At 37.1% G+C, this 72,089-nt stretch overlaps 1 long non-coding RNA gene across 1 annotated transcript; it reads left to right on the top strand.

Moving 5' to 3' along the window:
- Window positions 1–32,656: 32,656 nt before the first annotated feature.
- LOC143564948 (uncharacterized) lies at window positions 32,657–33,860 on the top strand. Its single transcript, XR_013140969.1, has 4 exons — window positions 32,657–33,175; window positions 33,330–33,505; window positions 33,588–33,658; window positions 33,747–33,860. It is a non-coding gene; the product is annotated as an uncharacterized LOC143564948 (long non-coding RNA).
- The last annotated feature ends 38,229 nt before the right edge of the window (window positions 33,861–72,089 follow it).

Below are 72,089 nucleotides of genomic sequence, written 5' to 3'. Positions count from 1 at the left end.
TATGATGAGCAGTTGAGGCTCTTTGTGATTAAGAGGTATGATGGTGTTCAGTACTTCAAAAGGATGTTGAGATCATTGAATAGATTGCCAGAATGTGAGATGAAAGACTTAGCCAGATTGGGATTGATAAACAGAAGTGATGATAATATGGCTAGAGTCATTGGTAAGATTGTTTGGAAGGAAAGTATAAAAGAGAAGAAGTTCGAGCTGTTGAAACCACAAAAGGGAAAACTTATTGAAGACAAAGATCGAGGATTGAGAGCAGATGGTAAACCTTGTATGATTATGAAGTATAAGCCGATTCGGTGTCTTAAAGAAGTGCCGATGAAACTAATGCCCAAGGATATGCTGAAAGATCTGAAGTGGTGGTATGTAGATTGTGAGACAGCTGAGGCAGTAATGGAGGACGAAGATGAACAAGAGCTGCTGAGAGTCTATGATCCGATGCATCTAGTGAACTTGTCACAAGCTGATCTGCAGGTGCTGAATGAGAAGAAGATATTTTATATTCCTGCTTGGAAAGACGAAGCGAAGAAATATCAAAGGATAGTATCGGTTTGTGTACGCGAAGGAGTTCATGCTTGAAGATGATAGACGCAAGATTGTTGAAGATTACAAGACACGTGTTTGAAGCTAAAGAGATGAAGCTACTGCCAAGGGGGAGTCTGTTGGTGCATGATGTCAGTAGTTCAGTGTCTAATGTCTGTAATCGAGTTTGTAATATTTTGTATTTGATGTAAGCGAAGTTAGCTCACAAGTTCGCTGATACAGGCGAACTTGTGAACTAAGCGAAGTTAGGGACAACTTCGCCTGAACATGCCAGGCGAAGTTGTCGTCTATATATTCAGCTAGGTTACGGCTGTTTTAGGAATTCATTGTCATTCGAGTTTGCGAGTTAGAGAGTTTGTGTAATCAGTGATCATTGTATCACGTGTTTCCAGTTGCAATACAACGTGTCAATGTTTATCCCAAAAAAAAAGGGGGTTTGGAGTTTTCGTCTGTATGGCCAGGTGTACACGATTATTGTGAGACCGAAGACGTTGTTCCGTCAACGAGTGAAACCTGTTATCTCTTGGTCTTACGTGTGAACAAATACGTGTCAACTCTGGATATGGAGTTGAGGTTGTGAATGGGATATTGATTAAAACTGGATATTGACACATATTTGGGTGTTTGTGGGCAATGAAATAGTTGTTGTTCGAGGTTGACCAACTGAAGAAAGTCAAATTGAACTGAAGGTTTTCGTCATTACTGGATTGCGGTCAGAGCATATTATTTATGTTATTTTCAAGGCGTTCGAGAATTGGATCCTGAAACGTGATGCTTATTTATTAAAGTGAAAATTCTGGAACAAGTTGGATTTAATCGGGAATTAAAGTGTTTCTGTTCTTGATCGTTATCCCTGGTGATTGAAGATGCTTCAGATTAATTAATAGTCATGTGTGTTAGATTCTGTCAAGGTGGTTTTGTGATGAAATTGATCACTTGATGTTGAGTAGTTGAAGATTAAACCTTATCGTATGCCGACGTGTTGGTGAAGTTGTGGAGGGAGCCCAACTTCACGTGTTGGTGAAGTCAGAAGGACTCACGTGATTGGTTGAGATGATCAATTAGGCATGGGGATGCATGCATTTCAAAGACCTCAATCTATATAGTCGGAGAAGCTTACACTGAAGGGGAGATCTGATATGGAAGACGTTGGGTGATTGGTAGATTTGTGAAGCTACAAGATAGTTTCAGACACGGATGGTTGAAGAGCAAACAGAAGATCATCAGTTAAGAGGGAGTCTGTTGGTGCATGTTTTGTAACAGATGATCTTTCGTGTTTGTTAGAATTGAGAGCAACGGTCAAAGGGGAGTCTGTTGGTGCATTTTGTGACCGTCGCTATGCAATTCTGTTCGGAGGAAATGATGTACGAAGTTAGAACAACTTCGCCATAGGCGAAGTTGTAACAACTTCGCCATAGGCGAAGTTAGAACAAGTTAGCCTTAGGCGAAGTTATAACAACTTCGCCTACAGGCCCAAGCCCGCGAAGTTTATATATATATGTGTGTGTCTTGTTTAGGTTTGGTAATCCAGAAAGTTAGAGTATTGTGTGATCAGTTTATTTGTCTAGAGAGAAACCGAGAGTGAGAGTCGTGTGGGACGGCCCGAGGTAGAGCTCACCTCGGATCGGCCGTCATTTGTTTTCATGTTTCGTATGTAAGTGTTTCGGTTATTATATAAAAGATCTGCAGATGTGTTTATCCCATTCGTGTGTTTGTTCGTGTGTTTGTATGTGTGTAATCGTGTTCTTCATCTTCTACACCATTAAACGAGTCTAGGAGGATTCCGCACTCCTAGACCTCGTGCGGATCTCGTATCGATCGGCGACACCCCGGGGGACTTACACATGCGGGTGAGCTTTGGTTCTCATATCCCTAGTTTTGCAAAAACCGTATAATGCATTAAATTAATACTAGCTCCTAGCTCAGCCAGGGCATTGCTAACAGACAAATTTCCTATGAGACAAGGGATAGTAAGGCTCCCTAGATCGGTCATTTTTGATGGCAGCTTGTTTTGTAGGTCAGACAAGCATTCTTCACTCAAGGTGACATGCGAGAGCTCCTCCAGCTTCCTTTTGTTGGTCAGCACTTCTTTAAGAAACTTTACATATTTTGGCATCTGAGCAATGGCTTCGAAGAAAGGGATATTGATGTGGAGTTATTTGAAGAGTTCTAACAACTTCCCGTACTGAGCTTCTAGTCTCTCCTGTTTCAGCCGTCCAGGGTATGGAATAGGTGGACATAAGTTCGAACTGGTTCCTTAGGTTGTGCGGTGCCTGTTGGGATCAGTATTTCATGCGTCTTATCAGGGACTTCCTTCTCCATAAATGGTTCTGAAGTTGGTGAGGAAACAGTGGTCGTGCCACATCTCAACGTAACAGCGTTGGTTGTTGCATTTGGGTTTGTTATAGTGTTGCTTGGAAGAGCGCCGGGTGGTCTTTCAGTCAATTGTCGGACAATTTGTCTGATCTAAGTTTCTAGATTGTGCAATAATTCTTGTTGACTCTTTAGGTCAGCTCCATGCTTCAACAATACTTTGCTAATATCAACGGCTCTTAAGTTGGCCTTCTTTTTTGCTTCATTTGTTTTGGTCATGATTTGGATCAACATTTCTTCAATTTTTGAGTAGCTCGGATTTTGATTGCTACTGGAACTTTTTTCTTGAAATTAAGGTTTAGGTTGGAAAGATTGGTTCATCGGCCTCTTTTTAAATCCGGGTAAAGTTTGAGTGTTACTTTCATCCTTCCAACTTAAATTCGGGCCGTTCCTCCATCTTGGATTGTAGTTGTTGCTGAAAGCGGTATTTTGACGAGCGATGAAGTCAACTTCTTCCATGACCATAAGGACTTGTTTGAAGTCACTCATCTTAGAAGTTACTCAACAGGTGTCACAGGTATCTTTGTTTTTGATAGGTCGACTTAAAGTTGTTCGAATGTTTTAAAGAGTGCTTCAAGTTGTGCGGTGACAAGAGTGTTGGAATCGACGTGGTGCATTTCTTTATGTGTTGGTGTAGATCTTGGTGGGTTATAAGCGAAACTTTTCTTTACTGCATTGTCCATGATTTCAAATGCTTCGTTAGGTGATTCGGATCCCAGGTTCCACCGACGACTTGGTCGACGGCCTGCTTGTTTTAACTGGATTGTGCGTCAAAGAAAGTTTGTACTTGTAACAATACACTTAGTCCATGATGTGGGCATATTTTCAAAAAACTTTTGTATCTCTCCCATGCTGCGTGTAACGAATCATCATCATCGGTCCGGAATCCGGTAATGCTGGCTCGATATTTTGCAGTTTTTTCAGGCGCAAAATATTTGAAGGGAAACTGTTCAACCATATGGTCCCAGTTGGTGATGGAGCCAGAAGAAAGGGATTCTATCCATTCTAAGGCTTGTCTCTTTATAGAGAAAGGAAAGAGTTTGAGTTTGATATGATTTTCTGAACAGTTTTGAATTTTAAAGGTTCCGCAGATTCGTAAGAATCGAGATATATGAGAAAGAAGGTCTTCGTTGAAGAGACCATGAAATTGAACTGAATTTTTCAACATATGAATGGTGCCTGATTTGATTTCGAAATTTTTGGTGATTTCAGGTGGAGCCACTCCATTGCCATAGCCTTCGAGAGTTGGCTTAGCATACTGGCTCATGTTTGGTTCATTCTTTTGTGCTTCAACCATTTCTTCGGTTTGATTTTCTCCTGATGTCGTGGCGTCTACTGACTCGTCTTTGATTGTTTCAGCAGTCTCTGCAGTCCGTTTACGTATTCGTCGGCGAAAATGTCCTTCCGGTTCAAAAATTGGAGAAACAAGCTCAGGTTCGAATGTAGAGGACATACATAGGATTAAATCAAATTCAAACTATTTAAATTAAAATACAGTTTAGTTAAAGTTAAACTAAAGTAACGGATAGTTAAATAAAGGTAAAGGTTAGGCTAGCCTTAAAAAAATTTAATCTAATAGTTAATAAAAAGAAAACAAAATAAAAGTTTAATATTAATACAATTAAAACAATGATTAAATTAAAACTTGGATCGTTCTTAGAAACGTACCGTGCCCCCCAGCAACATCGCCAAAAACTTGATGTGGTGTGCTTATAAAATATAATGGATGAGTTAGCTTTCACACAAGATCGTCTTTTAAATTTATAAAAATGGTTTCTACTAATACTAAGCACACACACAAAATATGTAGAATAGTATTGGTAAGAACCAGGTATCGATTCGTGGACACAAATGTTTCTAATAATGAATCTTCGTTCTAGTTCAATCGGAGAGTTTTCATAATTTTGGGGTCGATTTTTAAACTTTTAATAAAATAGGAATACTTATATATAATATGTAGGTGACAAGAAGAGAAATTCTAAATGAGTAATTCAATTATATGAAGATTAACATCTAAGATCAAGAATCAACTCCATTCTTCCTTGATGATTAATAAGTAAACATGTGATAAACTTGCATTAATAATATATAATAGAATAGTCCATCATTTCTAAGTGAACATATTCTATGATATAAAAGAAAGTAGCATGCGTATTTTCAATTCCATCCTTGCTTAATCTCATACTACCACGAGAATGTCAATTTAAGTAGGCAAGTAGCTTAGTAAAGTAGATGATTATGATTGACTTCGATTTCTCAAGTACCAATTCTAACAACTTCGGGTGAATGTAGTTAACTGTAGGTTCCCAACCGGATCTACACGGGAGTATCTCGTAACATGAGGGTGCGGAATCCCCATGTATACGATACGAGTGTCAAGACGATTAATACGTTGAATATAAGTAAAAAATGAGGATATATGATAATACTAGTTATATTGCAAGGTGTAATAGCCAAAGAACCAAACACGTGATTCAGAGAATCACAAAAACCAATCGTTCGAAAGTCTTACAAAAACGCCGAAGTTACGAGTTTATATAACTCGACAACTTCGCCTAACATACTGGGCGAAGTTGTCTTAACTTCGTTGACTTCAAGTTCGCTTAAACAAGGCGAACATATAAGAACACGTTTAATACAAACGAACAATATAAACGATTACAGACACAAATAAACACGAGATACTGAACTACTGGCATTATGCACCAACAGACTCCCCCTTGGCAGTAGCTTCATATCTCTATCTTCTTTCTCGTGTCTTGTAATCCAAAAATCTCGTACCAATCGTCTTCAAGCATGAACGCCCTGTCTTACACAGACAGAGACCACCCTCTGGTACTTCTTAGCTTCATCCTTCCACGCAGGAATATAGAAAATCTTCTTATCTTTAAGTACCTGCAAATCAGCTTGAGACAAATTAACCAAGTGCATGGGATCATACACTCTCAGGATCTCATGTTCATCCTCATCTTCCATAACGGCTTTAGCAGTCTGGCAGTCAACATATCACCACTTGAGATCCTTCAACACAGCTTTGGGCATCATCTTCATCGGAACCTCTTTCAATCATCGAATCAGCTTGTATTTCATCACCATCCAAGGCTTACCATCAGCCCTCATGCCTCGTTCCTTGTCTTCGACCAACCTCCCTTTCTGAGGCTTCAACAACTCAAACTCTTTCTCTTTCACACTTTCCTTCCACACAATCTTTCCAACCCATCTTGCAAAGTTGTCATCACTTCGATTAATCAATCTCAAATGTGCCAAATCTTTCACCTCACACTTAGGCAAGGTGTTGAGCGATCTCAAAGCCTTCTTAAAGTACTGAACCCCATCGTATCGCTTTATCACAAAAATTTTAGCTGCTCATCATACAACCAACAGATAATACCTTTCTTTGACTCAGCATAGCCCTTGATATTGTAACTTTTCTTGAACATTGTTGGTACCCGCATGCTTCTTTGTCTTGAAAAACCACTGAGCACATCATTCTTTCCATCTAGGTTTTTCTTCCCACTCAGACTCATCCGACACACTTTCATCTTGACTCAGCTTCACCTCATCAATACTTGGAATATCATGCTCTACACCATCATCAACTATCTCCCCTTCTTCCAACTCACTATCAATCTCTATCTGTTCCCCAATTTTTTCAATCTCATCAGCCGTTAACACATCATCACCTAACTCATCATCATCATTTCCCAACGCCCCTTCATCGTCTACAACCACCACTGTGTCACCACATGTACTACTTGACGGACCAGCAGACTCCCCCTGAGATGTGGAAGTCCCAAGATTCTATTCAGTTCTTGGCAACTCACCACCTGCATCTTTCGATGCATTGGAATCATCGTCTCTGTCTTGCCTCTTCTTTTTTCTCAATTCATCACCCTTGCAGCTCGTCTCCCCCTGAGATGCTAAGAACTGTTTAAGAGCATCAAAGAGTTTACCGTGTTTAATTAGAAGTGATGATTGTATCTGATTTTCTGCCACAAGCCGCTGAATAGCTTGCGTCTGAATGAGATTGATCCGTGACTATTCAGCAACTACCCGTTCAAGAGCCGCAATCCTTTCAGAGTCAGACAGAGTAGCATCAAAATCAAACCGCATATGAGAAATATCTTGAGCATACGACGGTGGAATTCCCAAACTAGCTAGAATATCAGAGGTAGGCTGAAAAGTAACCGTGGGTGGTATTGAGACAGGTAACCCCGCAGTCGCAACCAATGTCGACTCAACAAATCTAGCGACAACCTCTGATGGAGTAAGAGTAGAAGGCGGCAAAGAAACTATCTCCGGTGCTGTAAACTGAAACGTGGTTGGAGGAATACCAAATGATGATGACGTGGTCACCAAAGGAACACTTGTGGCTATCGGCAGTGTGACAGTCGAAGAAGCAGGAAACATAGTCATACCCGATAATGATGGTGGGGAAAATGAACAACCCTCGAACTTTCACCAACTCTTGAACTTTCACCAACCCTTGCCTTCTTTGATCGTCGTACCAGACGATATAAATCCTCCTCATAGTCTGATTCACTATCATCCGAGTCTTTCTTTCGCTTGCCATGAATTCTTTCTTTTCTGGCAAGTATTTGTTGTTCTTCGACTATATCGTCAGTGGAGGAATCAGAGTCAGTTCTCTCAGAGTGCGCCACAGATGTAGCTACCATGGAAACATTTACACCAGACGCCTCAGCTACTGAGGCTTGAACTTCAGCAGCCGGATCAAGCCTTTCCATATCAAAGAACCCTTGCCCTCCAAAGGCAACTTCAAGATCAACTTGGTCTTCTGGAGCTGCAACAGGATCAGCAGGCGGTGCTTGCTGCACCACGGGTGGTGGTTGAACCACAGGAGGTGGTTGAGGGATATCAGCCTGTTGCGGTGCCGAATCAAGAAATTCATCTCCCAGAGGAGCAACATAAGCAGAATTCACTAAGTAACCAAACAAGGCCGTGTGCCTCGGACGTAGCGCTTCCCTGCTACGTGCACTCATAGATTTACATTGAGCAAAAATTCTCTTAGAAACACTCTCTACATAAGAAATAGGACGTCGTTGTGGCAGATTGGGAGCTACATGATTGAGTATCATCTGTAAGAATCTCGGGTACATCAAAAACCTTTCCCGAGCCACTGCACGTCTCTGACGATCAATCTCATAAAATATCATCTGACTGAAATTATAGGGCTTGTTGTAAGTTAAAGCAGTCATAGCCGATTGCATCGTCGCACCCATACCATCTGTACCAGCCTTTCGTCCAGACATGCACACAATCATCACGTGCATCAGAAATCTCCACTGATCTAACAAAAACCCCTTCCTTCTCTGAGAGTCTGCCAAAGGTCCTGAATACCCATTCGAACAAATGCACCATTACGGAAAGTGGCCGAAAATTCAGTAGGATCGTCAGTAGTCTCAACCCCAAACTGTAAAGCTACCTTTATTTGATCGGCCGAGAACTGTACCACTTGATTATTAACAGTGGCACGCAAAACCGGAGGCTCAACCCTACAGTCATATTCAACGGTTCTCCAAAAGTCTTCAATATTTGGTAGTGAAATAGGAAGAGTAGTAGTAATGGCATGAAAAATACGTGAGCGAACGAGAAATGAAATGATCTCACGATAATCGTCCATTCCACGAGCATCCGGATCCAAGGTGATATACATGTTGTGACCCGGAAAAAACTGTCTGTTATTATCTCCACCTTCATCACCACCAGCGCCACCAGCACCTGCCACCGCAGCCATATCTGCTTAACAAACCAGTTAAGTCAGATCCCAGCATTAGCAGGTCATAACTTCGCCGTTTACCAGGAGCGAAGTTATGTTGTAACTATGTATGAAGTTCGCATGAAATCAAACTTCGCTTGAGGATAATATCTCAAACACAGATAGAACAGTTCAGAACACTTAAGCAACATGCATAAATCAGGCGAAGTTAGTATTCTGGCGAAGTTGTATTTAACTTCACTGAAACCCTAACTTCGCCGCCGTAATTAGCGCACCAACACTACCCAGTTGTGGCTAGGAATGGCCGATTAGAGAGTGAAAACATGAATGTGGTAGTCCGATTAAGATTCAGATACACATATTTTTACCAAAACAATTTTAAAACGGATTGATAAAAGTGGGTTAAGGGTTTGATGCAAAAGTGACTTCAAAACGGATCGTTGAGAAATTGATTAACAACATACAATACGAATTATGAGTCACAAAGATCGGACGAACCTAGAACACAGACGAAAAACAGATTATAAAGATGTTTGATTTAGGTGAATAAGTTCGCCGAGGGTTAGAGTTTGGAAAAATTTGACCAAATTTGACCACCGATCCAATTATATAGGTTAAAAAAACCAAGGAGGCGAAGTTAGGTTAACTTTGCCCAACAAGTAACTTCTCCCAGCAGTTAACTTCGCCCATCAGTTAACTTCGCCCATCAGTTAACTCAAAAACAACTATGCTTAAAGTTGACCCATGGTCAACTTCGCCTTTAACTGTGCCCAAAAAGATTAAAATTAACGATCAAAGAACCAACTAACCAAAAGTTTAAAAGGTTAAGTCATAATAACAAATACATAATAATAGTGAAAAGTTTGAATAACTAAATAAACGGGATCAAATTTCAGTCTTTACGAAAGCCTGCATGTCGTTGAAAATATCCGAACATGAATCATACTAATTAAGAGGTTGTCCCACAGATCCATGTTCGGCGATATTATGACATAGAGAAACAGGTTGTAGGCAGGTATAAAACTTAGTATGGTTTTCACCGCTTTGATACCACTTGTAGGTCCCCCGGGGCGTCGCTGATCGATAAGAGATCCGCACGAGGTCTAGGAGTGCGGAATCCTCCTAGACTCGTTTATGGTGTTGGAAGACGAAGAACACGATTACACACAAACAAATGCACGAATGGGATAAAAACGAATCTGTAGATCCTTTATATATTAAACCAACACATTACATACCGAAAGACAAAACAAAGACACGGCCGACCCGAGGTGAGCTCTACCCGGGCCGTCCCACGCGACTCTCCCTCTCGGTTTCTCTCTCACAAATACTCTCACTTTCTTTGATCAACTCACAACCACTACCAAAAAACTAACTCCAAACCCTAAACATTACACACATATATATAGACTAATATCTTCGCGGGCTTGGGCTTGGGCCTATGGTGAAGTTGTTCTAACTTCACCAACACGTGAAGTTGTTCTAACTTCACCAACACGTGAATTTGTGCTAACTTCACCAACACGTGAAGTTGTGTTAACTTCACAAACACGTCCCATCTAGTCAGAATTGCATAGCGACGGTCACAAAATGCACCGACATAAACTCACACAACCTCCACTTGGTTGATTTAATTAGGTTATAATTACACATTCCATTAACATATGATTTCTTTAACTAACATTATAACATAAGCAATCGTGTTAACAATGTTATTTCAGAATAATTAAAACTAGGGAAATAGATCATAACTTATATCCCATCATTTCTATGTATAAGGATCCATGTTTTATCTTGAATAAGTTATCGAGGTATTCTTTTTACCATTTCTAGTCTCCAAGAACATGAGTAAATTATGAATGATTATTAATCATCAACAGTGATAATTGCAAAATAATCATGTGCTTTACCAAACTAAATCGCATGTTCAACATAATCATCAAGTAAAACAAAGCTTTTTCATAGAAATTAGATGGTAAATGGAGTTTAGCTCATAATAAGCAGGATTATGAACATTCAAATAGGTGAAGATAACAAACACATGATCAAACTAGACCAATCTAACCAAATGTTAGATGAATCTTCATTCTTCAATTGTGATGGATGATGATGATGACGGATGATGAAGATGATAGCCTCCAAGCCTGAAAACTCTCCACAAGATCTGCAATATGAGTGTAATGTGGGTGCTTTTATAAGAGAAACCCGTATAGAAGTTTTCTTCAAGCATACCAATTGAGTGCAACATGCTCCACTATTTATAAGTTGTCTGGGCAACCAGGCATGCCCCCGTGCTCCATGAGGTACGCCCCAGTGTTCATCTATCCTCTCGCATATAATGCTCTGTCAGATCGTACATGATGACTCACTACGGGGGCGTGCTTTATGAGGCACGGACCCATGTTTTTTATGTTTTGTTATATTTTCTTTTTTCTTTTCTAAAAGGTGACCACGGCCCCATGCCTTCAGAGGCATAACCTCGTGGCTATCTGTTCAGTATTTTGTCTTTTCTTGCAGATTTTTTACTTTTCTTGCACAGGAAAGCATGAGGGCATGTTCCTTGAAGCATTGGGCGTGTTTCAGTGTTTCTTGAGTTTTCTTTGATTTTTTTTGGCTTTTCGTTCGTTTCTACATTTGAGGCTTGGGTTTACATGAAAATACATTTTACATGATAAGTAGCTATTTGAACTATATTTTTTTATAGAAGTTGCCGTTTTTAGAGATTATTTGATGCTAAAAAGATGTATAATTTTATATACATCAACATACCATACTCAAAATATTCCCACTTTTAACCCAACGCAATTGGAAATTGGGGACATCACCCCAATAGATCTACCAACATTTCTGTGTCCTTAGTAATTCGGTTAACAGTTATTTAACCAATTGTTGACTCATCCAACGTTTTATACGGTTTGTAAAGTAAAATGCTTTATAAAATTTTCAATAAAATCAGCAGAAAGAATATGTTTTTCCCCCAAAACACAATAAAAACATTTCGAAAACAAGGGGTCGATAGAGAAACTCACCTTTGGTAGGTACAACGTCAGATATATCCAAACACTTCGTGTCCTATTATTATAGTACACGTGTTTAATAATATATATATATATATATATATAGGATTAGGTTCATTTCAGAAGTGATTTATAGAGAGAAGTGCGAGAAGTGAACTCAACCATTAGATTATTAATCAATGGTTGAAAATTTATTGCATTTATTATAATTAATAAACTTGAATGTAAGGCCCCGTTACCGGTACCTCACATTTGGACGTTGGATTTACTCATTCACATAGTTCTATTCATCAGAGTTAATAAAAACATTCGCGGAATATAAAAACTTTCATAAAACATTTCATAGCAATCCAAAACTTGTCTTAAACAAACAACTTGTCTTTCAAAAACTAAACAATTAAAACATAACACGTCTTGAGTCTTCCGATGCTAGCCTCTTATTCAATGCCACGTGTTCCCCTCAAGCGAGCGGTCTCATTCTACTCACCTGCGTGCATACTAAAAGTCAGCTGCGCTGAGTGAGTTCTAGTTAATAACGTAACATACTTTACATACATACATACGTAATTTCATTCATACTTTCATAATCAAATTCTACTTTAATCTATCTTATTATGCCTCAGATATTATTAGGGTCCAGTCCCTTTTTCTGCCTTGGATATTGTTAGGGTCCAATCCCTTTTCTGCCTCGGAAGTTATCAGGGTCCGGTCCCATTTCTGCCTCGAGATTATTAAAGGGCTCGGTCCCTTTTCTGCCTTGGATATTATTAAGGTCCAGTCCCTTTTCTACCTTTCTATCTCTTACTTTCATATCATACATACATATCATCTATATCTCATACATAGCATTACCACTTGACGGCATGTGCAATATCCGAAGATCGTTCACGTACCGACAAGCAATCGTTCTTACAATTCACATAATCACATAAAACATACACTTGTCACTTAGGATAAATGTATTAACCATCACATCGAGTATGCACACAGCCCCGAAAACATAACACATAAATGGGGCTAGAAACTCACCTGGATCTTGTTTCTTTCTCCGTTTATCGTAATTCCCTTCTTTAATTGCGCCCTGCTAACTGTATATAGGGTACACATATTAATATTGGTTCTATGTCGGGAGTAATCTATGGTCATTGTATTAGATTGCATTATACTTAGATTATTTTATATAAATCCTAGTGTAAACTGCTTTTAATTATTTACTATTCCTTTTTCTTTCTTTAATATTTTATTTTTACACCCTAGATTATCCTTTTTGAAGTATAATGACGTGGTACGCGTATGCGTATATGTATACATCCATATCTAACTCGCGGGTACTTATATATATATATATATATATATATATATATATATATATATATATATATATATATACAAGTATAATGCATTCGAGTCTTAACGTGATCGAGCCTTCATTATTGTTAATTACATTATACGCGAGCCGAGGCATTGTAAACGAGTTTGTCTATTTATTTATATATATCCTAAGTGTATGTGTAACATTCGTCAATTTTTGGACCCGAAAAACGACCCGTATTGATTCGATCTTTCGCTAGATCAAGAAAACGTTGGAAACTTTAATATTCACTTCGAGGCATTTAAGCCGAGAAATCGTTATTTGGAATTCTACAAGTTTATTTTTATAAATTTTATTTTAGTGTTTAAAGTTTCATTTAGAAACATAAAAACAAGTTTTTAAACATAGAGTTAAATTAAAGTGAAAGGGCCAATATTGTATATAGGAGAAACTTGTTTTAAATTTAATAATATCAATTATCATCGTCATCATCCCGATGATTCCGGCGCCGATTCCGGCGAGTTTCCTTTTTTTTCTTTTCCACCAACTAATGACCCAACCGACAAATCAATTACGCGGTTTGACTCGCGAACCTTGACTAGTCTCACACGACCGTTTAGGAAGCTTCAATCCACGTCTTTAATACCAAATTTCACCGAACATAAATCACGGAGTTGCCGTATTTGGAGCGCGCGACGTTGCCTATAAATTAACCAAACCCCCACACTCTTTCGAACACACCCGACTTGCAACTCTTTCTCTTCCACTAAGTCATTCTTTGTGTTGCCGTTTTAGCCTCCGCCGTCGCCGTGTGAACTCCGGCGAGCTTTGCCGTTCATCTAAATCAAGCATTGTTTAAGGTAATTCAATTGCCAATCTGCTCGTTTTGATTCCGACCAATACTACTTATTGAAGTTGTATCCACACAACACAAATTATGTAATTGAAATAAAGAATAATCCTAAGTTATTTATTTGTTTATTTGGTGTCGAAACACGAAATGAAATCTGACCTGATCCATGACGATGTTCCCACGGATTTAGAGATGAACGAACCACGTCTTGATCTTCTTCTTCAGCTGCTTGAGACCTGCAATGGTTTTTCGGGGGTGTGGAGGTGACTGCTAAGAAATCCTGAGGATCTCTTGTTTACAGACACAAAAAAGTTATGGTGGCTCTTATTGAGCATGACCCTTGAATAAGGAGGTGGAGACCTCCTTATATAGAGAGTCTCATGGCCACCATCATGGTACCCTAATGGGCCTAGCCCAGTTAGGATTACCTCCACAAAACCCCCTCAGCCAATAACATTATATTAGTCCATATAATAAAATAAACCAAACATAATAAATTTAGGGTCGTAAAACCGGGTTTAGTACCATACCCCTACAAGCCCCCCCCAAGTCCAGTGTTGCTCCTGGACGCGCAAGCGTCTAGGTGGAGCGCTGGACTTTATGAGGTGTGTTAGGCTATGAGGCGGTTTTTTCCCTGTTCTTTGGCCTTGTCTTTATTGTCTTTGAGTTTTGGGAGGTTTTCTTCATGATGGTGACGAGCTGTAAAAATAATGAAGCCTGCGCGCGAGGCGACTTATGGATCTATGAGAATAATGAAGCCTGCGCGCGTGGCGTCTTACAAGCTATAAGAATAATAACAGCTTGCGCGCGAGGCGTCTTATGAGCTGTATGAATAATAAAGCTTGCGCGCGTGGCGTCTTACGAGCTATAAGAATAATAGCAGCTTGCGCGCGAGGCGTCTTATGAGCTGTGTGAATAATAAAAGCTTGCGCGTGAGGCGTCTTACGAGCTATAAGAATAACAGCTTGCGCGCGAGGCGTCTTATGAGCTGTAATAATAGTGGAGCCTGCGCGTGAGGCGGCTTACGAGCTATAAGAATAATGAAGCCTGCGCGCATGGCGGCTTACGAGCTATAAGAATAATAACAGCTTGCGCGCGAGGCGTCTTATGAGCTGTATGAATAATAAAAGCTTGCGCGTGAGGCGTCTTACGAGCTATAAGAATAACAGCTTGCGCGCGAGGCGTCTTATAAGCTGTAATAATAGTGGAGCCTGCGCGCGAGGCGTCTTATAAGCTGTAATAATAGTGGAGCCTGCGCGTGAGGCGGCTTACGAGCTATAAGAATAATAAAGCTTGCGCATGAGGCGGCTTACGAGCTATAAGAATAATAACAGCTTGCGCGTGAGGCGTCTTACGAGCTGTGTGAATAATAAAGCTTGCGCGTGAGGCGTCTTACGAGCTAGAAAGATAATAACAGCTTGCGCGCGAGGCGTCTTATGAGCTGTGAATAATAACAGCTTGCGCGCGAGGCGTCTTATGAGCTGTATGAATAATAAAGCTTGCGCGCGTGGCGTCTTACGAGCTATAAGAATAATAGCAGCTTGCGCGCGAGGCGTCTTATGAGCTGTGAATAATAAAAGCTTGCGCGTGAGGCGACTTACGAGCTATAAGAATAATAAAGCTTGCGCATGAGGCGACTTACGAGCTATAATAATAATGAAGCTTGCGCGAGTTGCGGCTTACGAGCTATAATAATAGTGGAGCTTGCGCGTGAGGCGGCTTACGAGCTACTTTATGTCCCGCGCCACGCGCAGATGTTGCATGCGCGTGCGTGTAGGCTTTATGTCCCGCGCCGCGCGCAGATGTTTGCATGCGCGTGCGCGTAGACTGTGATATGTGTGAGCATGTGATGCGTAAGCATGAGTAATATGCGTGAGCATATGTGGTGCATGAGCATATGTGGTGCTTGAGCATGTGGTATGAGGATTCCCAACCTTTAAGTTTGGCGCGTAGCCACATGGGATATTATGAGGATTCCCAACCTTGAAGTTTGGCGCGTAGCCGTATGGGATATTATGAGGATTCCCAACCTTGAAGTTTGGCGCGTAGCCGTATGGGATATTATGAGGATTCCCAACCTTGAAGTTTGGCGCGTAGCCATATGGGATATTATGAGGATTCCCAACCTTGAAGTTTGGCGCGTAGCCATATGGGATATTATGAGGATTCCCAACCTTGAAGGTTGGCGCGTAGCCATATGGGATATTATGAGGATTCCCAACCTTGAAGTTTGGCGCGTAGCCACATGGGATATTATGAGGATTCCCAACCTTGAAGTTTGGCGCGTAGCCACATGGGATATTATGAGGATTCCCAACCTTGAAGTTTGGCGCGTAGCCATATAGGATATTATGAGGATTCCCAACCTTGAAGTTTGGCGCGAAGCCATATGGGATATTATGAGGATTCCCAACCTTGAAGGTTGGCGCGTAGCCACATGGGATATTATGAGGATTCCCAACCTTGAAGTTTGGCGCGTAGCCACATGGGATATTATGAGGATTCCCAACCTTGAAGTTTGGCGCGTAGCCATATGGGATATTATGAGGATTCCCAACCTTGAAGTTTGGCGCGTAGCCATATGGGATATTATGAGGATTCCCAACCTTGAAGTTTGGCGCGTAGCCACATGGGATATTATGAGGATTCCCAACCTTGAAGTTTGGCGCGAAGCCTGATGCGCGCATGCACGGCGATGGAGCGATGACTCGCGAGTGCGCGTGCATGGCGGAGGTCTCTTGCGCAAAATCCACATGGTGGTTTCCGCGGCGGCACATGCACGGCTGAAGAATGAGAATCCGCGGGCGCGCGTACATGGCGGCGGAAGTCTGGTAATTTTTGGATCTGCAATTTAAGAGTTAGACCTGCAATTTTAAACCTAAAATCCAGGTCTGTAATCTAGATCTAGATCTGTAAATCAGATCTGGATAGATCTGAAGCTCGGAGCAGATTTAAAACCATCACAGATCCGGAGACTTGATCATTCGAGTCCGGCAGTTTCTTTTCGCACAGATCTGGAAGCCTCTTTTAGATCTATGGATCTTTTTGAGCTTTAATAGAACAAGCCTTGAGGCCTTTTTCTGTAAACTTCCAGATCTGGGTTTTTCCTGGGAGAGATCTGACAGCCGAGATGAAGATCGAAAGGTAGTTCGTTGCCGTCCCACGGATGGCGCCAATGTCGAAACACGAAATGAAATCTGACCTGATCCATGACGATGTTCCCACGGATTTAGAGATGAACGAACCACGTCTTGATCTTCTTCTTCAGCTGCTTGAGACCTGCAATGGTTTTTCGGGGGTGTGGAGGTGACTGCTAAGAAATCCTGAGGATCTCTTGTTTACAGACACAAAAAAGTGGTGGTGGCTCTTATTGAGCATGACCCTTGAATAAGGAGGTGGAGACCTCCTTATATAGAGAGTCTCATGGCCACCATCATGGTACCCTAATGGGCCTAGCCCAGTTAGGGTTACCTCCACAAAACCCCTCAGCCCAATAACATTGTATTAGTCCATATAATAAAATAAACCAAACATAATAAATTTAGGGTCGTAAAACCGGGTTTAGTACCATACCCCTACATTTGGAGAATACGATAACTAGTTTTTACTTTGGTACTGTTTAAGTTTTGTTTGCAAGAAATTGTGTACGTACTGTCATATCTTCATGATTAATAACCAATTGACTAGTGCATCTCTCTTTAGTTTATTATTATTATTATTATTATTATTATTATTTTTCGATAAAACAGTAACAAAATACTCAATTCTCATATTTAATTATTAGATAATTATTATTACTATCATTACTATTTTAAGTGTTCTATGTTTTTCATAAATGTGAACAAACTTTAATAAACGAATGATCAATTTGATTAAATAAGGAATTTGGATAAAACTATGTATTTCATTTATAAACAAAATTTTACGGATCTTTCGAAGTTACCCGTGTCTTTCAAAATATTTGATGGGCTTATGCCATCAATCTCTGTTACAAATGACATTCAATATTGCTTTATATAAAAACATGGTAAGATTTGTTTTTCTTTTTTTTTTATACAAGATTAAAGGTAAATTAAAGTCTAAATGATTATAATAAATATAGATTCCGCATCGGTTACTTCTTGCTCAAGTAATCTCTCATTCGGATATTGCTAGCTCATCGAACCGAACCGACCCGGCCCGACTCTCTCATTTAACTTACTTTCATCCTCAAACGCGCATTTTACCATGTGAGTTTACATATCCCCTTTTTCCTCTTTTACGTTTTGGGGGTGGCATGTATAACCTATTTAAATTACTCATTATTTTACTTATCTATTCACAACACAATTCAATATATGTTTATGTGTAATTATTGCATGATCTATGATAATGCTCTATGTGATCGAGCCCGTACATACTTGTTTCACACATTGTAATCGGGCATGTGTATTATAAACGAGAAATTGTAAATGAACCCTTTGTAATTGGGTTTGGCCAAATCTGGGCCGGGTTAGAAAGTGGGCCAAGATAAAGTACAAGGCCCAATCCTCCATATCCCAACCATCAGCTTCCTATTCACCATTTTCTTCTTTCTTTTCTTTTCATCCAGCGGCTCCAAAGAAAGTGCCCCAAAATCGATTACAATTGTAATCGATGATGACGAGTTCGACTGATTGAAAGACAGCTTCATGGTAATCGATCCCCCTGTATGCGCCATGCCCCTATTGTATTCGGATACCACTGTAATCGAATCTCCTGATATTCGATTACAATGTAATCGATTTGGATTGTGTTCGAGTATAAGGTTGTAATCGATTGCTATTGTATTGTAATCGAACTTCGATTGTAATCGATCTAGGATGATTGGCTCTCTGTAATCGATCAGTTTATAAGTGAGTTCTGTGTAAGCGATTATGTATGTATGTGAATCCAGTTTTTAATCGAGTTTAATGTGTTCGAGTTCGTTGTAATCGAAATCAGGTTGTAATCGAGTTGTATTGTAATCGATTTATGTTGTAATTACCATTGTAATCGATGTTCAGTTGTAAGCGACTTGGGTTGTCAAGCAAGGGCTAATTGTAATCGGTTTGATTGTATGCGATTTGGGTTTGTTTGCTACCTATATTGTGATCGACTTTCAGATTTTGTATGCGATTGTTATTATTGTAATTGAGGTCTGATTGGGAACTGGGTTCTGCTATGGCGGTGTATGCGAGTTTGTATGTATGCGATGATGATCTGGGTGCCTCTCAACCCACTGCTATCTCATTATTATTATTATTATTATTATTAACATATAACCTTTAACATGATGCCATCCTACCCTTTAAACATTCTCGTGACTATATCCGGGTAAGGTTTGACTCGGAGAATCATAAAGCTTGGATCTTTAATCTTAAAATGTTCAAGACTAGATCTGGAGTTCATTTTAAACGAGCTATATCCATTTTTGGGTTCGTTACATTCACTTTAACATCAAGTTTACAACTTTATGTCTCGTTTAGACCCGATCTACTCTAGATTCAAGTTTCAAGACTAATCGTTTATTAAAACATAAACTTTAAGATCAAGAACATACCTTTATGGGTTTGTTTGGTTTCGGCTAGCTTGTTTATGAATCTTAAACCTTGGATCTAACTTGTATATAGAATATCTAGTAATAGTTAGCTTGATTTGGCCTTGGATCTCTTTCTTTCTATCTTGGCCGTTTATGTATAATAAGGAAGGTGTGTGTTTGAAGTGTGTGTAGAGATTATAGAAAGGATGGAATGAGAGCTAGGGTTTTGGAATGGTTTAAGGGGTATTTATATCCCCTTTAAGCCCATGGACTCTAAGCCCATTCATCATCTTAATCCATTTTAATTAATCTAAATCCATGATCCTTTCTTTATTTACTATTAAAATATTTATTTAACACACGATAACTTAACGAAATCTTTTTTTTAATATTATAATTTAACATTATAATATTTAGGATGTTACATTGAAAGACTTTGAAATTAATAATAATAGGGTAGTTTAGGTAGAATAAAATAAATCATCATTTAGTTAGTCTCATCTATCCCTAAATAAAAGCTCAAGAATTTATAATTTGTAAGTTACAATTTATTTATTTTATTATATGCTAGTGTAAGATTTGATTTTGTTCTTTTTTCATCAATAAAAATTTTTGATTTATAACATTTAAGCAAAATAGTATCTTCATCATTGATTGCTATTTTGAAAAAAAAAATTAATAATTTGAAGATGTGTAAGACAGAAAAAAAAAATGTGTATGGATAAACTGTAAATATGTAGGAAAAGAAATGAGATGTGTATGAGAAAAATAAAGATGTGTAGGAAAAAAATTAAGTTGCGTATGGGAAAATTAGAAATGTGTAGGGAAAAAAATGAAGATACGTATGAGAAAATTAAAAATGTGTAGGAAAAGTTTGAATATGCATGGGAATAAATTAAATACGCGTAGGAAAAATTGAAGATGTGTATGATGAAAGAAAAACGTGTTCGGCGAAATGGTAGATGTATAGAAAAAAACATGTTGTGTATAAGAAAATTAAATATGTGTAGGATAAAAAGTAAGATATGCATGAGAAAATTAAAGACGTGCAGGAAGAAATTAAATAAGCGTAAGGAACATTTGAAGATGTGTAGGACGAAAAACATGCGTACAAAGAAATTGAAAATGTGTAGGAAACATATCAAGATGTGTACGAAAAAATTAAAGATATGCAGGAAAAAAAAATTGTAGAGGTGTAGGAAAATATTATAGTTGTGTAGGGTGCATTCAAGTGATAAGGTAAAAAATTATAAAGATTAATTTATTGTTTTATGGATTATATTAATTATATTAGTTAGAAATGTAACTTATATTGGTTTTGGAGAGAGAATACATTTATATTACCTTAATAACCTTTTTATATATTTTAATGATTCAAGATTAAAAATTAAATGAGTGGTCTAGATTAACTTCTCGCACTTCTCGCTGTAACTTTAATTCTCGCATGAACCATCCCCTATATATATATATATTAAGTTGTTTGCTAAACTTGGAATATTTCAGACAAACATTTTAGTTTTCTTTTAACGTTTAGTTTTATCTTTTTATTAGTTCAAGTTTGAACGAACCGTTGGCGACTTTTAGTTTGTTTAAGTCCAAGTTACGTTTTGACACAAGCACGCAAGACCCTAACTTATATATATATATATATATATATATATATATATATATATATGCTTCTTTTAATTAGCAACTAGCAATTATACAAGTATACAATTTAAACACTAAATATTAACAAATATCATACTTTATATTATTCTAGCAAACTATTATATTCATTAATAACTGATGTGTAGAAACGCGGTCTATTAAAAACTTAACCTAACCTAGACACTCTAGTTTTAAATTTATAAATCTAGACTATCCTAATGCTAGACCACTAGACAGGCAAGTGTACCTATCAACTGTAGTAAAGCCTAACGAAGTCCGGATGTCGAACCCACATGACACTAGCGACACCTAAACTAGACTCTGATTAATAACTTAAATAAATTGATTTAATTGATTTTTGTCTTTTTTAATTATTAACTAAAAACTAAAAAAATACTTAAACTTAAAACTGACACGAAAATTTGACACGAACAAATAAGGGTGGAACTCAAATAGGGGGACAACTACCTAGGTAAGGAATCCCACTAGTCAACTCGTAAACTTTCAGAATTTGATTTATGATTGGTACCGTATTCTAAAAATATGAAATTTAAGGAATAACTAAAGTATGCTAGATCTCCTCCAGGTCTCACCAAAAATACCTAAGAACCCTGAATATCATGTAACCTCACGGTTTAATGGTTCGGATCACCTCCCGGTCTCACCTAACCTAACTATGCTAAGGTACCCAAAGATTAAATCACCTCCCGGTCTCTCTAATCACAAAACACCCTAAGGCGTAAGGGGTATTCTTATTAAATTCAGTTATAGTTCGGATCTGTAAGAATCTAAAGGAATCTAGGGTAACTCACTCCCGTGCAATCACTACCTAAACCCGCAAAAGACCAAAACAGACGACACTAAATTACCTCCCGGTCTCTCAAGTGGCAGAAAATAAGGTATCTCTAAACTCTCAATTACCGCTCCTATGGAAAATGTTAACTATAAACCATAAACTAGTTACAAACACACAGTAAGTAACCTAATATGCATCCATACATGAAAGACGTTCACAAAGACGCATATGAAACAATTAATTGATTATAAATTAATACCAAATACGCATATGCATCAAAACCAAATAAAATAAAAACTTTACCAAAACATGAACCAATTAATATATAATTCAAAACTGAAAATAAAACGAGTCTACAAAGTATTCATCCAAACCCAGGCAGTATAACAGTTTAGCCAACCATAATAATATTCGACGAAACAAAGATATAATAATTATTGCAGTTCATCAAAAAAAAAAATATAGTTGAGCTACTAGCCTGTCAGCTTAAATCAATTCAGCAGCCTTCTTGCTTGGTTCTTTCTTTTTCCTCGGCGGATTCTTTGGTTGCTTGCTTCTTTGTTTCACACTAACAGTCGGCCAATCAGGGGTGGTCCCCTTCTGGCTTTCGTAAAAAACCTCCAACTTACGGCCCCTCTTGAAATACTAGTGATATTGACCTAAGTTGCTGACCAACCCATCAATTATCTTCTGGCCCAATAAATTAAACTCAAAGTCAGTGTAGCCTAATTAAGCCCTATGTGATGCCCCCGTTTAATTCATAGCTCACAAGAATTCTTTTATATTTCATTCAATATCTTGGAGTGCATAGTTAGTACACTATTTTGCAATTTATTCTTGAATTCACATGGATTTGTGTTGGAGTCTGCCATCATTACGTCACCTGCATCACAAGTCACAAATATATTTCAAAATGTTAAAACCAACATTTGTATTTGAAGTAGTCCATTTAATCGTAGAATGAAAAATATTATTATGCATCTTAAATAAAAATCTCACTATATAAAAGTAACTTTTAAAATTAGTACGTGTATATAAAAGTTTTACTTGTTATCTAAAATTTATTATAAATGCTTAATTTTAGCTCATTAACTTTTGAAATCATTAAACTTTAAACACGAGTCAATTGAGAGTAATATTCAATAGAAACCATCAAAAAACTATCTAAAAGTGTATGAAATATTTATAATATAAATATATAATTTGGACGATATCAATAACATATATAAATTTATATAATTATGTTTTAGTTGCTGGAATATTATAAAATTATAAGTGTTATTCTTATTGTGATCATGGTATCGTTTTGTCGGTTTTGGTCGGTTTTGTCGCTTTCGCGTTTTAACGACGAGCCGGTTAACTTTTCGTGAAAACTTTGAGTTTTACAAAATACTTTTTATATGGTTTTAATCAAGTTTCATTAGGTTTTCAATAAAGATGATACGGTTTTTATTTTTGTTTCTGTTTTCTTAAAAACGTTAATTTTAATGTTTTCGTGTCAGTTTTCGCAACACGAACCGTTTAAGTTCAAGCTTTGATATCTTGAACCTTTTCTTATACTTTAACTTATGTTAAATATAAGAATTTTATGACTTTAGGAGCTGTTTTAAAACGGTTCTGAAAACTCATGTCGGTTCACGTTAAAAGTCAAACTTTTCGACCGTTAATGTTACCGACAAGCTATATAAGTCATAATATCAAAACTAAATCTTTTTATACATCAAATATACAAATAATAACAACAAATTCACCATCACTTTCAGGTTTGATCATATAGCACCAAGTATGCATACTAAACCAATTTCTTAACTAAACATGCTCAAGCCTTAACTTCAAATTTCTATCAACACATGAGCATGTTATTTCAATAATGTTAATATGGTGTTTATATATCAAACTTTCCATATCTTAATAACTTATAACATGGTCCTATTTTATCATATCATCATCATCATCATCATCCAAATAATAACATTCTTAACACTTCAAACAACAAAGTTTCCATAATTAGCAACTTGGTTATATTCACAACTTTCATTCAACTCAAACTTTCAAATATAATCATGTATGATTCTTGTTTATCTCATTTAACTTAGTTTGACAAGGATTCCACACAATTTATCATTCAACTCGGTCTTAGATTTTTCATTTATTAACTAACAAAAGTTTCTATTCTTAGCAAGTAACAACTTAATAATTCTCTTGTCAACTCAACAATTTTCACAATAATGTTTACTAATACGATCCTAATCATATGTCATTAATCAATCATATATCCATGTGTTCAATAATCAAATCAAACTATTAAACAAATGCACAAATACAAAAGTTTCATTAATTAGTAATCAACAATCTACAACGATCTAACTTTGAACATTGTCTTAGAATTAGCAAGTTATGAAATTCTAGCATTAACCTATTATCAATATTAATTTCCAAGTTTCATTAATCATTTTAACAATCATCAATTTATCCAAGTATTCAAATAAATCCTCAAATTGCAAATTTCAATATATGAACAATCTTTTATCAATCTTTGTATAATTCCACTTTAATTGTAGGAGATTAATATGCTATGACTACATTAAACAACTATTTGATAATTAGTTAAACAAAAATTCATTTTAACATCCAAACCCACTTATCAAAATAGTCCATGTTATTACTAAGTCTTTCAATCTAGTAAGATTATTTTCAAATCCAAGTGACATAATCCATTTCAACAATACAAACAAGCTTATTACCATGAGTGTATGCATGTATGTGGGTGTTCAACACTCCTCACACATACACACACGCTCACGGCCCAATCACACGCACAAAAACATTCACTAACTTTTGTTTCTAAGGTTGATTCTAACCCATTTGTGTGAAGCATTACTTAATCAAACTTGATTAACCAAAAATCAACTATATATCTTACCTTGAATTTTGAAGAAACTAGTAAGGTGATGAAAAGAAAGATCTTGTGTGCGGGTGTTTTCCTAGCTTGATTCTTGCTTCCTATTAAACTCTAGATCTTTGCTCTTTCTTAAAATCCTTGTCTAAGTGTGGTGAGATAAAATGTGATGATGGTGGCCGACGGTTTGGTGGTGGTAAGGGAATGGTGGTGTTTTTTTTCTTTATATGGTGGGTTTATGGTGTAGGGTTTTGATGTTCTTGAGTTTCTTGCATCTTGAGATTACTTAATGGAGTTTTCAGGTGATGAAGATGATGAGAGGAGGGTGGTGATGGTGGTGTGTGTGTGGTCGTGAGATATAAGGAGAGGGAGGGAAGGAGTAGGTTTTATGTGTAACATGTTAGATGACGAGTTGGGTATTGGAGCTTCTTACAACACATATGGGTAATGATTGGAAATGACAAGTGTTTGGTGTTTGAGTGTACAACACATCTATGTATGATGAGTAGATGGTTCCATGCAAAACCATGGATTGGAGGAAAATGTGGATGGGAGGTGATGTGGATGGTTGGGGGTGGGGGGGGGGGGGGGGGTAAATGAAGATATTTTGTGACAAATTGTGGGTTTTAAACAATGTCTTAAGTTTCCAGTTTAACGTAACAAAATTTAGCTAATCAGACAAACCTCGTTTCTAATATTTTTTGTCAGATTGATCCAATATTGAATTCCAGATAATATATGCCTAAGAAACTAATTTTTGGAAATAGTTAATTTTGGGCTCATACGGTGTCCTATACCGGCTTTTGTTTGCTAGTTTTCTAAATTTTACGATTCGAATCTTCTAAAATTAAGTTTATATACTATCTCTAATAGTCTAATATAATTTTTAATTTTTCGAGGCCATATAGACACATTTAGGATTTTATCCGTTTCTAAGTCGTCACCCGAGATCATTTTACGCAGTGTTCGCTATGCGACAAAATTGGACTTTTTCAAACTTAATTAAATATATCTCAAATATTTTTGGAGTTTTTTTTACTAAAATAACGATAAACACAATAATATTAGTCGTGGTTTAGGCTAATTTTTAGCCGGACGTCACACCTAAGAGCCAACTAGAAACCCATAGAGGGTCCAACACTATAAACAGGCTATAGGTTTATAAAGAAACCTAGTTTTTGGTTTTAGGATTTGGTAAAAAAGTCCCTAGAAAACCTTGTACTCGTTTGATATTGAAATCCAAGATGTTATGACAGCCTTGTGCTAATTTAGGAATTGCTTTGTTGGCACTTTCGTGTTATGGCTTTTGCACAGTTTTAAGAGGTTTCTGCAACTTTTAGGGTTTTTGTGTTTTTGGATATTTACAACAAATTTAGTGGGTTGAATCGTGTTTTTGATTATTAAATTTTGTGTAATCAAATTTAGTTGGTTCCTATCAGTTGGCTTTGTTAATTTGGTGTATTAAGAAAGATTTTAGAGCCTTTGGGAACTAAAAATGGTTTGGGGATGAAGAATAGCAAGTTGGAGAAGAACAGCCGAAACCCATCATTTGGAAAAACAATTTCGTAAGCCACCTTTTCAAGATTTTCACTTGTTTTTTTAGCAAAATAGTACAATCGAAAACCGGACCTGTCACTATCCGAAAATCCGACTATGTACGTAAGTCTGAAATCAGAAGTTGTCGGCTGTACAAAACCTCTCTTTCGGATAAATAATTATTACAAAAATCACTTCAAAACTTTGAAAAATGTTCAAACTAACACCCTATCGCTCAACAGTGTTTACGATAATCTTTGACCATCTGAAATCTTGGCTTTCTGACTTAGAAACTTTTTCCAAAGTGACCTTTCGGTATTTCTGTCTTTTCAGAAACACAGTGTTTACTGAAACCTTGTTTACCCGAGACCTTTCTTTACCGAAACATTCTACTACATTACCGAAATCACCTATTTGTTTAATATTCTCTAGTTTTCGGGAGGCTAAACACTCGAAATATGAATACATTGATGAAACTTGATGCGGACATTGGTAATCTAATCAAGTCCCCGAGGATTCTGCAGATGTCTGACCATTCCAACTGGAAATCCTGCTTTGAATCATTCGTAATGTTAACTACCATTATTGATAACGATCACAATGGGGTATACCATCCAAATACCGTTGTTATTGATCGAACAAACATAATACAGGAATAGTTATCTTAATATACGGAAAATAATAGCATATAGTATATGAGAGAAGATAAGTCTTTTTCTTTAATCACTATAAGTTTAGTAAAGCAAATCCTTCATGGTTCCAGCAACACAATTAATCTAAAGTTTTTTCGAGTGCCTTAGAGCAAAGATATGAAGGCATTGCTGATCTAAATAAGGCTAAGAGAGATCTCCCGAAGAAATAGTTTAACATGTTCCAACACATGAATATAGAAGCACCCGATGACGTCATTGCCTGCTACTCACATCTGTTAAGTGAATTGGACAACTATAACACTATCAACAAGTCACATGCGCGTAAGCTAGAGATAGCATAGATGAGAATGCTAAAGTGGATGTGTGAGCACACAAGATTGGACCGAATAAACCGAATAAGAAATGATGTTTTCAATAGAGAATAAGGGTGGCTAAGATATCAGATAAGATAAAAGAAGGGATGTTGAGATGGTTCGGGCGTGTGAAGAGAAGAGAGACGACGGCTCATGTTCGATCCTTAGAAACTATTAAATTAGAGGTGAGGAGGGATAGAAGGCGTCCCAAATTGACTTGGGCCGAGAGGATTAAGTATGATTTGATATATTTGCACCTCTCCGAGTATATGGTGGAGGATAGAAATTATTGGAGACGTAGTATTAAGGTTAAGGACTTTTAAGAGAAACGTAGAGTTTTGTTTAGAATTTTATCATAGAGGGCTTTTCTTTACCTTATTTCGAGTGAAAAATGATATATTACTATAATATCTTATTCTCAAATTAGCATTTTATAAAATATATTTAGTATTCATTACTAATATCTCTAATTTTATTTATCTATTTTGAGTATGACTACTTTATGTATTTTACTATTACATATATATCATAGGTATATGTGTTTCATTTATGTTCTAAAGGTTTAGAGTTGAACTTGGTGTTTCTTTTATTTAGTTTTATGCATATGGTTTTCGAGTCGGGGTTCTCTCTGGAAGCAATTTCTCTTTTCTTTGGGATGGTTGTACGGTTTGTCTATATCCCACCCTCCCCAGACCCTGCTAATAGTTTTTCTATTGGTGAAATTTCTATTGGGTGTGATTGTTGTTTTAAAATTCATCTACAATTAAGAAATTCATATAAAGGTCTTGATGCTTTTCCATCAAACTGGGACGTTCAATACTCTACTATTAAAGCAAACCAAGGCCCGGCCCCAAAAGGGGATTGAGGAGGGTGGCGGGCCTAGGCCCATACTTTCGAGAGGTTCATAATTGTTATAAAAATTATACATATGTTATATATCATATTGTTTTACAACATAATCATCATCGTACTCAGTAAATCTCACCAATCGCAAAGCTATGGTAGGGTCTGAGGATGATAAGATGTAGATAGCCTTACCTCTACCCTATAAAAATAAAGAGGTTGCTTCTAGTGAGACATAAGTTCAAAAAATGACTTCTTGGTGCAATGGAAATGGTGGTAGTCAATGTAATCAAAGATCATGGGCGCTGGTCTCATTTGTGTTATTTTTGTTTTTTACATGAACTATTTTAGTAACTTTTTATTATTACTTTCTTTCCTTTAATCCGTGTTGTGTTTTGAAAATGCAACTCAAATAGTAAAATTGTCAAATTAGTTATCACATAAATTAAAATATGATTTCAGAGGCACATTTTATCATCATCATCATCATCATCATCATCATCGTACTCAGTATATCCCACCAATAGCAAAGCTATGGTAGGGTCTGAGGAGGGTAAGATGTAGGCAGCCTTACCTCTACCCCATAGGGATAGAGAGGCTGCTTCCGGTGAGACCCCCGGCTCGATAGTAGTTTTGCATCAAGCCTTGGACATAAGGCACATAGCACTCAATCATCGGAGGCACATTTTATGATCGTTCGAATTCCGGAAATTTTAAAGGATTTTAAAACGGCATGAAGCAAACCATTACGTAGTGACCGGAAAACAAGAAGCTTTTGATATGGCAATGAGTAGGGCTGCGCAACCCATGGACGCGGGTTTGTGCCTTAGAGGGGCAGCGATGAGTAATTTTCTATTATTATTATTATTATTATTATTATTATTATTATTATTTACAGTAACATCTTTATACTTGAATCCAACTTATATAACTACACCATCCATAAATTTTAATAAACTAAGTTTTTTTATTTTTATTTCCATAGTTTTCTTTTACGTTTCTTTCCGGATTCTCCTTTTCTTTTGTCTCGTTGCCTTTGTGGAGTATAGCCTCGTGATTTGCTTATTTTGTCTACATTCGAACGCACGAAATAAATACATTTGCTAGTAATATAAAGAAGGAATGTCAATATCGAACATCAAGCATATGTGATTCACAAGGTGTGCACTAATTAAAAGAGTTTTCTAATTTGTATTTTAATTGCATATATTAAGAACCATTTAATAACATACTCCCTCCGTCACATTATATTTGTCATAGTTTGATTTTTCAAGTCTTTCTTGTTTAACTTTGACCGACAATATTTTTGTTTGTGTTATATAATAATTTATGTAAAATATATGAATGGATTGAGTTTTAAATGTATTTTACATTTATATAATTTTCATCAAGTATTATATGACAAGAACAAAAATATTTACGGTCAAAGTTACAAAAGAAAGATTTGAAAAGTCAAACTAAGACACTTATAATGGGACGGAGGAAGTATAAATTTATTTATATAAAATCTTAGATATATCTGGATTTTTTATTCCACCGATTTTGCCTTTTGTTTAATTAGTATGGATATTTTTTAATTGCACTATATTAATTACCTCGTGCATCGCAAATGCACCAAAATGTAAGAGTAACGTAACAACTTGGTATACGTTTTTTTATATAATATACCCTTTTTTTAATGGCCAATTAAGCAATGAAAATTTGTCTTGAGACCTTGATCTTGTGATAAGAGGTACACTCGTCTCTATTAGATGCATGCTTGATTTTCAGTTGGGACAATTCAAATGATATATGGGTGAAGAGACAAATTCGGGCTTTAATCCTGGGTTCAATCCCAACATGAGACAAGGTTTATAGATTCCTTTCAGGTCTCGCACATTAGGGGTACGATCTCACGACAGTCGAGGAGTTGACCTCGAACATGGCCCCGAAAAAATAAGTTTTACGTGAGATTTTTAGCCGTTCAAAACAATTAACCAATAGAAAAGGAAAAAAAACATTTTTTTTGTAAATCACTTAATTGTTACAATTTCGACATAGTTTGTATTTATTTTGCCCACAAATATGATTAATGATACTATATGTAAAACAAATAGCCGCTCAAGCGAGTGTACTTTGTCTCCGGTTAGAGCATACATGTACATACCCCTCACACTATCAACACTCCTCTCGGTTTAATATCTAGACTAGCAAAAGATATGCTAGTATATGTCTCTGCCCTCAAATACCAAATATGAACCACAACTTATTAAGCTTGCAAGTCAGTCATATCTCCACCCATTATCCATCGGTTACACTAAAACTCAGACTAAGGTTTTGCTGAGACTTAGGTGTAGGTGCGGATTAGGCATATTTAGTGACTAAGGTGGATGAAACCCAGTTTTACACAACTAAAAAAATAAACACTCAAATACAAACAAACTGCTATTTATAGTGAGTGAAACATAATTGATAACTTCTTTTCACTATGTCAGATCTGGGCTATAGTCACACTTTTTCAAAAACCGCCTTGTCACACTTTTGAAAAGATTTGTGACTAATCTTAGTTTCAGCCACACATTTGAGCATTCGTGTGACGAAACAGCCTAGTTACGAGGCCTTTGGTCACGCTTTCTTAATAAACGTGACCATAAACACATCTTTTAGACACACACTTCAATTTCGTGTGACAATAAAAGCCCGTTACGATACCTTTGGTCATGTTTTCAAAAAGAACGTGACCATAAACTCACATTTTAGCCACACTTCAATAAAATAATGTGACAGTTGCTAGCCACACTGAACAAAAGAGTGACCAAATGTTATCAACTGCCATGGTATTGATTGATTTTTTATTCATGTAACAAAAAACACAGGTAACATATCCACACTGAATGTGTGTGGCTAGTTGTTACCAACCGTCATTGTAGTTTTTTTTGTTAATGTGACTGAATGGTTTTGGATTTGGTCACTTACATGAGTTACTAGGTGTGACCATACATTAGTTTATTATGGTCATGGTTAAACTTCTTCTGTGTGACTAAATACGAGGAACCGTCATTGTTTTTATTTGATGATGTGTCTAAAAGCTAATACATATGGTCACGAATATTGTTTTGTGTTACTAAAGGTCTAGTGTCTATTAGTCACTTATTAGAAATATTATGGTCACAGTTTTACAAAATTCGTTATCTAGAGTAGGGATGAGCAAAATCGGGATTGGTACCGGTACCGAAATCGGTACCGATTTGGTACCGACGGTACCAAATCGGTACCAAAGTTTTAAGTTTCGGGATCGGTACCGGTACCGGTAAGGTACGGTACGGTACCGGTATTTCCCGATTTTTTACCTCCGGTACCGGTATAATCCCGTTACCGTCCCGGTATCGGTACTGAACCGAAAATTTCGGTACCGGTACCAAGAATTAGGGATTTTTGGGATCGGGATCTTCGGGATCGGGACCGGTCGGTATCGGTCCGATACCATGCTCATCCCTAATCCCTAATATGGAGGACACCCTTTTCAAAATTAGGGTTGATTTCTCGTCTATATATTCCACGATGACAATCTTAGCATTGCAATCGATGAACACTCAACCTTCATATCTCTTCAATTTGGGAATACTCAGTTGTCTCTTCTCCAGCCCACGAATTAGGGTTTTCTTTCATGATTTTCACTATACGAGTATGCTTGTTGTGTTCATAATGTTAATCGATTTACTTTTTTTAAGAGCTAATATGATACATAGTTGATTTGTCATTGTCAATTGATTAGGGTCGACTGATAGAAAGTTTGTTTGTTCCCGTTTATAACTGACACCAGGTTTGTTTGATTGATAGGTTTCCGATTTAACTTATACTCGATTTAAATGTGTCTCAATGCGAATCGCTATTCGAATCATACCAAATCGATGAACATACAACCTTCAGGCTATCATCTCTCTACGATTTCACAAGGTATTCTATTTGTATTCACAATTCGTCGATTTCAATTCCATGTTAACATTTGGTTTAAGCATGTATTGACAGTTTATTGAATGCTTGTAGATCCTGATGTCGAAGATGAATGTTTAGTGGGCAGCATATAGAAGCTTGCCAATTATTGTCCTTCGATTAAACTCTCCGATTAACTACCCAGGTTACCAAATTAACCTTTTTTTTCTCCACTAAATCATGCTTATGAGAATATGACAGATTATTCTTAATGACATACTAATCTGAATATGATATATATTATCCTTTAATAGCAACTAATCATGTTGTGATTGTCGTATAGCTTAATGTGTGTTTAACATTATATATTGTGCATAAAGTACAAAATATGTTATGATTAGCCGTGTGTGTTTGTAATTGTGAGAAATTTGGATATTTCTAAACTACAAATGAGTTATTTTGATTATGTTTTATTTTTTTCATATTTGAAAATTATGATTCCGATTCACTATGATCATTAATTACTATTCATTATGTTTGACAACTCAAGTTTGTTTTTACTACAGAGTGTCACACTAGTACAAAAGTGGGCAGAAGATGCGAGGGAAAAAAACAAGAGGTGCGGTTTGAATATAACCGCACCTTTTGGAAAGTTTTAACTTTTAAATCAGAAGTTTACCTTAAGGTGCGATCTTTTGTAATTTTATTATTACTTTTTAAAATAATTAGCATAAGATGCGGTTCTAACTCAACTCTCTTCAATTTTATTGTTAACTCTAACACCACAAACGTGACTTTATTCCCAAAAATCCAAAATATTTACATTCCCTCCATCTCCATCTTTTCACCGCCAAATTAATTGAAAACTCTAACTCAAAACTACTCAACTCTCTGTACACCACCTAATTCCATCTCCATGGATTTCACCCTCCACAGACCAGCCCCTAATTGCAAACCCTCACCCTCCACAGACCAGCCCCTAATTGCAAACCCTAACTCAGTAACTGGATATCTCCTTTCCATCTCCAGCGATATCAATCCACAACGGACCAACCGCTAATTGCAAACCCTAACACTTAAATCATCCCCTAATCGGACCACCCACGACGAACCGTTAACCGAAATCGTACTGCTCGTGAAGTCAACAGACAAGGTAAGTCACATCATCAATTCTTTTTGTTAATTGTTAAACCACAGTAATCTTTTGTTTCTCAATTTCATTATTTATATATTTGGGTAAGAAATAAAAAAAAAATTGTAGGTTGTCCCAATAAAAAGTGTATTGCTCATGTACCTTGTTGGATTAGGTTGTGTCAAGGCTTCCAAGAATGGTATCGTTGATTCATATAAAGATCTTAAAGTCTACAATGTAACTAAAACGAGTGAAGTCACCTAGCGCCCCGAGAGTGGACTCGTGTCACGCGCCTCGCCACAACTACATGACGATGACACTACAAACACTTCAAATTTATGTTCACAAAAAGTCAATCCATTTACTTCAATACGTATATTTTTTTAATTTAGTTTTATTAGTTCATATTCTAACAATTTGTTTTTTATATTAGTTGATGAAGTGAGTCGTGTCTAACCACAATTTCACGTTGAGAACATCGCAAGTAGCTCATTTTATCAATTGGTAGCCGGCCCATTTACTCTTATATTTTTTGTTAATTAAATTTGTTAACATTATAAAAGTTTGTTTGTTTGTTTGTTTGTTACTTTAGGTTGATGAAGACGATCAACAACTTCAAGTGTCAGATCAGCTCTTTTTCAAGACGGTTTTCAAAAACTTGTTAATATAACAGTTTGTATATACACACATATATTTTTTAATATACGTACTAATGCTTTTATAATCGTTTTCAGTTATGATCTATGGAGAAACAACAAACCGGTACAAATGCTCTCGTATCCGAACCTGATGGCGAATGTATGTGTTTTAGTGTTTCTTTATCATTTTATTTTCAAGTGTTTGAGTAATTAATATACAACTTCTATTTTGCTTTAACAAGCATGGCTGGTTGTTTCTTGGCAATCATAAAAAGATGGATGACAACTTGCCCATCACAAAAAAACTATATATTTGACTTTAGTCGGTCAAACCTGAATGATAACTTGCAGTTTGACTAAATTGTCAAAAACGACTAAAATACTCCTTTGAACCCAACTTGTTAATTTTCTGCTAATGTTGACATGTACCAAATTTTCTGAGATTATGACCCATTAACAACATCTGTCCCGAAGTGATTTTTTGCTACAACCTGCAGTTTGACTTATGAGAAGTCAAACTGTCAAAAATATATTTTTTGTTGAATTTGCAATAACCTTTAAAGCTTGATAAGAAAACACCCGACCTGTTTTAACTCATTTATGTTTGTTCATTTACGCTCTTATAAAATAGCGTTCGTTTATATTATATAGGTACTAGCTAGTTGGGTGACTTAATTTACTATGCCTTTAATGTGATTTTCCATAAATATATTATAATTAACTGAAATATTGTAGAGCGTTTCTATGGACACCCCGGAGGCTGTTGAAAGACAAGGCATCACTCCTATGTCTAAAAATATAGAACCTGTCCAAAATGAAAAGGTAATGATAATTACTTAACAAATTCTTCTTTAATTAAGTGTATGTGATTAATTGCTGATGTAATTAATCGATTGAATGTATTTTAGCGAAAGAAGATAAAAGTAAATAAGAAGAACAAAAGGCTAGTTACATCATCTGAAGTAATTACTAGCAATACTGATACAACAAAAATCTCATTACAAGCTGAGGAAGGGGTGGTAAGGAATGCACATAATATATATTGACTTTGACTTTATATATGATGCTAATTAATATATATATATATATATATATATATATATATATATATATATATATATATATGCCATTAATGTTTTTAGAATACGTACAAGTGTAAGCTGTATCATCTGGGTATGAGGGATATTGTGGCAATGGGTACAGTCCACATTCATCAGGATCAAACAAAAGTCATAAAAGTTCATGGCATGCCAATTCAAAAAGATGACCTGAAAGTTTCTGTTGATACAACTGAAAAACCTTGTGCATTTTTACCAATTCCAACAGACGAAGCTACAACAATTGAACAGGCATTAGGTGGCTTTGTTGCCTGGCCAAAAAGACTAATCAAATGTCCCGAGTTACAGGTTTGGTTTCCTCTTTGCTCTAAGTTCTTCTTTGGTTTCCATATATTTGAATAAGTAAGTAACTTAATGAGCTTAATTAATTTATTTTCTATTTCGGTATTGATATATTCCGCATCCATTTGGCTGTGAATTCATTTGATGATGTGGGAAGTGAACATCCAGTTTATTTGTTTCCATTTGGCTGGGAATTATTATGTAGTGAATTATAATTACATTGATCATATATGCAGTAAGTTTGATCCACTTTGGTTTTAAGCTGTTTCATATATATTAACTTTTATCCATGTTTTGTTCCTCCAGCTACCACCAGAGTCACCACCACCAAAGAAGAAGAGAAAAAAAATCAAAACCTGGTTTAAGGGACGAAGATCTGCATGATGATCCTGACACAAGGATGATCGATCAACAAAGACGACCTACAAATCGATAATATATATTGTACTTCAATGTTTAGTGTGATGAACAATCTTATGCATGGATATATATTATTATCAATAAATGATATGATTTGGATTTCCATTAGCTAGGGTTTCATGTTAATTTAATGATTTTTTAATTAGAATTACAATATATTAATTGAATTTGGTTTTTAGTCACATTTATAGTTAAAAGTGGGCAAAAACATTATGTGTCACAAAAGATAGACAATAGCCACACTTAAAGTTGAAACTTGGGCAGATACAATATGTGTCACCAAAGATAGACAATAGCCACACTTAAACACTAGTCACACAGTGTGACTTTGTTTTTGTTTTGTGTGACTGAATGATACAAAATGTCATAGATAAAATTAAAACATTTGTTTATTTTAGTGTGACAGAATGCTGGCAAATGTCACTGCAAAATAACATATTGCGTGACTGAACGACACCGAATGTCATTCAAATATATAAACTTTGTTCCTACATCTTGATAATAGCCTCTCTCAAAACTTAAAAAGTTTTAGTGTGTCTAGACATACTCTATAGCCGCACTGATGGGGACAAAATGTGTGACTACATAAAACCTTTTGTCACTGTAATTATAATTCAATGTGACAATAACAAGCTTTCACGTCACTATATATAAGAAACGACCACACTTATAAGAACATCATGTTGAACTTGCTACATTTTGTCACTGTTGTTTTAAATTGCTGTCGCTAAAACATAAATGTTTGTGACTATACAGTAGAAACGGTCACATTGAAAATAGATTCATGTGACCGCTGCTACCTTTAGTCACACTTAATAGACGAAAGCTTGATTCCAACAAAGATATTGAAACCTTTAGTCACGCTTTTTAAGACCTATGGTCACAAAACTTCAAGGTCACCGTATGGTATCTATGGTGGCGGCGGCTTTGGTGTCACTTGGACTGAAAAGGATATGTGTGACGAAATAGATACAGTGACATTTATTCTGTGTCACCTTATCTAAATTTTAACGCAGTGTTTTGGTTTTTTTCAAGTTTTTTTTTAATTTTTTTTAGCAAATTGATAAGAAATGCAATGAAACAAATATATACAATTCTAACAACTAAATATTTATAACTCCTCTGAATATATAAAACTCAATAACGAACTGGATTTCGTCACACATGGTTAAAATAAAATAAAGGCCAAGGCTGAAATGGTGTGTAATATTCGGTCTAGCAAATGGAAAGGAATAAGGCCAAATGGGCTCCTAGGGTGAGTCGGGTAAGGAATTTTATTTAGTGGGGAAATGTATGTACGGGATTTCTAAAGTCTTACTTATGTGATAAAATCTCGATAAGCATATGACAAGCAAGTTCTAATTCTGTGAAACATGCTGGTTACCAACCATGATAAAATCTCGATAAGCATATGACAAGCAAAATCTCAATAAGCATATGACAAGCAATCATAATATGACATGTTCTATATTTATTTATTATATAATATGTGTATTAAGTATAGAGGCCATCTCACAATATGTCTGGATATATGGCTGCCGATATGAAACCTTTATATCTGTCCCATTGACTCGTTATCCCCGCCTAAACGACCTCATTTTCAACTTCTCTTTTTGAAAAATATTGTTATAAAAACTATCGAGAAGCTGAAATACCAACCATGACTAGAAACCTATAACTTGACATTGATGACAATAATTAACAGTTAACTACTTTGGTTTCTGAACACTCTTCGAGGTACTACCGCGCTAATAATTTCAGTTTTCCCCGATCCCCACACTTGAGGTTGACATTTTTCTCAAAATTAAAAAATATAAACCGTTTAAAGAACATTTGGAGAAGGGGTTGAATTTGACTGTTTAACAATTAAAAAGCAGGTCTCTAATCTACAATTACAGTTTCAACGCTCATACTAAAATAACAAAATAAATTATGAAACTGAAATCACCTGATATTTATGATTATGTAATGCTAAACGTGACTAGTAAACTCTTGTCTTCCTCAAAGACAATAACTGAATCCGCAAAATCTCAAGACATGTAGAAGCAAGCTTCTCATATGTGTAAGACATAGGTCTTTTAAGATTTTGCAAAAAAATGAATTTTTCAACTAATGTTATCAATCAATTACCGAGCCGAATTATTTAGTTTCATAATGAATTTTGTTAAACAAGTAAAGCATGTTAAAAGACATAACTCACTTTCGTAAGAATCACGGTTGCATTTAGCGTATGTAACAAACCCTTTAAACCCCCTGGCAGCTCGGGTGGATGAGTAAGGTCTCGTGAGGGTTTATAGTGAACTTGTAAGGCCCCGGTCCCGATGCCGTACTTTAGCGTTGGATTTACTCATAAACACAGTTCTAAATATCATAGTGAATTAAAACTTTTCGCGGAATAGATAAATGTCAACCATTCATTACATAAGTCTTAAAACTTAAACAATATAAAAGATGTCTTTAAGTTTAAACATTATAAATTAAAGTCTTCAGATGCCAACTTCTTTATTCTTCTGCCATGTGTCTCTCTTCAAGCCAGTTGTCTCATTCTATTCACCTACGTGTATAATAAAAGTCAGCTACACTCAGTGAGTTCTAGTTAATCAGACATCATACAATACGTTCACATACTTATATACATACATGAAGATATGTATATATTGCATACTTACCTTGTTTACCTTTTATTCATACATACATACATACATACATACATACATACATACATACATACATACATACATACATACATACATGCATGCATGCATGCATGCATGCATGCATACATACATTTGTTCTTTCATACTGTCGCCCTATAACCTTCGCAGATATTATTAGGGTTATAAACCCATTAACATTCGCAGATATTATTAGGGTATGCAATCCTTCAACCTTCGCAGATATTATTAGGGTCTACGACCATTTAACATTCGCATATATTGTTAGGGTATGAAACCCTTCATAAACATACAACCCGGCATACGTTATGATATTGAAGAAACACAAATCCACCCCTCAAGGTCTAACACGTTAGTCCGATGGTTATGGTTAAGTATTCCCCATGATGATTTATAAAACCTTCTTGGCGCAGACGAGTTATGATATTGAAGAAACACAAATTCACCCCTCAAGGTTTAACACGTTAATCCGATGGTTATGGTTAAGTATTTCCCATGATTATTTATAAAACCTTCTTGGCGCAGACGAGTATATCCTGCAAAACAGAACACCATGAGCTCATTACGAAGAATGGGGGGATTTCTCGTAACCACCCTCTGGCGTGAGAATCAGTACTTGATCGTACGAATAAAATGTATTGAGAGAGTAGTAATATTGAATTGTATATCCCTTACCGTTTGGAGATCCATTGGTATTTATAGCCAGAGGAGAGAGAGAATGGTCAACCACCTTGCCAGGGTTTCCACTAATTATATTCTCCACCCGTGCGGTCGTGGAGGTTGGCGGAGGTTGGTGGACATCATGGCCTTTTGACATGGGCGTGTTGTACTGTTTCGTACCGCCCTTTATGTGTTGTCTAATCTCCATTGGTTGGGTGGTATTCCCCATATAAGTTGTACCTAGGTGTTAGGGATTGTTTATTATATTAGGTTAAGATCTTGGCGCCATGCAGTATGTTTGGCGCATAGTATGCCCGCTGATGTTAGGGCGCCAAGTGATCCGCCAAGCGCACGAGTTATCCCCTATTTGGGTGTTATATTTAACTGAGTGGTGGGTTTAATACCCTACCTCTATAAGTCCCCCTAGTCCGTAGTTGCCCTTCTTGAAGAAAGGGGACTATGGACTTATCATGGCCTTTTGATTGCTAATCTATATTTTAGTTGTTTATTTTTCGCTTGCCATTATCATCTGGTATCGTCTATTTGGGTGTTTGGTTAGTGAAAACCATTTTTTTGGTGGATGGTTATTGAAAATCATCCGTTGGCGGATCGTATTTTTGCGGGTGATTATTGATAATCATCCCATGGTGGGGCCTATTTTTGCGGGTGACTATTGAGAATCATCCCATGGCGGGGCCTATTTTGGCGGGTGACTATTGAGAATCATCCCATGGCGGAGCCTATTTTGGTGGGTGATTACTGAAAATCATCCCATGGCGGAGCCTATTTTGGCGGGTGGTTACGAAAAATCATCCCATGGCGGAGCCTATTTTAGCAGGTGATTACTGAAAATCATCCCTGGCGGAGCCTATTTTGGCGGGTGATTACTGAAAATCATCCCCTATTTTGGCGGGTGATTATTGAAAATCATCCCATGGCGGAGACTATTTTGGCAGGTGATTACTGAAAATCATCCCATGGCGGAGCCTATTTTTGCGGGTGAATACTGAAAATCATCCCATGGCGGAGCCTATTTTGGCGGGTGATTACTGAAAATCATCCCACGGCAGCGCCTATTTTGGCGGGTGATTACTGAAAATCATCCCATGGCGGAGCCTATTTTACCAATACTTGTCATCTTTCCATCTATATTGATGACGTGTTATTTGGCGGGAAGAGATGAATTAAATGCATGCCAGTGAAACTATGGTTTGACGTGAAGTTTTGACAACGCTTGCCCTTCAGTGCAGCTTAGACCGCGTAGCTTCTATCCCTTCTGCTATAACACATTTTCCTATCATTTTGTTAGCGTGTCACCTGGCGATTAGACCGCGTAGCTTCTATCCCTTCTGCACCCCCTTCCCCTGTTAGTATAAAAGGAGGGGTCACCCCTTTGGGATTTCATTTATCATACAAGTTTGCATACTTTTCACGCCTTCTTTCTAGAATCCTCTACTCCCTTTTATGGCTGAATCCTCTCAATCTTCCAAAACAAAGAAGAATAATACCATGGAATTTTTCGGTTGTCGTATGGCTTCCGAGTATTTCAACAACATGGTCAAGGTGTATAACCTTGGCCCCGAGTTCGAGCCTGAGCTGCCCGCTTTGGGTCAGACGGCTCGACAGGCTCCTGTCGGCAAGATTGCCCTGTACAAGGAGTATTTCCTCATGGGAAATTTCCGTTTGCCTATAACTTGGTTTTTGCTGTAGGTTTTGGATGCTTTTGGGCTGCACCTCAGCCAGATTCATCCACTCGGAATGGCTCGCTTTCGTCATTTAGAGTATACTTGTCATTGCCTTGGCATTACGCCTACGGCTGACAAGTTATCGGCCTTTTATCTGTGGCGCTTCTCCCAGGGGTGTTATAATTTGTTTACCTGCCTTGGTGCCAAGGCCATTTCTTTGGAGGCACCACAGATTTTTCACGAGTGGAAGAGCCTTTTCTTCTACGTTTCTGGCGCGTGGTTCTGCATGTCATGCATTTTACGGATGTGAAGGAGCTTCCTGAGCCAAAACTGGTCCATTATTCTGGGTCGGACTGGTTCAATACTTTACAGGTTAGCCTTTCCCCACTCCGTCACTAATCGGAGCGCGCGCTGGTGCTATTCGGCATGAGTCGTGTTTGGGATGATGCGACGAAGGTGCCGGTCATCCATAACGGTGGTTGGGGTTAGTGATTTTCCTGTTTGTTGTTTTTTTTAACTGATGTGTTTCTTTGCAACCCGCTTCGGAGGGCGCCAAGATCCTACGCTGAAGGGAGTTGGTTCCCCGCGAGTAGCCAATCCTTTCGAGGACTGCCCACAACTTTGTTTTTCCTCTTCCTATGGGGCAGTCATTGCCTCCGCGACCGCCACCACCTCCCAGTTTCGTTAACCCACGTGAGGGTAAGCCTCTAAACATTTCTTGCTGATAAATTGTTTAATCTCAGTTAACCCTTACTAACACAGATCTCAAATATGAGTTGTCTATAATTAACTTCTAATACGGATCTAGTTCATGATTGCCATTGATCTATAGTTAATACTTTATCTATATCTATATGCATTGATTGTATGTATGTAAATAATATCAGTATGAAGATTGGGAGAGAGATCGGACAGGGGTTTGTTAATTGACTCTCAAAAACTTACATTAATGTGTGAACACTTGTATTGATTGTATGTATGTAAATAATATCAGTATGAAGATTGAGAGAGAGATCGGACAGGGGTTTGTTAATTGACTCTCAAAAACTTACATTAATGTGTGAACAAAGTTCACTATAAATAGACGATGGAGTTAGTTCTTTAACATCCCCTAACAAACTAAACTCCAATTCGTTACATACATTAAATAGACAATAATCTTAACGAATCACCCCCTGATTCGTTAAACATCCTCAACGAATCAGGAGGGATAATATCATAAGTCTTAGTTCGCTAAACATCCTTAGCGAACTAGACATTACATTAACGAATTGCACAGATAGATTAATTTTTTTTACATTAAACAAAATGACAAATACGTTAACGATAAATACAAAGACTCAAGACGTAAAACCGTGTACTAACAGACACCCCCTCGTCTTGAGCTCTTTGTCTTTGATCTTCACTTGAAACGCTTGGACTGCCAATCTCTACAGCTATGAATCCCGTTCTCATAACAAACACGCACAACGCGTTGGAATTGCATAGCCAGATCATAGTCTTCATTGCGTTCAATAAAAATCTTGTTCTTGTGCAGCACATCGTTATCGGTCTCGGTTAAATTAACCAACTACATTGGGTCGATAATCTTAATAAGCTCAGTCTTCAGACCCTTTCCCAAGACAATGACGGCCTCGCCGGTTCGAGAATCGTAGTACCAGCGGTTGAAATAACTAGCCATGTGTTGATTCAGCGTCTTTACTGGCACACGCTTCAAGGTTTTTGGTGGCTTTACCTTAAGTACAAGCTTCCTCCAGCCCGTCAGGGGGTCAATCTCATCAATACGCTTGTGAGTGGGGACTTGTGGCTTGAGAAATTGGAACCCAGAATTGACCTCGAATAGCAGTTGTTGATGGAACCAATCAGCTATCCGGTCACCACCTCGATTGATAAATGGACGACACGCGAGGGTACGAACATCCCAACGTGGTAAAGTAAGAACGTCCATAATCTTCTCGTAGTACTGAATTAGCTTCTCCCATTTCACAATACATACCTTAAGTTCAGAATCAAATAACCAAGAAACGATATCACCGTTAACTTTAGATACAGTCTTGAATGAAGTCATTTGATTAGCTTTGGCTTTAGCCGCAGCTTCTTCCTTTTGTTCCTGATCAACATATCGATACACCTTGATAATCTTACTCACCTTCTTATAGTTGAACCACTTAGCAATATCAGCATTGGTTATGACTGCAAGTGAATCAAATACTGCATCAGCTACCTGCTTACCCTTAGATACCTTTTCCAACCTGTCCTCAGTTGTCTTGATTGTTTCTTCAGTGATTATTTGAGCACCCTGATCAACATTTGTGTGTTGAAACAGGTCAGGATACTCCTCAGCTGTGACATCTTCAAACTCGACCTCCTCATCTTCATAAATAAAGTCCGTATTCATTTGAATAGACGGATGATTTATTATGTCTTCCTCATTCACTACCTCAACATCAGGCTCTGTCTCTAACACGGTCAACTGTTCATCATTCAACCCTAGCAGTATGGAAATATGCTCTCGTGTTAGAGACCTTTCAACAAACTCACCAACCTCAATCTCATCCCTGTTCACCACACTCCCAACCATTCCCGATCCATCCACAAATATGACGGTATTGGCTTCAATCATTTCGATTGGTTTAACAGTAGTTGAATCATGATAAACAACAACCTGCTTACCCGAGTCATCACCACCACTTGTACCTGCACCGGAAGATGAGCCATGCGCTTGTTTAGGCTCACCTCCTTCACCAGACTCATCAGGATCTTGGTTATCATTCTTGAGTTTCTTCAATGCATCATCTTTGCACGTTAACTGCAAAACCAGATCCTCCTGTTCTTTGTGTTTCACCCCCTGAAACTCAACAATCGCACGAAGCTCCTTCGTCTCCTTTTGACAAAATGAAACATAACTCATCAGCCTTCTTTGATCTCCATTAGGCGTTCTTGATTTTTACGCTCAGCAGACATTTGGTTTTCATACAAATGAAGGAGGTTCAATAGCATGTATGTCTGACGGTTCTGTGGCATATTATACAAGGATGGATGAACAGGCTGGATTGGTCCCTGAGGCCTTCTAATTCTTATAAATGAGACATCACTTGGTGGAGGAGGCCTCATGGACTGTGTTGGAGGAACAGTGGAAGGTGCAGCAGAAGGCATTGGTATTTCGGCTAACGCCATTTGTGGAATCCTACCAAGCCTCTCATGAGAAATCATCGTCATCGTCAAGGTGAGCACCGGAGTGCTAGTAGTAAGCGACACTACCGGGCATTGAGACATGGTTGTATGAGGTGGTGGAACACCAATGATTACACCAGCTCCAGCTGATACACGTCTCTTAGTTGGAACTTCAGAAGCTGGTTCTTTACCTTTTCTTTTCCGTTCACGTTGAGTTGCAATTGTGGTAGCTAACGCGGCATCAACTGCAGCTTGTTGTTCTTGAAGAGCTGCATTACCAGCACCACCATGTCCACCATCACCACCATCATCACCATCATCGTTTCCATCGTTCCCACCTTCTCCTCCCTCCCGCTCGGAATCCGAGTCATTATGGATCCAACATTCATTGGGAGGACATACATAATTAGGATTAATAAGGTGACCAATCATACGTTTGTCCCGTGGCCTCTCCTTACAAGAAATCTTCATTCTACATACAGTTTCGGCCTTCATGTCTTCCAAAGGAAGCACATCGTCCACCAATGTTTGATCAATAACCAAGTTTGGTATCAAATCTTGAATTATCAACTGCAGAAATCGGGGATACATTAAGAACTTCTTCTTCTGAATCGTTTGCTGAACTTGTTCTTTCAAATGATCAAAGACCATTTCTGAGAAGTTGAATGGTTTGTTGAGATTGAGTGCCACAAATGCCGATTGTAGACTAATGCGGCATTCATCAAATCCACCTTTACGACCACCCATACAATGAATTAGTACGTGTAAAAGATACTTGTAGGGAGGGCACAAAGCATTCTTGTTAAACATAGAATCCTCAGTATTTCCACCATAACGTACATGTCTGAACAAACCCTTGATTAACTCCTTATCAAACTCACTTGGGTTATTATCATTGTCTCCAAACCGAAGCACCCTTCTAATCACTTCAACATCCATAGTTATAGGAGTTTGATTGATTGTGGCTCGAATGTGATTATCGACATCAACAAACTCAGCAGTATTCCAGAACTGCCAAATAATGATCAAATAAACAATTGGTCGAACAGTTATAGCATAATGTATCATTGATCGTCATAAAAATGCCAATACATCCCCAAACATAGTTACGTCAGCAACATCCGAATCAACATAAGCACATATGTTGTGCTTCTTATCATATGGTAGCAACTGTACATCAGCTTGTTCTTGAGGTTGTTCTTGTTCTTGGGAAGCAACGGGTGGATCTTGATCCATTTGATCGGCCATTAAACTGAATAGATATAGGCAAATATAAGTAATGTAAAAGTTTAATATACTATAAGCACGTATTTATACATATATATATATATCAATAGACGGTGCATTTAATTTAGATGTCGTGTGTAATTGATGGATCGACGCGTTTAGACCTTTTGAATCTTTTATTTAAATTATATTACATAGTTAAAGTAAATAAATAAGTTAATGTTGAAATGTCATTCGTTAAAATATCAATCTGATTCGTTATAGAAATATAACGAATCAGTTGGTTCGCTATCATGTAAATAAGTTAACGAAGAAGAAACAACGAATTAACTATGAAGGATAATGAACTAACTTATAGTTCGTGTCAAATTGACGAATCCAAATCTGATTCGTTAAATAAGTGATTCGCTGAACTAATTCGTCTGAATCCTTAACGAATTGGACACGAAGAAGTTCCAATTCGCTAAGGGTACGAATGGTCAAACGTAGGCTTAATTTTTTTTAACTCTCTTGGTCAAAGTCAAAATTAAATAAGAACACCGAAAGTCAACATGCTGAATCCAGGTTCGATTATTCCATAATAATCATTGAATAACCGAATCGACATTCGTAACGATCCCGGAAACACAATACGAATCAAATGGTGTTTATTTGAGGTTCAACAACATGAAATAAGTTAGGTTATTAGGGGTGGTTTTAACAGAGCATAAACACCCGAAATAACAAACAATCAATTGACCCGGAAATCTAGAATCAAACTCTGATTAAAGACTACCAAGGGTTTCAGAAGGATAGTCCGATCACAATGATATCAAAATAAGATACATTAACACAGTATGACACCGATTATGCAGAGTTTTAAAAGCCGTAAAACCATTATAACAAAATCACATAATTAGCCTATCAAATTTGTAAAATTTTTGACGAAAATCACAAAGAAGTGATCATCTATACCTTAGCAATACACTGGTATACTCAAAAGGTCAAATTTCGATGGTCGAAAAAATTATGAAAAATATGAGCAGGGTAACGTTAAGTGTAAGGAAGAAAGATGAATAGAATAGGACGGTTCGTATACACGCCGTCCTATATACTCTGTCCTTACATGTTTCTCAATGCATGAATCAGGTCTAATTCGTTTGAAATTTTAAATAACGAATCAGCTAATTCGTGAATTGACTTGAACACGCAGATTAGCGAATGAGGCTTGATTCGTATCTGATTCGTTAAATATGCATAACGAACTAGAAGTGTTTCGTTACAGAGTGCGGAAGCGAATTAGGTGAATGAACTAGGGTGTAGTTCGTTAAAAACACCTAATTCGTTATCCATAATTAACGAATTAAACATTATTTGATTTTATCTTTTAAAAATTAAATGAATTTAAGTTAAATTAATAAATCAAATAAATAAATGAATGAATTAAATAAAAATAAATTAAACTGGTTACTAAAATAACTTACAAGAATTACTGAGGACCGTTATCTCGATAATCGAATAACATAAAACGTTTTACGTTTGATAAAAACATAGTTTAAAATACCATTTAAATAATATGTAAAATAAAAAGCTAAAATATTTTTGGTATTTTGTAAAAATTAAAGAATGTATTTACAGGAAAGAAATATCCGAACTATGAAATGGACAATCTTTTTGTGATTTTCTATAAGAACATATTTTTAAAAGAACACATATTTTTGTTGAGTTTTGAGCAGAGAATCATATTGACCAAAATGCCCTTCCATCACAGTTTTATATTTCAGCGATATTATGACTGACGTTAAGTCAGTCATTGATATTGTTGTCCACTTAAATCTTATAACAAGCCTTCAAGCATTTTGGTGATATGATTTAGGATTCAATTAGCGCACAGAATATCAGAAACTATCAGCCCCTAATCTCGGTTCAAGCTTATTTTGATTTTTACCAAATCACCCCAACTTGACTTAAACCGTTATAGTGTTGATCAAAATTTGAAACTTTTAGAATATTTGAGCAATGCATCAAGTTGTTTTACTGTGAGTGAGTACGCACGAGTCCATCTGTCGGCTTACATACATTGTATCCCCTGGGGTACGTTTCTTATTGGTATTGAGACGCGCGCAAGGGAGGAACATTTGTATGACTGTTAGTGCACGGTTTTGCGTCTTGAGTCTTTGTAATTATCGTTAACGTTTTTGTTTTATATTTAATGTAATAATTAATTAAGTTATTCTCTAGTTCGTTAATGTAATTGTTGAGTCAAGAAATTGACCTAAGGGGGAGATTGTTGAATCAAAGATTTGACCAAAATAAAGTACATGGAAGATTGGAATCTTCTCAACCTCCTCAGAATTCGCTAAGTAATGGATCCGGGCACACATTGGAACTCCGAGCAAGCTTTTACTTAGCCGGGTATGATACTTTGTCTATCGGGCAAGGTTTACTTCAAGAAGTTTTCTTTAGTGTATATCCGATCAAGGTTTGCAAATTGGTGAATTCCCAAGTAAGGTTTGCTAGTTTATGTATATCCGAGCAATGTTCACTTTATCAAGCAGGTTTGTTCTTTAGAGCCAAGTACATTACTCTTCCGAGTAAGGTTTGGTTAACCAAGTCCAAGAAGCCAAGTGATTGGAAGACCGGGAAAGGTATTCATTAATAGTTATGGTCCAAGTAGGCTTGATGATTTAATGATATAACTCTAAGTATCATCGGGCAAGGTTCAGCTCAAGCAAGGAACTGTACTCCCGAGTACACTTTGCTAATAAGTTATTTTATAGCAAAGAGCTGAAATGGACCATTGAAGAACAAGGTTGCTCGTAAGGATTTGTCGGGCAAAGTCTGAGAAAACCAAGAAGACTGAAGTCTACCCGGTGAGTATTTTACTTGGTAAAATACTCTTCAAGAAAACTCTACCCGGAAACTGATCCCGGGCACACTTCTATTTTACCAAGTCATGAAGGATGGCAGAGTACACAGCGTACTCGGAATGAGAAGTTTGATGAAAAGCCTACCCGGAAGACTTGTTTTACACTTAGTTTATTTTGAATATGTAAATTGAATATGTATGTTGTATTTAGGGTTTCTAGAAGGAATGACAGCTGTCCTAGGTTGGCAGGCCTATAAATAGAATGTATAGGGCAAGCCGCCAAGGACACACACACACACACGAGAGCACAATACGGATAAGACAGACACATTTATTGAAGAGAATATTGTGTGACGGCTGTCCTAGGATTCCTTATAAACCCTAAATCGATTACCCATTTGTATGATTAACGTTATATAAATGGAAATCTTTTGAGCGAATCCTGTTTTGTGCTTTCTACCTTTGATTATTAATTGCAACCGTATGTTTGTTATTGATTCCGCCTTTAACAAATGGATATCTTTCTAAATATAGCAACCCGTCATTAACTCTCTTGTCGACACATCAATCTATGTGAGTTATGACATGATTAAGTAAGATCCAGTTGAAATCGAGGGACCTGACAAGTGGTATCAGAGCTCTTTTTTACTGCTATTTTAGATAGATTGTTGCTGATTGAAGATTTGAAGAAGAGTGACGTAAGCAGACCACTGTTCCATTGATTTGTGACGTCAGCAGCTCCGTTCTTCATTTTTCTTCCAGATCTACAATTATTTGGTGTTTTCCCTTCCTTATTTCAATTAAAACTTTAATCTTTATATTTAAATCTTGTTTATATCGAATCAGACACCTCAGATCTGAACTATTGGTTTTCAGATCTGAATATATATATTTTTTTTAAAACCTCTGTTTTTATAAAGAAATTGTTTTTTTGTTTTCACAAAATGTCTGGTTATGAGGAACAAGAGGTGTCTAGTAACAAGATTCCTAGATTGTATGGACAGGAAAATTTCACTAAATGGAAGGTCTTGTTTGAAGCAGCCGTTTGCTACAATGATGTTGATATATGGAATTCCATCAAGAATGGTTCACAAGCTACTGTTGAAGAAGGTGCAAATCCGCAAGCAACTGCTGCTGTGAGAGAAAGGATGAGAAAGGTTGATGATAAGGCTTTAGCTATGTTGAAGCTAGGTCTGTCTTGGGAAATACTTACCAAGGTTGCACATCATCCCAATGCTAAGGCAATGTATGATGCAATTCTTGAGAGGTTTGAAGGAAATGTTGAACTCAAGAACATCAAGAAGCAGAGATTGAAGCAGCAACTAGAAAGATTCAAGTATAAAGAAGGAGAAAGGTTGAAATCAATTCTGGAAAGATTTCTGGGAATTGTGAATGAGCTCAGAACCACAGATTATGTCATGACTGATCTTGATCTTAGCACCAAGCTGCTAAACTCTATGCCAAAGGAATGGTATACTGCCTGCAAGTTCATCCTTACAAAGCACAACTTCAATGAGCTAAAAGTAGATGATGTGGTGTGTTTTCTTCAAGCTGTAGAGATAGAAATGATAGAAAATGAAATGTTAAGGGAGGAAAGACCCTGCTTCAATGTTTCAAATGCATTGATTGCACCTATGGGTAATCTGAATACCAAGAATCAGCAACAGATTCCTATCATTGAGGAACCTATTGAGCACAATGCTGATACTACAAAGGCTTTCATTGGTGGTAGCACAAGTAATCAAGGAAATCAGCAAAGATTCAATATGCAGCTGATTGATGACACTGATTCTGCCTCTATGGCAAGTGGAAATGTGCCTCATACTGGTACAGGACATGGTCAAAGCAATGATACACAGGCTTTGCTGTCTATGTTTACTGAGTCATATAATGCATTTGTTGCAAAGAATTTGATTCACACAAGTGTAGTGCAAGATGATCTAGAGCAGATAGATGCTGATGATTTGGAGGACATGGATTTGAAGTGGCAAGTTGCAATGTTAGCTTTGAGAAGTAAGAGGCTGTATAATAGAACTGGTAGATTTCTGGTTTCTGGTCCAAATGAAAGAATTGGATTTGACAAGTCAAAGGCAATCTGCTATAATTGCCAATAGCCAGGACATTTTGCAAGAGAATGCAACTTTCCAAGGAACTATCAGATGAATCAATTCTAGAATCAACAGCCAAGAGGTCAATAACAATACTAGCAAAATCAGCAAAGAAATAACAACCAAAACTTCAACAACAACTTCAACTTCAATCCCAACAACAACTTCAATCCCAACAACTACAATCCCAACTTCAACAACTTTCAGCCTCAAATGAATAATCTGAATCAAAGTATGCAACAGAATCAAAGTTTTCAAATGAACAACAATCAAAACCTTCAAGCTGTTCAAAACGTTCCAAACAACACTGTTCCAGCCAACCCAAATCAACCAAGAAATCAAGGAAATGTGGCAGTGACTACACAACATGAAGGAAATTTTGATTGGAGTAATCATGAAGAAGACATTGCAGATGATATCAAGAGGGAAAATGTGGCATTCATGGCCATAACTAAGAAAGAAACTGGATCATCATCTCAGGAACAGTCCACTCCTCTAAATGACATATGGTACATGGATAGTGGTTGTTCTAGGCACATGACTTATGACAAGAGATCTCTTGTCAATTATGAAGAAAAGTATGAAGGTCCTGTAGCATTTGGGGAGTGATGAAAATGGTGGAAAGATTGTTGGAAAAGGAATCTTAACAAATGGGAAAGTCTCGTTTGATAATGTATTTCATGTTGAAGGTCTTCAGTACAATCTGCTGAGTATATCACAAACGTGTGATAAGGGATACAAAGTCAGTTTTGATGATTCACATTGTTTCATTCTAAAACCTGAATTTGTGATTCCACCTGAAATGATTATGATGATGGCACCAAGAAATGGTAATTTGTATGAATTGAATAAGAAAGAAGCTATTTCAAGAGGAGGTGCATGTTTTGTTTCTAAAGCCGCTGAAAATGTGTCAAAATTGTGGCATAGGAAACTGTGTCATGTGAACTTGAAGAACATGAATAGACTTGTCAAAGGGGAGCATGTCATAGGCTTACCTACAAGAGAATTCAAGTTGGAAGATCATTGTGATTCATGTCAAAAGGGAAAACAACACAAATCTACTCATAAGTCAAAACTCATCAATTCAATTGATCAAGTACTTGAATTACTTCACATGGATCTCTTTGGTCCTGTGAGTGTACCAAGTATTGGGAAGAAAAGATATTGTCTTGTGATCATTGATGACTATTCAAGATACACTTGGGTTTATTTCCTAAGTACCAAGGATGAGATTGCAGAGTTGATTAAAGGTTGTGTAACAATGATTGAGAACAAGTTGAGTAAGAAAGTCAAGATGATGAGAAGTGACAATGGCACTGAGTTCAAGAATGGAGTTATGCAAGAATTCTGTGAAGCAAAAGGAATACAACAACAATTTTCAGCTCCTAGAACTCCTGAGCAAAATGGTGTAGCAGAAAGAAGAAACAGAACTTTAATTGAAGCTGCAAGAACCATGTTAGCAGATGGTGTTATAGAATCATCTAACATTATTTTTAATGAGAATCAATTCAATATAGTTGATGGTGTATCATGGCTGTTTGATCATGAGAAATTGATTAAGTCCTTCAAGATTTATCCTGAAGACTTTGATGAAACTTTCTACAAGACCAGTGAAGTTGAAGAGAAAAAGAAGAAATCATTGGACTTGGAAGAATTATGGAAGAAGGTTGCCAGAAAAGAAAAAGGAATATACTTTTGTGAAGAGTTCCTCATGTGAAATTAATGAACATGATCATGCTGAGAATGTTCAAGACAATCCAGATGTACAGAATTATCCAATTCAGCATGAGGATGACACAAGCAACCATGCAAGTGAAAATGAAACTACATCTACTGCAAGATTTCAAGATCTATTTCAAAGATTGAACTTAGAAAACAATGGTGCATCTACTCCAGGACAAAATAATGATGAAGCACCAGAATTTCATGATGCAGAAGCTGATTTGATCATCTAAGATCCAGAACTGAATGAAACAAATCTTGACACAATTATGTCTACAGATATGACAGTACAAACTCCTTATGTTGAAAAGAATCATCCTTCTGAAAACATCATTGGTAATTTGCATGAAAGAGTTACAAGAATTCATTCTGAAATTGCAAACATCTGTCTTTACTCTTGTTTTCTGTCCCAAATAGAACCAAAGAACATAGCACAAGCATTAAAAGACAATAGTTGGGTGGAAGCAATGCAAGAGGAATTGACACAATTTAGAGACCTACACGTATGGGATCTTGTTGATAAGCCATTTGACAGATATGCAATTGGAACCAAATGGGTCTTTAGAAACAAAAGGGATGAAAGGGGTTTGGTGATTAAGAATAAAGCTAGACTTGTAGCACTGGGATGTCTTCAAGAAGAAGGAATAGACTTTGAGGAAGTCTTTGCACCTGTTGCAAGACTTGAAGCTATCAGGATTTTTCTTGCATATGCTGCCTCAAAGAGCATTAGAGTGTTCTAGCTTGATGTTAAGTCTGCATTTCTAAATGGAAAGATTGATGAAGAGGTGTATGTTGCTCAACCTCCAGGTTTTGAGGATCCAATGTATCCAAACAGGGTGTATAAGTTAAACAAAGCCCTTTATGGATTGCATCAGGCTCCTAGAGCATGGTATGATGAGCTGTCAAATCATCTCCTTGAAAATGGGTTCAAAAGAGGAGCCATTGACAAGACACTCTTCTACAAAAGAAAGGGATCAGACTTGCTTCTATTACAAGTGTACGTGGATGATATCATCTTTGGTTCTACAAATGAACAAATGTGTATGGAGTTTGAAGGGGTAATGAAGCCCAAATACAGCATGAGCTCTATGGGAGAAATGAACTTCTTTCTTGGATTGCAAGTTCAACAGAAAGCTAAAGGAATCTTCATTCACCAAAACAAATATGTGCAGGATATCTTGAACAAGTTCAACTGTCAAGAATACAAGACTGCTTCAACTCCAATGGACACCAAAGAAAAGATGATTGCAGATGAAAAGGGGGAGCCTGTAGATGAACATGAACATAGAGCCAAAATTGGATCTCTGATGTATCTGACTGCAACAAGATCAGATATCATGTTTGCTGTATGTGTGTGTGCAAGATTCTAATCAAGTCCAAAAGTCTCCCACATGAATGTTGTTAAAAGAATATTCAGATATTTGAAGGGAAGACCAGACTTAGGGATTTGGTATCCAAAGAACCAATCTTTTGATCTGATTGCATATACAGACAGTGATTATGATGGCTGTAACATGAGCAGAAAGTCAACCTCAGGAGGATGTCAATTTCTGGGTGAAAGGCTAGTGTCATGGAAATGCAAAAAGCAGACTACAGTCTCAATCTCTACTGCAGAAGCTGAATATGTTGCTGCATCTGCCTGCTGTGCACAAGATCTATGGATTCAAAATCAGATGCTGGACTATGGTTTGAATTTTCTGAACACCCCTATTCTTATTGACAATACTGCTGCATATTTTACTGTTAAGAATCCAGTTCAACATTCAAAAACTAAGCACATAGAAATCAGACATCACTTCATCAGAGACTGCAGTGAAAAATGTTTGATTGAAATGCAGAGAGTTGATACAAGTGACAAATTGGCTGACCTATTCACCAAACCACTTGATAGGACGAGGTTCAACTTTCTTTTGAAAGCGGGAATGATCAACTCTGATGAAATCTGATTAAGGATGTGTGCCTAGTTGTGTGTCTCTCTGTGATAACTGATTATTTTGTTAGAGATTACACATATTGAATGGTCGGTGAGTAATTGATTATGTTACTTGAGTATGATATTGATTATGTTACTTGAGTATGATGTTGATTATGTTGCTTGATATGCTGTCTGATATGTGCCTTAACTGATTATGATTGCATGATTTTGACACGTTTGATCTGATTGATAGGTTTACATGATTATCAGTTGATGTGCATTTGTGATGTTAGAATAAGTGTCTTTGTTATGATTTACTTGTGAGAGTAAGCTTATTTGACATCATTGCTTTAATGCTTGACTATGTGTTTTATCTGATCATCTGATGTTGTTAGGATAGGCTTACACATGAATGTTGTTAAATGTTTGCCCGTCTTGATAATGTTGATTGTGATTCAGATTTGATTATGTACTGCAACTGTTTGTGTCAAAATGAGATTTATGTCAAAATTAAGTGATAACATGAATTTTCTAATGAATTTTTCATAAATACTTTGTTTTGGTCAACACATGAGCAAGTTGTTTAATGGTGATGAGATATGATAAGATTATTCAGTTCAAGCTTTAAAAGAAGCTTAAAAGAAGGATTTTTAAAGAAAAGTCTCAAGTAGTTGTTTTTGCTGAAAATTATGTCATTTGCCCAGTTGGAAGGACATGCACCTGTGTATGTTTGGTCCTTAAATCTCTACAGATTCAAAGGATAGCCATTGACCTGAAAAGTGAATGCATTTGGGGCAATAATGACTTGTTTCATATTCCTTCACTTAAAACTATGTCAATAGCTCTGACTTTGAAAGGACATATATTCACATGTATGTTTGGTCCTGTTGACCACTTTTGGTCAAACAGGATAGCCATTAACCTGACAATGAAGAGATATTGGGGTGATTGAATATTAAACTGTGTTTATTGGGAAATGATAGTACATTGACTACTTAGCTGATCATATGGAATTAATAGGCTAAAAAGACCTTAGTATAGTCATTAACATGTATGGTTGCTTTTCCATGATGATGTAAAATCTAAGGTGATATAAACATAATGAATATGCTGATATTTATGTGGAGATACATAGTTGTCTTTGCATGTCTCAAGATAAATCTCTCCAAATGATCGGTAGAAAAGTGATTACCCAGTCATACACGAGCCTGTTGTTATTTGGTCAACCAAAAATGAAACATCTTTAAATATGACAAAGAACATGCTTTAAGAGAATTTGAGAAAATATCAAAAACAAGGGGAAGAATGAATAAATCAACCAAAAGGTGATAAGTGTTTTAAATATTTTATCAAACAAGAGGGTTACAACAAGAACTACAAAGATGTTGACAAAATCTGTCTCATCTTGAATGAAAGGCATGTTATTAACAGTAAGTCCAACGTTCAACCTCTATATATGTTTGAATCTCAAAAATACAAAAATACAAAAATACAATAAGTTCTGTTATACAAAAACAAGTTTTTGACCAAATACAGGAGGTTGGAGTCAAATTGGGGTGATCTAGGGAAAGCCAAATAAGTTTTGAGAAGAAATATGAGGCATCATAGCACAGTGTTGACCATTAATGCATTATACTTTAAATGAACCTTAATCATATCACCAAAGAGATGAAATTCATGCTAAGTTCATACCTGCTGTTAACCTATCTATGTTGTCATAATAATGCTGAGAGTGAAGTATTGAAAAAGCTACTTAGTCAATATGATCCCATTCTTGAGATCTTTTCAGATAATGAAAGAAACTGTTTTGAAGAGAAGAATAACTGAAATTTGATCTCTAAATGCACCATTTGCTCTTAAACTATGATCTTTAAAGATAAATTCGTTTTAACAAGTTGTTTAAGTCAAAAAGTGTTGCATTTTGCCTAAAATAGGTTGAATATGTTATTTCGGGTAAGGTTTGATGATTTAAGACCTTTCCGGGCAAGCTTAGTCATTTTTGACTAACTTTATGATTTTCGGGTATGCTTTGAAGTGTTTACACTTTACGAGTAGAGTACACTGTTGTACTCATTTCCCGAGCAAGCTTGAAGTCTTGAGATGATTATGTATTGTTATGGCTAGCGTTTAACAAGAAATTCTTGTTCCGGGCAAGCTTTGCATTTTATATGCTGATTCCAAGCAAACTTTGTGAACTTAAATTAGTACATCGAGTAAGCTTTGTGATTTGTGTGAATATGGTGTTAGGAAAGATTTGCTAACCTTTCCGGGCACACTTAGATATTATTATTTAAGTTTTTCAGTTTCAGGTATGATTTCTTTTGTTGAAATCTCTCGAGTAAGGGCATATCTGATAAGTGAATATGTGTATCCTATTAAGCTTATTGCTAACTTAGGTGTTTCAAGCAAGCTACTTGAAATTTTACCTGTAGCACACTTAACTATTTATGTGTTTTAATTTCAGTCCTAGCATGCTCTGTGATATTTGTGTTTATGTTTTTCTTTGAAATTACAAGTGTTTTCGGGTAAATCTTGTTTTCCGAGCACACTTTATATTCCGGGTACACCTTTGTTCCCTCAATATACTTGGTAATTTCAAAATGTAACTTTCCGAGTACACTGTACGCTAAGAGTCCCTTCCGGGTACACTTTGAACTCTGGGAGAGTTATTCGAGTATACTTTGAATAATAATGTTGCTCGGGCACACTATGTTTTCAAGTATGCTTGATTGAATATGTTATTTAGTATGATAAATTTGATTATGACCTCTATTTTATTAGGGTTTATGCTAGTCTAAGTCATTTAATTTGAATTCAAGAAATATATTTGGGGATCTTAATTGATTCCAGTAAGAATGATTATTTGATATTTTTGTGACATTCGTGACAAAACGAGTATACTATATTCACTACGTAACAATTAAACGATAAATCGATTAATTCGTAGTGCTTAAACGAGTAACCGACCGAAACTAATTATGACCCGTATATATATATATACTGAGGGGTCATATACGAGTTGTAGATATATTGTAGAGGTTAACATATTGATATTTAGGCCCCAGTGCGTTTAAAACTCTTTAAACGAAAAAGGTTTCGTTTATTGATACGCTATAAGTTTAAACACAATCGTTAACATCAAAACGAGCATTGTAGCATCCGTTAAGCCGAAAAAGATTTATAAAACACTTATATGACATGTTCTAGGCAATCCGTGAAAATATTTTGGATTTTTACAACGAGTCAGTACGTTTTTCTTATTTTACAAAAAGAAGCTGAAAAACACTCGTTTTCGCACTCGAACTAGTTTTCTGGCGAAAAACCAAACCCGAACTAAATTTTGGACCGACGTTTGCGTATGGCACGAATACCGAGGAACCATTGGGCCAAATAGGAGGCCCAATGGGCCCTTAATGTTTCCGGTCGCAACTTGGGGGGGGGGACCCCTTTTGATTAGCTTGTTAACTAAGCTAAGGAAAAAGATATTTTCTCATTCCAAACACGAACCAACTCAATATCCAGCTGATCATCTTCATTTCTTGTCCAAAACCCTAAGGGGGTGTTTGGTACAGAGAATTGATTGGGGAGAAATGGAATTAGAAATATTTCTTTTGTTTGTTTTCCACTTTTCATTTCTATTTCTCTAAAACTAGAGAATTCCATTTCTCTTTAAAACAAAGAGAAATCCATTTCTCAGCAGCCTCCTCATAGCATGTCACCACCTCGTCTCCGGCCACCACCTCGTCTCCGACCACCACCTCATCTCCGGCCACCACCCCGTCTCCGGCCACCACCTCGTCTCCGGCTGCCACCTCGTCTCCAAGTCTGCAACCGCCACCTCGTCTCCAAGTCTGCAACCACCACCCCGTCTCCGCCGTTCGCAGTGGTGAACACAGAGATGGTAACCGGTTGTAGGTTGCAGGTGGTACGGGTGAACGGAGATTAGGGTTTCAAGTGGTGGTTCGTGGTAGGTTAGGGTTTTCAGATGGTCGGGTGATTGTGGTCGCAGGTGGGTGACAGTGGTGGTGGAAATCGGCGGTGGTTGCAGGTGGCTTCTGATTATCATCATCATCATCGCCACCACAACCACCACCACAAAATCTCCAAAGAGGCAGTGATGACATATCTGAGCCTCCTTTTCTATATCTTATGTTCCAAAAATTTGAATCTTTTTAATTTCTTGTGTACTGTGGTTGAAGAAGGGGGTTTGGTGGCGGCAGCCGGTGGTGGTGGGCTATGGTTGAAGAAAGGGCTGTGGTGGTGGTGCTGGTGGTGTGGGGCTGTGGTGGTGGGGCTGGTGGTGGTGGGGCTGTGGTGGTGGTGCTGTGGTGGTGGTGCTGGTGGTGGTGGGGCTGCGGTGGTGAGTGGTGTCAGGTTGGGTGGAGGTGGGGTTGGGTATGGTAGAGTTCTCTGTTTATTTTCTCGTGTACCAAACAAGAGAAATGATTCTCATTCTCCATACCAATTCTCTTTCTCTACAATTCCATTTCCATTTCTATTTTCTCTCCATTTCCATTCTCTGTACCAAACACCCCTAAAGGTAAACATTAAATTCATGAAGATTTCAAGCTTGTTTAGTAAGATTTAAACATAGAAAATTAGTTCTTGATTAGTATTAAACATGTTTAACCATCCAAAAACCATAAAAATCAAGTAAAATCATGGTTTGATGTTAAACATGTCTATAAAGCAGAAACATATTGATTTTTGGTCAAAAACACGGATTAGAACATGAATACAACGTTTTTACGGTTTGAAAGTTCGGTTTGATACCAAAACCGAAACCCTAGTTAACAAGGCTGTTAAATGGATGATTTATGCTTGGTTTGATGTTATATAATATGTAGATACACTGAGTTTGCAACCCGAGCCCCGGAAATTCGCTTAAGCTAGCAAAACTCATCGAAAACCGACAAGGTAAACCCGTAACACTCGTTTAAGGGCTGTTTAGTTTTAGGTTGTGACTTGATTTTTTTTTAGCTTGTGAAAATTTTTAGGGACATTAGGGATCATATAAATGAGTCCATGTTAAAATTTGGTAACTTTTCGATAAACGGAGAATATTTGGTGAATTTATTTCCGTTTATGAGTGTTTATTTGGGAAAAATAGCTAAACATATTGAAAAATTATGAAATTTGGTTTTGGGGATTAATATGTGATATTAAGATCGCTGGTAAAGTTTGGGGATCATTGGAAATGCCTAAGTATGGTTTGTGCAATTATGATTTAACCGAATTTTAACAGCCGAAAAACGCACAAAAAGGCATTTTGTCAAAAGAGTTAGGTTCTGGAGATTTTTCAGGGGCTATGTAATAACATTTAGGCCATTTGTAAATATTATCGGATTTTTCATAGGTCGTTTGATATAAACGGGCCATTTATTACATGATTATAACCTATTAAATGAATTTTTATAAATAAATAGTTAATCATAAAATTTCTGAAAATATTTTTATTAAATTCTCCATATTTTAATGTATTTTTACAAAAATTTACATAATTTATATATAATTACATATTTAGTTATGATTAATCAAAGATTTAAATTATTATTGTTTTAACGAAACCGGCAGTTTGATGTTTAACGGACTGACTGGTACGTCAAAATATCAAAAGTGGTCAAATATTGTATTTTTGGATGAAATTGATAAAAACGAACTTTTTACGAGAATTCCGGACAATTCGGGTGGATTGTACGCGTCTTGTATAATCACACCCGTGTGAAAACGGAAACGAACCTTGCGATCAATCCAGATACCGAAACCTTAAAATTCTTTTATAAATTAAATCATTTTATCAATCAATATGTTTACTTCAATTTTTATGATCTTACCTATTCCCGAAACGCATAAACGATCAACTTGGCTAGGCTCGGAAAACGGTGAAACTGAGCCAAATCTGATTTTAAGTATTTCACAGTATACAACGTCACAATCTAAGACTATGGTCATGTTTTGGGCCTAACAGCTATAACCATACTAGTTATACAGCCCAATTTGGTTTAAACACTGTACTAGTATTAACAGTACGATACCGATTATAGGATACGAGTTATAATCGAGGCATAACACTTATTGACGTATATTACCTGCTTGAACTACAATAAGGTGAGTTTCACGACCCCACTTTCTAAACTATTTTACGAACTTTTGGGGTGGAAAGCATGTTTGCATATACTTATATACTTGAAAACGTGTGATGATGTGAATTATCAAAGTACTAACGCTTGAAAGTCCCCACAAACACAAGTGATTAACTTCGTGCCGGTGACGTGTGGATAGTACTATCGGTTTGACAAACCCAACTGACAGGGCCTGTGGGGTATGCCGGAACATGTTAACCAAGTTGCACATTGTCATTTAAACTTATTACATACTGCTATGTGGTGTTAGACATAGTACATACTTGGGGTAAAGTGGCTGTTAAATGCCAACGGGAGTGCATGGGCAGGGGTGACCATGTGTTTTAGTTCGTTTCGGTTTCACTTGTGGCTTAGTATAATACATCATACACATACATGTATACATACATACTGTAAACTTTACGAACTCGTATACTGATTTCGTTGATACCCGTGAAACTTGAAACTCACCAATTAGACGTAGTTGACCCGTTTTAACATGCTTTTCAGGTGAGCCGAAGTTGGAATGATTTGCTTACGTGCTTGGTGTTAAAAGGAAAGTTGAATAGCTGTGAATAGATGTAAATACGTAGTAATGAATAAGAAGCCCGTGAACTGGTTATGTGATTTTCATCTAGTTTGTAAACTCAGTACCTACCAATGTAATATGTTGTAAATTAGTTTGTTGAATTTCTTTATAAACAATGTGGTTGATACCAGTGTTATCTGTTACATTCCCGTATTACGCTTCCGCAACTACCTAGTCGGGGTGTGACAGAAGTTTGTATCAGAGCCATTGGTTATAAAGAATTAGGATGTCCCTTAGGATACCCTAAGATAACCTTAGGCTCGATTAGCTCTGGGAATAAAATAATATTAAATAATATATACTGATGATTCTCGGGATGAGCTCGAATGGACAAGTGGGTTATTATGGTCCGGAACGTAATAACGGACTTGTTTGTACGAGGGAATTTGAGAAGAAATTGATAAACAATCCGATAGGTAAAAACAACAACATATGTGGGTAAAATATATTATTATATAAATATATATATAAAGGATTATTTGTGCTAATGTGTACGAATACATGTATGTACTAAATCGTAATTAATAATATACATTATTATAATTAATATTATTAAGAATCGTTATTATTATTACTAACCCTTGTGTAGAAATATGTCAAGAACTACAATATCGTCTGTCTAACAAAATACCGGTATTGCATGATGACTAAGAGGACCCAGAAGAGGACCCCGAAGAGAAATCAGAGGAGGAAACGAGTGAACTCTTAGGGGATGTTGTGGTCCTGCTCGAGGTACCTACTGACCAGCTTGATTTATCGGGCTATCGTTGTGACACTAATTCCACGAGAGAATCCCCTAGAAATTACTTAGGAGAAAGAGCCACCAATACTTACCACTCTCTTTCTAGAGCTCCAAGATCTACCACACTATTATCACACCATACCCCGGTGACTACACCCACTCATAGAGCTAGTCAGACTGACCGTACGTGTGTACCATCACCTGATAGTATTCCTTCCTCACCCATGTTGACTTATCATAGGGGAAGAACCTTCAGTATCTATGTTACCGAGATACCTTTCCTTACATGGAGTATACATGTACTTGATCCAGAACCTTCCCATTTAGCCGAACCAGCCTGGTTAGCTGTATTGACTAATCAGATACTAAAGCACTTAGTATCGATAATCACCAACATATATAGAAGACGTGAGCTATATGATTACATGCTGGATATACAACAGGTAGTGATGAACACACATTGATCCGATACTCATTATTGACGGCTCTTATACAGAGTGACAACCAAGACATGCGGTTGTCAAGCAATTATTGCAACTTAAATGGTTGTTTGTGTTGGTTATTGTATTATATACATATGGATAAATATAAATAAAAGTAGTATGGTTTGTTATACGTAATCTTTTGATACCCCCATGCAGCACTAGTAGTAGCATATTGCACTAACATGGAGGATGTTTTTAATCTACTATTGTTACAAGCACTGACCCTTACTGGGTTAAGCCTCTATATAGTGACAAATTTTAGTATATCTATTTAGGAGCTGGCCTACACCAGGTTAAGTCTATGTGCTGGGTTTGGATTACATATGTACAGTAACAGTTATGTGTAATACAAATGTGTTCTTTGGCATAGTTGTGTGTTTATGATTATGTTATAGAATGGTCACGGAGAAAACTAATACTATATTTGAGGCGGAGGTGGGCGAAATGATTTCTCGCCACCTACAAGCAGTGATACTGACTATTGTAGAACAAGTCACTGCAGGCATACGTGCCAACAATATTGTTAACGAACCTACGAGCACCACTACGACCACTGCTAATATACCTCCGCCAGACACTAATGTAGCCCCGGGTGTTACTACCCCGCTGACTACTGATAATGTTATTAATACTAATAATAATACTTACCCGACTGTTAATGTCATTGGGAACCCTGAGACCATTTTGAACACCGATAATGTCACGAATCCAAACCCCGTATCGGTTATCAACACAACTGCTAATAATAACACCCAACCAAATACTGGTAATGATCTTAATAATCCCGAACCCCAACGTCAGGATTACGCGTATAAATAGTTCACATCGTGTAAACCGCCTGAATTCAAAGGTATTGAGAGACGAAACGGATTGGTCAAATGGATTGAAAAGACCGAGTCCGTGATAAATATTAGTGAATGTCCACCAGACCGTATAGTCAAATTCGCTACGTGTATGTTTCTGGATCATGCTTTGATGTGGTGGAACACAGTGGTCCAAATAAGGGGACAAGATGCTATAAACCGTATGTTATGGACCGAACTTAAAACCCTTATGCTAGAACATTTTTGCCCGAAAAGTGAGATTCAAAGACTGGAACATGAATTGTGGAATTTGGAAATGAAAGGTGCTGACCACGTGGGTTACACAAACCATTTTAATGAACTCTCTCGCTTAGTACCGTGGTTGGTTACTCCAGAAGCTAAACGTATTGAACGCTACATCTGGGGATTGACTCCTGCCGTGAGGAGTATAGTTAATTCAGTAGCCCACCCAACATTGGAAAGTGCTGTATCTCAAGCGGGTGTTGTTACTTTTGATCTTATGAGAAGTGGTGTGATAAGAATGCCGGGGGAAACATCGAGTTTGAAACGATCTGACTATGGGACAAGGATGCAAGAGAACCCTCAAAATAAACGATCCCGTCCGAATACCCGAAATTATGTCATGACCAGTTCGAATGTGAAACAATAGACTTATAAGGGAACTTTACCAAAGTGTGGGAAATGTAATCCTCATCATACGAGTGATTGTAAATCAGTAGTTTGTCACAAGTGTGGAAGAACGGGACATTATGCCCCAAATTGCAGAACCCCCACCAACAATGTAAACCGACCACAACAACCAACCCAACTACGACCACAACAACCAACCCGACCACGACTCAATCAACAAACCTCACCCATCATGAACCTCCGTACCTGCTACGAGTGTGGTAGTACGGAACATTTTCAGAGATACTGCCCCTAGCTGAACCAGGGTGCAGTGAGAAGGCAGAACCAAGCACAAGCATCAACCTCCAACGCAGCTAGGGGACGGACATTTGTAATAGGCTCTGACCAAGCGCGACAAGACCCGCATCTAGTAATAGGAAGTTTCGATGTTATAGTCGGTATGGACTGGCTGTCTAAGTACAAAGCTGAAATTGTTTGTAAGAATAAGACTGTTAGGATACCTCTTTCGAATGATGAGGCGATGACTGTTCAAGGTGAGAAATCTGGTACTATGCTGCCTCTCGTATCCCAACTTAAGGCATTAAAGTATTTGTGCCAAGGTCGTACATTACACTTGGCAAGCGTAACAGTCAACGACCCCGATGAAAAGCGAATAGAAGACATCCCAGTGGTACACGAGTATTCAGATGTATTTCCCGATGAGTTGCATGGTTTACCACCGATCCGACAAGTTGAATTCCGTATTGATCTGATACCGGGAGCAGCTCCCATTGCTAAGGAACCTTACCGACTTGCACCTTCTGAAATGCAAGAACTATCTAACCAATTGCAAGAATTATTAGACAGGGGCTTTATCCGACCAAGTTATTCACCATGGGGAGCACCGGTGTTATTTGTGAAAAAGAAAGACGGAAGTTTTCGGATGTGTATTGATTCTCATGAATTGAATAAGGTGACTATAAAGAATAGATACCCCTTACCCAGAATTGATGACTTGTTTGATCAGCTCCAGGGTGCGAAGTATTTTTCGAAAATTGATCTAAGATCGGGTTACCATCAAGTAAGAATTCAAGAAGAAGATATCTCAAAAATAGCCTTCCGAAATCGGTAAGGTCACTATGAATTTTTGGTTATGCCGTTTGGATTGACCAATGCCCCTGCAGTGTTTATGGACCTCATGAGCCGAGTTTGCAAACCTTACCTTGATAAATTCGTGATAGTGTTTATCAACGACATTTTGATATATTTGAAAAGTAAGGAGGAACACGAACAACATCTACGGGTAATCTTGGAGTTATTGAGGCAAGAAAAGTTATATGCCAAGTTGTCCAAATGTGAATTCTGGTTACAAGAAGTACAATTTTTAGGGCATATTATGAATCAACAAGGAATCCAAGTAGACCCCGGTAAAATTGAGGCCATTAAGAATTGGCAAGTACCTAAATCCCCGAAGGAAATTCGTCAATTTTTGGGATTAGCCGGGTATTACCGACGATTTATTGAAAATTTTTCAAGTATTGCTCAACATTTAACCCTCCTAACTCAGAAAGATCGAACATATGATTTTGGAGAAGAACAAGAAATGGCCTTCCAAACGTTAAAACAAAAGTTATGTGAAGCTCCAATATTAAGTCTTCCAGATGGAACTGATGAATTGGAGGTCTATTGTGACGCATCTCGTAAAGGTTTAGGATGCGTACTGATGCAAAGAAAGAAAGTAATAGCATATGCTTCCCGACAATTAAAAATACATGAGAAGAATTATACGACCCATGACTTGGAATTCGGAGCAGTTATTTTTGCATTGAAAATCTGGAGACATTACGTGTACGGCACCAAATGTACCATTTATACCGATCACAAAAGCTTACAACACATATTTGATCAGAAGGAGCTGAATATGAGACAAAGAAGATGGGTAGAACTTTTAAATGACTATGATTGTGAAATTAAATACCATCCGGGGAAGGCCAATATAGTAGCTGATGCTTTAAGCCGAAAAGACAGAGTTAAACCGTTGAGGGTACGAGCACTTGGAATGATTGTCCAAACTAGCCTAATCGAACAAGTTTGTGTTGCACAAGACGAAGCCTTAAAAGCAGATCAGTTAGAGAAGGAAGAACTACATGGGAACGAAAAGAATTTTGAGAAGAAAATTGATGAAATATTCTATTATAAAAACCGGGTGTGGATTCCTACACTTCATAAACTCCGCAAGCTTATTCTTGATGAAGCATACAAATCCAAATATTCTATTCATCCAGGTACCAATAAGATGTATAAAGATGTTAAGGAATTTTACTGGTGGCCTGGTATGAAAAAGGATGCAGCCTTGTATGTAAGTAAGTGTGTAACATGTGCAAGGGTGAAAGCGGAATATCAAAAACCTTCTGGAATGTTACAACAACGGGAAATCCCACAGTGGAAATGGGAACAAATAACCATGGATTTTGTAACACATCTACCCAAAACCTCCCGAGGACATAATGGAATTTGGGTAAGTCACTTTAACACATCTATCCAAATGTACCATTTAAGTGTGTAATTTGTGGATCGATTAACCAAATCCACACACTTTATCCCAATCCGTAACAATTACTCTACCGAAAAGCTCTCCCAAATTTACATCGATGAAATTGTATCTCGACACGGAGTACCTCTTTCGATTATTTTCGATCGAGATAGTCACTTTACTTCACATTTCTGGCAAGCAGTACAAGAAGCTTTGGGAACCCGAATCGACCTAAGTACGGCTTACCATCCCCAAACCGATGGTCAATCCGAACGAACCATCGAAACCTTAGAAGATTTACTTTGTGCTTGTGTACTGGACTTCAAAGGGAATTGGGATCAACACCTCCCGCTCATTGAATTCTCTTACAATAATAGTTACCATAGCAGTATACGAGCAGCACCTTATGAAGCCTTATACGGGCGAAAATGTAGATCACCACTTTGTTGGACAGAGGTGATACTCAAATATCAAGATCCGATTTGATTCAAGAAACAACCGATAAAATTTATAAGATTAAACGAAAGTTGAAAGCCGCCCGGGACCGACAGAAGAGTTATGCCGATATTCGTAGAAAACCGTTATCTTTTGAAATAGGAGACAATGTGTTTTTAAAAGTATCGCCGTGGAAAGGAGTTATAAGGTTTGGAAATACCGGTAAATTAGCCCCGAGATACATTGGTCCTTTTGATATTATTGCAAAAATTGGTCCCGTAGCTTACCGTTTAAAACTACCCTTAGAACTGAGCACTATTCACGATGTGTTTCACGTATCGAATCTAAAAAACTGTTTGACTGAGGAAACGGCAATAGTACCACTGGAAGATGTTCAGATTAATGAAAAGCTCAACTTCATAGAGGAACCGGTAGAAATTGTGGACGGGAAAACCAAACAGTTACGACACAACAAAATATCTCTGGTAAAAGTTCGGTGAAATTCATAACAAGGACCCGAATATACTTGGGAACGAAAGGACGAATTCTGAAAGAAATACCCACACCTGTTCCCTAAAAAGAAAACCGATGACACATTAAATTTCGAGGGCGAAATTTCTTAACGGGGGGAGAATGTGACATTCGTGACAAAACGAGGTATACTATATTCACTACGTAACAAGTAAACGATAAATCGGTTAATTCGTAGTGCTCGAAACTAATTATGACCTGTATATATATACTGAGGGGTCATATACGAGTTGTAGATATATTGTAGAGGTTAACATATTGATATTTAGGCCCCAGTACGTTTAAAACTCTTTAAACGAAAAAGGTTTCGTTTATTGATACGCTATAAGTTGAAACACAATCGTTAACATCAAAACGAGCATTGTAGCATCCGTTAATCCGAAAAAGATTTATAAAACACTTATATGACATGTTCTAGGCAATCCGTGAAAATATTTTGGATTTTTACAATGAGTCAGTACGCTTTTCTTATTTTACAAAAAGAAGCTGAAAAACACTCGTTTTCACGCTGGTTTTCGCACTCGAACTAGTTTTCTTGCGAAAAACCAAACCTGAACTAAATTTTGGACCGACGTTTGTGTATGGCACGAATACCGAGGAACCATTGGGCCAAATAGGAGGCCCAATGGGCCCTTAATGTTTCCGGTCGCAACTTGGGGGGGACCCCTTTTGATTAGCTTGTTAAATAAGCTAAGGAAAAAGATATTTTCTCATTCCAAACACCAACCAACTCAATATCCAGCTGATCATCTTCATTTCTTGTCCAAAACCCTAAAGGTAAATATTAAATTCATGAAGATTTCAAGCTTGTTTAGTAAGATTTAAACATAGAAAATTAGTTCTTGATTAGTATTAAACATGTTTAACCATCCAAAAACCATAAAAATCAAGTAAAATCATGTTTTGATGTTAAACATGTCTACAAAGCAGAAACATATTGATTTTTGGTCAAAAACACGGATTAGAACATGAATACAACGTTTTTACGGTTTGAAAGTTCGGTTTGATACCAAAACCGAAACCCTAGCTAACAGGCTGTTCAATGGATGATTTATGCTTGGTTTGATGTTATATGATATGTAGATACACTGAGTTTGCAACCCGAGACCCGGAAATTCGTTTAAGCTCGCAAAACTCATCGAAAACCGACAAGGTAAACCCGTAACACTCGTTTAAGGGCTGTTTAGTATTAGGTTGTGACGTGCTTGTTGTTAGCTTGTGAAAATTTTCAAGGACATTAGGGATCATATAAATGAGTCCCTGTTAAAATTTGGTAACTTTTCGATAAACGGAGAATATTTGGTGAATTTATTTCCGTTTATGAGCGTTTATTTGGGAAAAATAGCTAAACATATTGAAAAATTATGAAATTTGGTTTTGGAGATTAAAATGTGATAGTAAGATCGCTGGTAAAGTTTGGGGATCATTGGAAATGCCTAAGTATGGTTTGTGCAATTATGATTTAACCGAATTTTAACAGCCGAAAAACGCACAAGAAGGAATTTTGTCAAAAGAGATTGGTTCTAGAGATTTTTCAGGGGCTATGTAATAACATTGAGGCCATTTGTAAAAATTATCAGATTTTTTGGAGGTCGTTTGATATAAACGGGCCATTTATTACACGATTATAACCTATTAAATACTTGAAAACGTGTGATGATGTGAATTATCTAAGTACTAACACTTGAAAGTCCCCACAAACACAAGTGATTAACTTCGTGCCGTTGAAGTGTGGATAGTACTATGGGTTTGACAAACCCAACTGACAGGGCCGGTGGGGTATGCCGGAACATGTTAACCCAGTTGCACATTGTCATTTAAACTTATTACATACTGCTATGTGGTGTTAGACATAGTACATACTTGGGGCAAAGTGGCTGTTAAATGCCAACGGGAGTGCATGGGCAGGGGTGGCCATGTGTTTTAGCTCGTTTCGGTTTCATTTGTGGCTTAGTATAATACATCATACACATACATGTATACATACACACTGTAAACTTTATGAACTCGTATACTGATTTCGTTGATACTCGTGAAACTTGAAACTCACCAACTAGACGTAGTTGACCCGTTTTAACATGCTTTTCAGGTAAGCCGAAGTTGGAATGATTTTCTTACGTGCTTGGTGTTAGAAAGAAAGTTGAATAGCTGTGAATAGATGCAAATACGTAGTAATGAATAAGAAGCCCGTGAACTGGTTATGTGGTTTTCATCTTGTTTGTAAACTTAGTACCTACCAATGTAATATGATGTAAATTAGTTTGTTGAATTTCTTTATAAACAATGTGGTTGATACCAGTGTTATCTGTTACATTCCCGTATTACGCTTCCGCAACTACCTAGTCGGGGTGTGACAATTTTATACTTGATTATTTGCCTTGTGATTAATTTCTCAAGAGAACTGGTATGTCGGGTAAGCTTTCTTCAAAATGTCTTGACTTTAAATTACTTTGCCTGACCTAGCAAGGTTTGATGTTTTTACTTAAATCGGGTAAGGTTTGCAAGTTGAATTATACTGAGTAGGCTTTGAAAAGAATAATTTCGAGTATGGTTTTATTTAACTTAAAAGATAAAAATGTTTTTAAATATCAAGTGGATAATGTTACTGTGTGACAGCTAATAATTCACAAAAAGACAAAAAACATTTAAAACCCACTTTCAAAAGGTATAAAAGAGGGAGTAAGGCAAAATTTTCAACATTATTTTCCTTCTCTCTCCTTCCACTGCAACTCCTTACTCCTAATGAAACCTAACCGACTTATCGCAATCAAACCTTAATCCAAACCCTAACTTGTATAAGCCTTCTAATTCCGACTCGGTAAGCATTAATAATATGTTTTCCGACCACGATTAGACTAAAATGGGCTTTGATTATATATTTGATTACTAACACTCTGTTTATGTTTTTAGGTTATAAATTTGTCAAAGAACAGGTTGTTGATGATTTTCTCTTTTCTTTCTTCCTCATTTTTATACCTAGAAATTATCTAAAGTACTGAACTTTATGACTAATTTCACTTTGAATATGTTTTGATTGTGATGTTCAGATATGGCAGAAGAAGAACAGCCAAAGTACTTCTTTAAAAAGAAACATAATATGTGTGCACTTTTGCAAGTCACACCTGACAATGAGCTGGTGGCACCAATGATTAGATGGATGGCTCGTTCAAATGTCAGTTTTTCCTTAACTGAAAATCCAGTCATCTACAGAAATCACTCACTTGATTTCTGGAGATCTGCAACACTAGTAGATGACATCAATGGGCGAAAAATTGAAGCCTCTGTTGCTGGCCATGAGATACATGTGACTGAAAGGATGATAAGAAGATGTCTATAGTTGAATGATGATGATCAATACCATATAGATTTCAATACAGCACACCTGATGAGAATATTTGAAGAGACTATGGGTTATCAGGGAACAATCCATGATGGACAATTTCAGAAGGGGATGTTCCTAATGATCTATAGATTTCTCATTCATCATGTGGTACAGGGGTTTGCTCCAAGAAAAGGATCATGGACTTTGATGAGTCATGATTTGGCAAATGCTACTGTTGGGATTATGTTTGATCTGCCCTTCAATTTCTCAAAGATGATATTTGAAGGATTAGTTTCAAACTTGAATAAAGCTGAGGTAAACAGATTTTTGCAATATCCAAGGTTCATACAGATAATTTTCATCAGAGAATTGCAAGAACTACCCACTATTGGCATAACCCACCTACTCCAGAAACCTGACACTTACAAGAGAATTAAGAATCGGGGTGTGGCCAATAGATTCAATACTGAAGTTCCTTTTGAGATTCTGCCATGGTTGTTAAACCATGACTTGGAGATAATGCCAGTGCCCGAGTTAAGCTTAGAGGAGGAAGGTGTTGAAGATGATGACAGTAATGGCGATGGAGACTCTGATGATGGAGATGGTAATGTTGATAGAGATGAAGGGGGAGCAGGAGTAGCTATGGAAGTTGTTGAACCTGATTAGAGGGAGCAACTTGAGCAAATTGAACAAACTATTCCAACACCACCACAATCATCACAACACATTGACCAACCCATTACACAATCACCACCACAAACTCCACCTCATCAAACCACTCAATCTCCACCTCAAACCCTAAACTTAAGCCAACCAGAAACCTCAACACATACATCACCAACACCACAAACACCACCAACAACAAGTCCAATCCATTCTGATCCATTCATTTCTAGCCCACCCCATACACAATCACCACCACCATCCATTTTCCAAACTCACACCACAGAACAACCTGAGTTTGAACCTTTCTCTACATCACCACCTACAACTCCACATACAGACACCTTTCAAAGAAATTTGGACTTACTATTTGAAAATGCTGAGTTGAAAAGAAAAATTGAAGAGGTGACAAATGAAAATGAAGAGGTGAGAAGAAGAAATGAGGAGGTAACAGATGAAAATGTGATGTTGATTCAGAAGTTGGTAGAAGCTGAATTGAAAATTAAGTCCCTGGTGTAGGAGGTTAAGAAGACCTCAGCTGCCCCAAAACAGGGGGAGAATGAAGAAAGGCCAACTGTCTCTAATGTGAATATTGAAGAAGCTGCAATAGTTGCAGAGACTGCTGATGCTTTAAAGTTGATTATGAATATGTATGATGATGAAGAGGAGAGCAGTGATGAAAGGAGGATTGATGATGATGAGTATGAAGGAGATATGTCTGAGGGTGCAGAACAAGAGTATGATTATAATGATAAAAGAAGAGATGAAGAGAATGTTGAGGAAGTAAATGAAATTGAAAAGATGAATGTTGAAGAACAGGTTGAGACAAAGGAAAGGATTGAGGAGATAAATACTGAAGAAAATGTGGTTATCACTGATGTGGCCACTGATATTCCTACTGACATAGCTACTGATGTCATGACTGACATACAGACAGAAGTAGAGACTGAAGTGATGAATGATGAAGATACTGCTACTGAGGAGATTGTGCTCACTGAACCAGAAAATGAACAAGTAGAATGCTCCAAGACAGTAGAGTTTGATGAAGAGATGAATGAGCTAGAAAGAGAAATTGACAATTTTCCACCAGAAAGTGAAGAAGATCTAAAGAGAAGGCTGGACAAGAGAAAAACCAAAGTAACAGAAGAAGAGCCTGTTAAGACATATCCTGAAAAGGATGTACTGTTTACAGAAGATGACATTGCTGCTGCTGAAGCTCTAAGGGAACAAGAAAACATTTTGAGAGAAACAAGGGACAGAGAAATACTGTCCCAAACTATGGACCCTGTAGAGTTGGCAGAGCAGGAAAACTTGATCCAACAAGCCAAACTTACAAGTGAGATAATTGATGATGTGGCTGATCAAGAGATGATTGAAGAACTGATTATGATGAACAGAGCTGAGGAAGTTGATAATTCCCTAGCCATGGTGGTTAACATGTTTCAACCACAGAGCCAACCTGAACCTGAATATGAAGATATGCCTCAAAAGGAACCTGAAAAGAAACCTGAGAGACCAACTGGTGAATCTGTTGAAAAGACGATGGCTAATATCACCAGAATTAGGATGGAAAGAGAGAGAATGTTTGATCAGGTATATACAAGAAAA

Source organism: Bidens hawaiensis, unplaced genomic scaffold (assembly GCF_021521415.1).
Source record: "Bidens hawaiensis isolate Kalapana, Puna unplaced genomic scaffold, B.hawaiensis_p1.1 tig00022179_1, whole genome shotgun sequence".
In the NCBI taxonomy this organism is placed as follows: Eukaryota; Viridiplantae; Streptophyta; class Magnoliopsida; order Asterales; family Asteraceae; genus Bidens; species Bidens hawaiensis.
This window is presented reverse-complemented; position numbering and strand designations above follow the sequence as displayed.